At 47.6% G+C, this 72,089-nt stretch overlaps 2 long non-coding RNA genes and 1 pseudogene across 2 annotated transcripts; 1 reads left to right on the top strand and 2 right to left on the bottom strand.

Annotated features, from left to right (window-relative positions):
- Positions 1-6,048: 6,048 nt before the first annotated feature.
- On the top strand, positions 6,049-6,205 carry LOC138797963 (U2 spliceosomal RNA; annotated as a pseudogene).
- A 16,991-nt stretch (positions 6,206-23,196) lies between these two features.
- LOC138796656 (uncharacterized) lies at positions 23,197-29,008 on the bottom strand. The gene is made up of 2 exons (XR_011363781.1): positions 28,757-29,008; positions 23,197-23,757 (listed from the first exon to the last, which is right to left on the bottom strand). It is a non-coding gene; the product is annotated as an uncharacterized lncRNA (long non-coding RNA).
- Positions 29,009-33,705: 4,697 nt separating this feature from the next.
- On the bottom strand, positions 33,706-40,674 carry LOC138796655 (uncharacterized). The gene is made up of 2 exons (XR_011363780.1): positions 40,363-40,674; positions 33,706-34,269 (listed from the first exon to the last, which is right to left on the bottom strand). It is a non-coding gene; the product is annotated as an uncharacterized lncRNA (long non-coding RNA).
- Positions 40,675-72,089: the final 31,415 nt, after the last annotated feature.

The following is a 72,089-nucleotide window of genomic DNA, read 5'->3' as shown; positions in this document are numbered from 1 at the left end:
TGTGTTTTAAAATGAGTCTCCTGTAAGAAGACAAATTGCGCCTTTTCTTTGTGCATATTGTAGCATATCTGTGACCTTTTTTCGGGGGTGTTAAACCCTCTAACATTGAGGGAACACATTTTAGTTGAGTCATAGTGAGAGGTTATGTGGGAGAAGGGATTGTATGCAAAGTGAAACCAAAGAACAATTATATATATATATATATATATATATATATATATATGTATATATATATATATATATATATGTTACAAAAAAAAAGGGGAGGGGAGAAGAGAAGGTGGGTAAAGGTGGGAAAAAGCTGAGTTTTGGAAAAAGTAGCAAGAAAAGTAGAGGTTTTATCATGTAATAGTTACCTCCTAGGAACTAACCTAGAAGGTGAAGATAGTAGAAACTTAAAGATCACTTAGAGTGATCAGAACTAAAGTAGGGGAGTCGCCCAGTCAGGACCGAGTGGGCTTCCTCACCGGTACCAGGCTTGTTACAAACAGAAAAATAGGCTCAGCGCCATTTCTATCATGGGAAGGGAAGAAGAGAAGTAGAGATATGTTAAAAAAAGGCTAATTATAGAAGCCTGGCAAACTAAGTATAAGCTCAAGTCCGAAGGCCTGTATCAACATGTAATAAAGTGAGCCTAAACAAGTACAAAGACATGAGGCCTATAGAGAGAGCCTTCCAGGCACGTACAAACATAGGATGGGGTGGTAAGTATACACGTCTAGGATATGATGGCTCACATGAGTCCCTGGGATCCCCAGGGGTTGATGGAGCAGTTCAATGTAACCATATAAGCAAGAAAAGGTAGTTTAACATATAAACTGCAACTTTAACAGGATGTAGGGATCAACTGCTAACCGAAAAAACAGCAAATATACTCGGCTACCTCTTATCCTATTACATCTTTCAGTTGACCAAGCACAAGCATGTAGAACCTGAAATAAAGTAGAGAAACATAACAAAGACAAAACAGTCATGTGCATATCACCGTCTGTGGATCAGTCCATGTTTCTTTGAGGTGGAGCCGCCTCATCTCCAAGGGGGGCTTTAGGTCGCCTGTCTTGACGCCTCGGTTGCCGCTGCGGCTGTGGGGGAGAGATTGGCCAATCCGTCAAGGAAGGGGTTGGTAGATGCAAGGTGTCACAGAAGAGCTGTAGATCTTCAGGGCTCCGCAGAGAGTGTAATCTACCGTCCTTACGCACTTGTAGTTGGAACGGATGGCCCCAGGAATAGGTTAGACCATGATACCGAAGCGTATCCAGAAGAGGCTTAAGCGTACGTCTTTTGGCTAGCGTAAGTCTGGAGAGGTCTGCCAGGATTAGTATACGATGACCATCAAGAGATATGTCACCTTTCTCCCGTGCCTTGCGCATGATCTCCTCCTTAATCTGGAAAAAATGTATTCGACAGAGAACATCTCGTGGTCTCTCAGCATCAGGGTTACGTGGACCCAGAGTGCGGTGGGCCCTGTCAAGTTCAATGACATGGTCTGCCGGCTTGTCAAGAATTAAATTGAAGAGAGTTTGAAGTTTGGGAACAAGATCGCGTGTCCCCACCTCCTCTGGAATCCCTCTGATGCGTACATTATTGCGGCGGTTCCCATTTTCCTGGTCATCCACCATGTTGAAAAGGCATTGTATGTGCTGGGTGTGTTGGGTTAACACAGTATGATGATCAGCCTGTACCCCAGAGATTGTACCCACATCATCTTCAAGACGTTGTACTTGGTCCGAGAGATGAGATAGATTGGCTGACAGCGATTTCAATTCTGTTTTGTATGTGGACTCTAGTCTCTGTACATATTGCTCCATGTCTTCTTTGGTGGGCATAGCAGCCATTTGTTGTTTAAGTTCTTTGAGATCTCCTCCCATGGTATCACTAATAGTGTAGGAGACGCAGTTCTCCTCAGAGATGAGAAACCCAGGAGAGAAAGGAAGAGGGTCAGGCTGAGGGTGATGCAGGGTAATGCACAAGGGAGGCAGCAGATACAGAGACAGGCTGTTGGATAACTGTAGCCTCCTGGCACGGCAGTAATGGCTGCTCACAAGGGACAGTCAGTGTGGTGGAAGTTTGAGCTGCCACAGCACAGTCAGCATACTCTGGGTGCAGGGAGAGAGAGGAGGGGGGAGAGCACCGTGATGGTAAAGGTGCAGGTGAGGAGATGGAGGTGATCGGGAGGTGCAGATGAGGGGAAAATGGAGCCTCCACGTGGACAGCACAGACCTGTAATGGCGGCAGGAGGACGGACCCAGCAGGATGTTCGGCGCGACTTGCGCCCGCCGCTGACGGTGAGTGAGGCACTGTAGGAGCAGAGGCAGCGTTCGGTGGGGCTGGTGATCGCTGGTGCGGGGTTGTTGGCAGCTGCTGCGGAGTCCGTGCACAGCAGTCGGGGCTTTGTAATGGCGGCAGGGATCCCTTACCGCCCGTCGCTGTGCTGCGGAGGAAGCGCCTGAGGGCACCCGCCGGCGGCTCCGAACTGCGTCCCCTGGTCTTCTTAGGCTTCCCTGCTCTTGTGTGGGACATGTGGTGGCGCTGGGAGTGGAGGAAAAGACACGGTACCGGGTGAGGGAGCGGAGCTCTCAGCAAGCACGTCCGCTCAGCGCCATAGCTAGACCACGCCCCCAAGGTTTGGTTATTTTGATAAAATCCAGAGAGGTATTTGTCATATACATATATTAGTTTGGGTATTGATAATAAGCTTTTATCTGTTTTGTTGTAACTAAGCTGTATATTGGCGTATACTGTACAGACTCAGCCATTGTTTAGTATTTTCTTTCGGTTATTGCAGATCTACCTACCACATCTACAGAAAGTTTGTTCCGCCATCTATAACTTTCAATAAAACGTATAGTACTATTTTTGTCTATCCTATGGTGATGCCCATAAACTAATGGGAGTCCTTCAGGGTCTCATCCAAGTGGTCTTATGCAAAATACTGATCTGTTAGTCAGTAAAAGTGTTTATGTGTATTTTCTTTCGCATAAAACCTCGAAAGAGGAGAAGATCAATTCTTAGATAAAGAGTAACTAACTTTGTTTTCCCTTCCTTTTCCGGTTCTCTTGAAATCTGTGTCGCCTGGACATTTCTGGAGGTTGGATGCTAGACTAGTACTTGGAGGATGGGTCCACCCCTGGAGAAGATGTGGCCCCTCAAGCAACACTCGTTTGCTTGGGAGAGCATCTGAGGAACCATCTGGCTATTCACCAGCTCCAGTGATCCCAGTCCAAGCTTCACGGATGTCAAATGGGGGACTGACAAGGTCAGGGATGTGATCTTACCTGCTTGCAGCGTACCTGTATGACTACATATATATAGGCCTCTTGCTTAGAAGCTCCAGCACATTAGAGAGTCCCTGATAGGGTTAACTTATAGTTGGGACATTTCTTACCTTGGAAAACTTCTGATATGGACACTAGAAAGAATGTTTTGTCTCAAGAATTATTTCACTCAGAGACATCTTTATCAGCGTTCAAGGACATTCTCAGAGGAAAGTTGACTGTCTGTTACAGTGGGAATAATGTGAAAGTATCATTGCAGAGAATGTATTGTTCTAACCTTTTTGACCTTTTTGAATAATAATAATGAATACTAATATAGATGCCATTGCGCATGACTGAATAGCTAAATCACTAGCACCGCCTCATCTATGCCTTATTAGCATTTGTTAACACCCTATATTTTATCTGTCTATAAAATGTGATTACCATAATAAAACTTGGGTCATTTTTATCCAGGCTTATAATCATGATATTATAAGCCTGGTCTGTGTCCGTGATTTATAAGTGACGAGTTGGTAATACTGCAGGTGACAACTCTAGAAAATCTATATTTTAAAACCATCCTGTACCTGGGTTTTTGACTTCTTCTCCATAGAGAGGGGTCAACATTTAAATTTAACCTCAACAGTTATAACGGTTGGCTATTTTGAGTCACTGTTGCCTTTCTATCAGCTCGAACCAGTCTGCCCATTCTCCTCTGACCTCTGGCATCAACAAGGCATTTCCGCCCACAGAACTGCCGCTCACTGGATGTTTTTTCTTTTTCGGACCATTCTCTGTAAACCCTAGAGATGGTTGTGCGTGAAAATCCCAGTAGATCAGCAGTTTCTGAAATACTCAGACCAGCCCTTCTGGCACCAACAACCATGCCACGTTCAAAGGCATTCAAATCACCTTTCTTCCCCATACTGATGCTCGGTTTGAACTGCAGGAGATTGTCTTGACCATGTCTACATGCCTAAATGCACTGAGTTGCCGCCATGTGATTGGCTGATTAGAAATTAAGTGGTAACGTGCAGTTGGACAGGTGTACCTAATAAAGTGGCCGGTGAGTGTAGATCGGCTTTTAGAAAAAACTTGTAACCTGGGAACGGCTCAAAATACTCAGGGGGACTTGATGAGTAAGAGCAGCCAGGTTTGGGAGCATTCCATTTTTTAGCTTTTAGGTGTAATCTTTCTCTTTAAATACCCTCACCAACTACAATACATTAAAAAAACTTTTTTCTGTAATTTATTCAAGCAATAATTTTTGTCTGATTTTTAAATTCTAATGTTTAAACTAAATACAAAGATTTCCATAGCGTTACTATGACTACTCACAAACGTAAAAGGAATATTTTCTCTGAAAGTGTTAATGAAATCTATTACTCGCTCTGTTAGGCCATATTCATGTGTTCCGTGTTCTGGAATGTGTGAATGCGGCCTTAGTGTCCCCTTCATCCTGCTGGAATGGTCTCTACCTTGGTCTGCTTTAGGTGACGTTCTCCTTTGTTCAGGTCGTCTTCTCTCATAGGCTCACGCTTGTCGCAGGATACTGAACCTCATGCAGCTTGGAGTAGGACACTTGCTCACCAGCTTGATTCTTCAAATATTTCCTGTCAATTGAAATATTTTCTCTTGTAATGTCACACTAGTCGTATTTAAGAGACTTGTCCTTGGTGACTGATTCCCCATCTAGAACACAGTAGCATTACGCAGACATTTGTCTTCAGCTGTCAGATACTGGCCCGGTGTACACAGGATTCCCGTGATTCTTTTGTATAGAAAGAGCAGTATGTGCTTGTTTTCCATTGCCAATCTTCCCTGAATCCATGAGGATGGTCTAACCTTGGATCTAAGGGTAGATTCCCCAGTTATGGTACCAATTGAAGTAACTTTATTCATCACTTCCATATGGAAACTTGTATATGGGATGAGGGAAAATGGAGAACATGCCATCCGATCTATGAATTGGCCAACTATTTAGAATGAGTAAAAGTGGCTCAGGTAGGACGTCACTGGCCATAGGTTGAGCTAATAGGAACACGCCTGGGATACATACTATTGTATCAATATATGAAACACCCAAACAAGTATTGGCCTTCTTTAAACTATCCAGTGAAAATCCCACATTGTGTTCCCTTCTGTTCACCTTTATTGGGCAGGTCTGATGCATTAACTAATCAATATCAAGTATCTTTTACATATATGACCGCTATCATGGACGGTTGTAGTGCATCGGGCAGTATATTGTGTGCTAGATCCCTAGTATTCGAGCTGTGGCTCATCCTTCCAAAAGAGAAGGTAACTGTACTGGATTTGACTATCGGGGCCCAGATACTTGTAAATTCCAGTTGCCTTCTTTCCCTTCTTCTTCTAACTACTTGACTGATGTCCTTTTGTGTTGCCCCCACAATTGTTGTAATAGATGGTAGGGACATTGTTCCCTCTTATCCTTCATGTGTATTGTCTTTGGAAACTTTAAATAGTTTGATTCAATAACGCAGGTGATGCCGATTGTCAACAAAACCGTCATTTTCATGTCCGGGATGTGAAAACTTTAGGCTTATAAGCTTAATGGTTTATAGGATCCTGGAGTAACAAGAGCGGCATCAGATTCTTAGCAGTTATATCCTTTTACGTTGTTCTGCATGAATCAATCTGTCTGTTTTTATGCATTGGGCACCTTTTCTGGTCTGTTCTTTCAATCTGGCCACTCTTGTCATCATAGCCTCAAATGGGCTCACCCGATTAGCATCCCAAGAAGATTTGGGTACAAAATATTAACCATAATATAGCTTCTCGGCCTTTTGGCCAAGATCAAGTGTAGTATCTGTTCTTATCAGTTTAATATCTGATATGTCCCCTATCTGGGGACATATATTAAATGGATTTTTAGAAAAGGGAGATGGTCCTGGTATTGCAGTGCCTCCAGGTTTAGTGCACAAAAAAAATAAAATAAATAACCATAAGCCTATCTCCTATCTTTACTTTAATAGGTGGCTAGCCATGCTCTTTCTTTTGCTATTGGTGCCATATTTATTGGCAATGAAGTGAAAATACCTCTGTATCTGGTCTTGCAGCTTTCTTTTTTTTTTTTCTTCTCAGCACTTTCTTGCTCATTTTGTGTCCGGGGCTGATGTTGATCAGTGTCTTCTCTCTGTAGACCAGTTCGACTTTGATGTTGTTGTGGGACAGGTAGCACACAAAGAGGCTTTTCTCCACTTCCGTACAGTTCAGGGGTGTCCACGAGTTGCAAAACCTTCCTCACCAGTGTGGGCCCGGCGCAGGCGGCTTGGAGGCTGTTGTGGTGGCTGAGGAACTGTTACCTCTTGCACATGACCTCCCTGCTGATATAGGATGAATGAGACATGCTAAAAACTGTTTAATAAAAAGTATCTGATAAAAAAAAATGACACATGCTGTCAGGAGCGAAAAAGTCTGGGGCTGTCCACTGGCAGGTTGGTGACCCTTATTTGGTACGCAAAGAGCCTTCCGATGTTTGTAGGTAGTTACATATGGTGTGCTTGGTCCATCAGGCTGGTAAAGAAGCTGTGCATCCGCTCAACGTCCCTAAAACACAGGATGGATGTGGTGGTGGGGTTCATGTGGTAGAGGAAACAGGACACAGTCCCCACTTTTTGACGCTAGTGCTTGACGCCCAGAGTCCTCTGAAGGTAGCCGATGAAGCTCACCAGCACTGGGTTGTTCATGGCCTGTTGGTGGTAGAGGCTGGTCAGCCTACCTCAGCAGAGCCCTGGGAAAAAAGAGGGGGAGGTCCATTCCTGGCCCTGGTCCACACTTTTTGCCCTACCAAGGCACCCTACTAGCCACTTTTGCATGCTGGTCGTTCCTCTGGTGTGGACTAGCAGGGGAGCCCTGGCTCTGGAATGGACTTGTCTACAGAGTGCTGGGAGCTGGTTGGTGGGTCATCCTTCGAGGGGTCGGAGGAAAAGATTAGTGAGCAGGGCAGACGTGAGCATTGTGTTCAGGGGAGCCACAATAAAACTGTATAAAAAGAATAGAGGTGAATCATATTAACCTATATGTCTAAAAAAAAATAACTATATAATGCCCAAGTTAGGGGAGCCAAGTGTAATGGGCAACTTATGCAAAGGATAACTATATACTTAGGGGGACATGTATCAAGCGGCGTATTTAATTTTTTTGTTGGAAAGTCCGCGCAATTCATCTTTAGTTTCGCCAAAAAATATGCAGGAAACCTACTCCAGCTCCCATGTTTCCTGCCGTGCGCACCGGCGTGCACGGGATTTATGTAGAGGCAGTCCGCCTCTACATAAATCTCCGTAGTGCCGGTGCTGCGGGGACATTTTTAAGTCCAGCACAGAAAACGTCAGACTTAATAAATGTCCCCCGTAGTGTTCTGGAGAATTGGAGTGGGAACTACAGAAGGATGCATAGATGTGTCAGGGTGATGACCAATGTTTATATACGTGGTATATTCATATGTGCCACCTAAATGACGGCGGTAATGCCCAGGTTGCATGATGTACTGAGTATATTGTGTTGTGTAATGGAGGGAGCGAGGCTATATGTAGGGGAGTAGGACAGCAGTTTGGGATAGCAGGCGGAATTTAGCTGCTCTTTGAGACCTGATGATGTAACTGTACTCATTTTATAAATCCTTTTGATTTCTTTTATCAGGGTAATTTTGTCCCAGTCTCCATTAATTCGAGGTCACACCACCTTCATTCCAACAAATCTTCACCCTGAGACATTGGTATGTTCTGTATTGATGTGTCTGGCAATGGCTTTATCTGTTGTGTTCTTTGTGAGATGTTCACCCATTCTCCTATGAAATTCACTGTTTTGCCTAAATATTCCATGCCACACTGAGTCTTGATCTTGACCTTCAAAGAGAACTTCCTCCTCATACGTAAATATATTGTCCTTTAGGGATGCCGGACACAAAGGGTCTGGATTGCTTTGCCAGTAAGGAATTTGTGGCAGTGGCCCAAATATATACAGAAAGATCGATGCCTCATTCCGAGATAATAGAACATAGATAAAGAGTGACTTGTTTGGGATGGATTTTGTGCGCTACCTGATTTGTCATTCAGGACCCTGATAAAGTACACAAAACTGCCCTCTGGTCCATTCCAGACGATAAATGTCATCTATATATCTGGACCAGAGACCGACCTGATCAGTGTATGGTATGTTATTAAAGACCAGATGCTTCTCCTCCCACCAGCCCAGTAGGGGTACAAGAGGCCCCCCTTGCGCTCCCCCCAGAGTTGATGAAAGATGCATCCGTCAAAGAGGAAAAAGTCCTCGTTGACCCTAGTATGCATGACATGACAAATTCAAAATTACAAAGTAAGATATGAAAAATACCCAGACAATGGTATTAACATGTAAGCAAGCTGCAACCATATTTCTTTTCGAACTTTTCCTTTTCAATTTTACCAGTCTTCCAAACAATTTACAGGTTATCTTTACTGAATGTTTAGGGGGTTCTCGGCAGGATGTCCCGTTCAGCCAATCAGTGGTTGCGGCGGGGCAGCGCACTGATTGGCTGAACAGGACGATCAGATGTAGGGAACCCCCAAAGCAAGCCAGAGCGAGGAGGAGGTGATGTATGCTCCGGCCGCTGGGGGGTTAACGTGTATACTTGCAGCAGGATGACAGTCCCGCTGCGAGTATGTATTCTCAAAGGGATGAACTGACACTGGATCCGCAGGGGATCCGGTGTGGGTGTGAAGGCACCCTTACAGACTTTTTCTCCACAAATGGTACAGTAACTCTCTTGGAATAATAAACAAGACTTTCGTTCACTTTCTACTGGATCTGGAACTACTTAACATGTAGTCTACGCTGCTTCATAGCTTGTCTAGTTTGCTTTTTCAAGTATTTCATGTTGCTTCGCTGCATCATGTGAGGCAATACAAGTTCATGGCAAAGGTCCTTAAGATAAGACGTCTCTTGTCCCTCCTGTTAGCATGGAAATTGGCATGAGGCTCAGTATAAATAATGGAGAGCTAATACGAAAAGTATATTTGAGAATATGATTAAAGGCCAACATGTTTCTCCTTTATGAATATTCTCCAACCGTTTCATCCATCTTGCCCACACCTCCTCTAGTTGTTTTATAGTGCAGGATGATGTCTTGTTTCTGTTTCCTGTCATTGCTGTCAATAATGGATCATGATGCATGGGTATGGTATTGAATAATATAACTAATTTTTCCTTCTTTTGGTTTTCTAAAACCAATGATTATCGTATCATAACATTTTAATGAGTTGCCTAATAAAAAAAAAAAACTTAGTTGAACTGTGACCCTCTCTACTCTGTGCCCTATTAATCATCCATCGAGGATACCCCCATTCAATAGCAGAGTACTACTAATCTTACCCACACTATGAGTTCATGGGTGCTGCAATTTTGTTTAATTTGTGTAAATTCCCCCGTGGGTATAGCCCGAATGGTAGCTACTAGCGTGCAAGCTGGTATTTCCCGAGATGGGCTTACGATGAGTTTTAGAATAACTGAACCAGGGATACCTCTAAGTTCCAAATCAAGGAAGGTAATCTTTGTGGTGCTGGTATAGTGGGTGAAACTCAACCCCCAAGCATTGGAGTTGACATATTCCACAAAGTGTCACGGCAGACCCCGGACCCCTCCAAATGAGGTGACGGTCGCAGACCCCGGACCCCTCCAAATGAGGTGACGGTCGCAGACCCCGGACCCCTCCAAATGAGGTGACGGTCGCAGACCCTGGAGCCCTCCAAATGAGGTGACGGTCGCAGACCCCGGAGCCCTCCAAATGAGGTGACGGTCGCAGACCCCGGAGCCCTCCAAATGAGGTGACGGTCGCAGACCCCGGAGCCCTCCAAATGAGGTGACGGTCGCAGACCCCGGACCCCTCCAAATGAGGTGACGGTCGCAGACCCCGGACCCCTCCAAATGAGGTGACGGTCGCAGACCCCGGACCCCTCCAACTAAATGGATTGTCATGGGAACAAATGTATCCTCCCTCCCAGTATGACATGACCAAATTTGCTATGGATGGAGAGTATTTTGCCCCCATAGAGACTCCAGCTACGTGTAGATAGAATGTGCCACCACAGTTAAAGTAATTGTGTCATTCCTGCAAATCCTCTCTATACTGGCTACATTTAGCCAGATGGAAACTAAGGGCTTCTATGGCCAGGCTATGAGGGATGGAGGAGTAAAGATACACCATAACCACTGAAAGCCCCCAGTCCATCTCTCATTGCAAAATGCCTCAAGAACCGCACCAGTGTCACGCAGGTAGCCCGTCACCCTTTTTGCCAGCGGCTGTAACAGTCCATTCAGCCACTCATATAAATTTTCACAGTGAGTATCTCCTAGAAACAATAGGTCTTAAGGGTGGGGGAACAACCTCCTTGGGGTTTTCGGGAGACCATAATTGATAGGAATGACTGGATGGACTGGACATAATCAGTCAGCCCTATAGGCCTTAACCAGATTCACCCCTCAGCACACAACAGACACTGCGATCTGAAAGCATAATTGCCAATTGTTCCTCATACATGGATCTATCAAGAACGACAACCATGCCCCCTTTATCCGTCTTTTTAATGATAATTCATTCTGACGTCACCGGTGGGTTGGGGGTGACAACACAAACACACAGTGGAAAAGAGAAACATAAAACAATGTAACAAGACCTTCTACCCTGGCACTTGGGGCAGAGCCTGCCTGACCCCTTGGTAGGGCCCCTGATACCTACCCAGTCCTGCAGGTCCCGCTCCCGAATCCTGTTCCGCTGCAGGGAAATCGTGCCCAGCGGTCTGTACGCTCAACATGTAACTGACAAGGGAGGCATCTGACGTCCATACAAATTTGCTGCTCCAGTGATTTTTCTATGGATGTCAAACTAGTCTCTTATCATTTATATATGGAACACGCAGACCAGTGGGCAGGAGCCTGGAAGTATTGGGCTGTACCAGGGACTCCTTTTAAGTTTTCCTTTTTAAGCACTTTTAAAATGTGTCATCCACTTTGTCAGTAAGGGTTACTCTGTCCACATTACTAAAAGGAGAAGTCTTCCACATGAAAAAATGTGTAACCGGCATGGCTAAACATAACAAACCATGCTAATTTACCGCTCCAGGACCCTGCTGGGCTCAGGGTTATCTGACAGCTGAAGCCATGACCTGGCTGATGGCCTGGCTTCTCAGCCAGTCAGTGACTGGGGTGGGATGCCGCTGCATTTATTGATTAACTGAGCGTGCACTCCATCCACCAGGCCGCGCAATCCATCGGCCGAGAGGGGCCGCGCAATCCATCGGCCGGGAGGGGCCTCGCAATCAATCAGCCGGGTTGTGACATCAGCGGATCGCAGGCATGGGGAGTGAAAAGCAGTACATTAATTTTCTCCCCTGCCACCAATATGATCTTTAATACGGACGGACTTCACCTTTAACAGGATAGATGACTTTACATTTATTAACACTGCAAAAAGCAAATGTGCTTTACTACAGATCAAAACATGTCATTAAATTTTAGACAGGCATAAGTACTTGCACTTATCGCACGGCGAACCCTAGCAAGTGTTCGTATCTCTCTTTTCAAGTCAGAGAACCTCTTCTGAAGTTGCCTCAGAGCGTGTGGTACCATATTCAGTAATTTTTTTGAAAGCTGATTTAATAATCTTTGTCTATGCAGATCTCTGGGACAATCCTCTTCATATCATTGTGCATCTAAGAAATGTACCATGGTTTTTAATTCAGGCATTGAAAATGGTTTAGCTCTTTTTTTTGGCGAGAGTCCTGTAATGGATGAGAAAAATTCTCTATGTATTTGCCCAATACCCTAGGAGCTTAAAGGAAAAGTCCAAACATGGAGGGTTTTTATTGCTCAAAAGTTCCATTGCTGGTGACCGCATACCACTGTTCTGGACTCCGACCACGTCTTGGTTTGACGAGGGACCAGAGACGTGGTGTTTCAGGCCCACTGAACCAGTCAGCAGGGGAAACGGTCTGCCGCTCACTGGCTGAGTGGGCCTGGAATGTCACAGCCTTTTCCCCTCTAAACCGAGAAAGCAGACGGGGACCAGAGCAGCAGTATGCGGCCACCACCGCTGGAGTCGGGGAGGTAAGTGCATGCTATTTTTCATATGCAAAAGAACACTGCAGAGACACCATCGCATGTCTCGACGTCAGTGAACTAGCCAGACCTTCCCTCCGGGAAGGAACAACCAAGCCAAAAGCGTTCTCCAGTTAAGGAAACCACCTCAGCAAGGTATCCATCCACAGACAGCTGTTTCGGGGTTTTTGCCCCTCATCAGTGTGGAGTAGGTTTCTGGCTAGTGGGAGCAATGACTAGTAAGTGCATGCAAAAGGACGCTGGTTGAACTCAGGGAGATCAACCAAAACACCGCAGAGATACCATCACGTGTCTCAACGTCAGTGTATTCTAGAACATTGCCCCCTGGGAAATCAAATATGCAAAAGAACACTGCAGAGACACCATCACATGTCTCGACGTCAGTGAACTAGCCAGACCTTCCCTCCGGGAAGGAACAACCAAGCCAAAAGCGTTCTCCAGTTAAGGAAACCACCTCAGCAAGGTATCCATCCACAGACAGCTGTTTCGGGGTTTTTGCCCCTCATCAGTGTGGAGTAGGTTTCTGGCTAGTGGGAGCAATGACTAGTAAGTGCATGCAAAAGGACGCTGGTTGAACTCAGGGAGATCAACCAAAACACCGCAGAGACACCATCACGTGTCTCAACGTCAGTGTATTCTAGAACATTGCCCCCTGGGAAATCAAATATGCAAAAGAACACTGCAGAGACACCATCACATGTCTCGACGTCAGTGAACTAGCCAGACCTTCCCTCCGGGAAGGAACAACCAAGCCAAAAGCGTTCTCCAGTTAAGGAAACCACCTCAGCAAGGTATCCATCCACAGACAGCTGTTTCGGGGTTTTTGCCCCTCATCAGTGTGGAGTAGGTTTCTGGCTAGTGGGAGCAATGACTAGTAAGTGCATGCAAAAGGACGCTGGTTGAACTCAGGGAGATCAACCAAAACACCGCAGAGACACCATCACGTGTCTCAACGTCAGTGTATTCTAGAACATTGCCCCCTGGGAAATCAAATATGCAAAAGAACACTGCAGAGACACCATCACACATTAACTGGAGAACGCTTTTGGCTTGGTTGTTCCTTCCCGGAGGGAAGGTCTGGCTAGTTCACTGACGTCGAGACATGTGATGGTGTCTCTGCAGTGTTCTTTTGCATATTTGATTTCCCAGGGGGCAATGTTCTAGAATACACTGACGTTGAGACACGTGATGGTGTCTCTGCGGTGTTTTGGTTGATCTCCCTGAGTTCAACCAGCGTCCTTTTGCATGCTATTTTTCATAGTCCCACTCCCCAGAACTTTTGATAAAAGCTGCCTGCTGGGACCTCTCCTTTTGATTATAATGTATTTGGTTGTGCGCTATGATGTTGGTCCATCTCTCTTTCGCTCTTGTTTTATAGCCCAAATGAGGAATATCTTTGTAGAAACCACGTCTCGCAGCGGAAATCTCGCTGCGAGTTTTGCAGCGAGACCCGCTATGAGCGGCAGGTCCCAGTAACTACAAACTCGCAGAAGTACGTTGCAAGAATGTAATGCAGCCCGCTCCCTTAACACCTTCCTCCGCTCCTGCCAGGCTCCCACTCCGCTGTGTATATACATTATCTCTCTTGCAGTACGGGGTCCCGGCGTCCTGCTCTGCTGCCCAGCCAATCACTAGAGCTAACATACATAACATACATTAGCATTAATTTTTATTGGCCACACCATAAGTCTATTGGCTCCTGAATCTCCCTCAGATGAGGGGGAATGGGTATATAGTATATACCGCTGATCACTTGTACTGGGACCACACCGGGTGGTCCCCGATCATTGCCCTATGCTCTCCGCCACCTCCGGTGGTGGAGAGAATGAAGCTTTGATCATTTTTAGGAATCCATCACTGTGAACAGAGTCTGTTCACAGAGATGGCGGCGGCCATCTTGGATCAGATGGACGCCCTGGGAGGGGAGGGTCAGTGACCAGGTCACTAGGGTTAATTCTGGGGACAGGGGGGGACATGTTCTCATCTCCCCTCACTGTGGATTCACGGTGAGAAGAGATGAAAGCGTTCAGCTGCGCTGGCAATGTCTGTTACCGGTGGCCGCCGTTATACTGGTAATAACGGCGATCGCCAGTGAAAGGACTGGCCGGGACTGACCCCACACTCTGCCCCAACCCCTCAGCGACCTCCGGTAGCTGAGAGGAGGGGGCTGCGGGCATTACCGGCGCCGCTGCACTATTCTGCACCATCGCCATAAAGAGCTGATGGCAGCCGAATAGAGCCTATTAGTGATCGCCGTAAAAATCCGTATCGGCGGTCACTAATAACATAATACACATATTCTCTGGGTCACTACGGTTACGGCGATACCACATTTGTGTAGGTTTTTTTTAACTATTATACTTTGGCGCAATAGAAACTATCTTCCTAGCAAAAACCCACAAAAACTGTCGCCCCATTGCAAGATCCATAACGTTCTCATCTTTTGCGCAACAGAGCTGGTTTTGGGCTTATTTTTTGCGGGAAGATCTGTAGTTTCTATTGATACCAAGTTTTATATGTATATGACTTTTTGATCTCTTTTATGACGTATTTTCTAAAGTGGATTGATAAAATACAGCTATTCTGGTACTGTTTTTTTTAAAAAAAAATTTTTTACAGCGTGTCGTGCGGTATAATTATTGATATAGTTTCATAGATTGGGTCGTTACGGACGTGGCGATACCAAATATGTATAGGATTTGTGTTTTTAATCACTTTTATGTCACGTTTTATTGGGTATAAGGAATGTAATGCATCTTTATTATTGGGGGGGCTGTGTTGTGTTTGGTGCACACTTTTTTTCACTTTTTTTTACTTTTACACTAGTGTAAAATTCTTTGATCACTGATACAATACATTGCAGTACCTGATGTACTGCAGTGTATTGTATCATGCCTCATGCTGACAGGCAATAGCCACAGCCACCCCTGTCAGCATCAGGCATCTCCATGGTGACCCCAGGGACCTTCATTAGGACCCCGGGATCACCATGGAGACATCGGGACCCCGGACGGCGCCGCGGGACATCGCGATCACGTAAGTGGACCTGCGGCGCCGTCCGGGACCCGTTAGATACCGCTGTCACGCTTTGACAGCGGCATTTAATGGGTTAAACTGCCCGGAGCGGAGAATCCTCCGCTCCGGGCAGTTACAGGAGGGTGTCAGCGGTCACACTGACAGCTGATCACCCGTCCTGCAGCTGCCGCTGGGCGTTAATTTATTCCGATGCGCCCGCCGTTAAAAGGCGTATGCATCGGAATAAAGCCCATTAGTGGCCGCCGTGAAAAGGCAGCATGGCAGTCACTAAGGAGTTAAAGGAGAACTATCAGCACTTTAGAGAAATCTAACCCCCAGGTAGCAACCTAGTGAGCACGGGGCGCTAATAATGAAGGTAAGTACCTTCATTCTTAGCTCTGTTCCTGTGCAGTATAATTCTGTGTCCAGTAAGGCCGTTGGGAGCAGGGCTACCACTACCGAGTGCTGATCCAGCCCAAGCCCCCAAACTGGCCCGCCCCTTCTAATGATTATCGGTGGAGAAGGACATGTCGGAGCTCTGGGGTCGTTAGCCCCACCCCTAGTGCTTCAAATGGCCTTACAGGTGCTGAGAATGAGGGTGACAGACATACCTTCATCCTCAGTGCCCTGTGCTAATTAGGTTTCCATCTGCATGTTAGATTTGTGTAACCTGCTGATAGTTCCCCTTTAAGGGGAACTACTTACATGGAAGACCTACAGGAGCATTACCTACATGGAGGATACAGTTTACAGGGAGGAGCTACCTACTAGGGGGACTATCAGGGGAGGGGGGTTCATGCCTACATGCATTTCTATGTTTTGCCTTGCCCAGCAGTAGCTTGATTTACCCCTGCATATCAAAACATGTTATAACATACCGAAAAATATTCTATTTTACTAACCTGGGACATTCCGCATGGCTGCAATAACTAAATCTCCAACTACTACAATTTGTTCCATTCTAAATGTTGCGCTAACCCCACATTACTGATGTTGGCTCCTGACGGCCCCCCCCACCTCGCAGCCCCGGCCTGCCCCACTCCACACACACACCACACAGCCCTGGCCTGCTCCACACACACACACCTCACAGCCCCAGTCTGCCTCACTCCCCCCCCCCACACACACACACACAACCCTGGCCTGCTCCACACACACACACACACACACACACACACACACACACACACACACACACACACACACACACACACACACACACCTCACAGCCCCAGTCTGCCTCACTCCCCACCACACACACACACACAGCCCTGGCCTGCTCCACACACACACACACCTCACAGCCCCAGTCTGCCTCACTCCCCACACACACACAGCCCTGGCCTGCTCCACACACACACACACCTCACAGCCCTGGCCTGGCCTGCCCCACTCCACACACACACACACACACACACACACACACACACCACACAGCCCTGGCCTGCCCCACCACACACACACACACACACACACACACACACACACCTCACAGCCCCAGTCTGCCTCACTCCCCCCCCCACACAGCCCTGGCCTGCTCCACACACACACACACACACACACACCACCCAGCCCTGGCCTGCCCCACCACACACACACACCTCACAGCCCCAGTCTGCCTCACTCCCCCCCCCCACACAGCCCTGGCCTGCTCCACACACACACACCACCCAGCCCTGGCCTGCCCCACCACACACACACCTCACAGCCCCAGTCTGCCCCCCCCCCCCCCACACACACAGCCCTGGCCTGCTCCACACACACACACACACACACACCACACAGCCCTGGCCTGCTCCACTCCACACACACACACACACACACCTCCCCCCCCCCCCCCCCACACACACACACACACCTCCCCCCCCCCTCAGCTCCAGCCTGCCCTGCCCCACTCCCCACACACCCTGCCCCACTCCACCCACCCACACACTGCACAGCCCCATTCAACACACACATACACACTCACACTCACACCTCACTGCCCCAGTCTGCCTCCCCCCCCACCACCCACAGGGATGGTCGGGCAGAGGAGGTGACACTAGGGGGCAGCACACAAAACATGGAAGCCCCCCATCCGCATCAGGATATACAGTTACGTTCTAATGAGGGAAGGGATTAAAAAAACTAAATGTTTTTGCAAATAAGAAAATAGGGCTATGTTCACACACAGTATGATCAGGACTTATTCCAAGAACACAGGGAATGTGATGAAAACACAAACTGTGCACATGTTTCCATTATCATCTAATCCTGTCAGTTCCATTCCTGACTGCTTAAAACAAAAAGACTGATGGAAACATTATATAATGGGGGAGATTTATCACACATGGTGTAAAGTGAAATTGGCTCAGTTGCCCCTAGCAACCAATCAGATTCCACGTTTCATTTTCCAAAGAGTCTGTGAGGAATGAAAGGTGGAATCTGATTGGTTGCTAGGGGCGACTGAGCCAGTTTCACTTTACACCATGTTTGATAAATCTCCCCCTGTGCTAAACAATGAGACACGCTGCAAACTGCAATCCTGGGCTCCAGCAGGGCGATAGGCCCGAGCCTCCTACCACAGTGTCAGGATATAAGTATAGACATGTGCTAGGACTGTGATCAGTCAGTTCCTGCTCCAGCTGGTGATGAACTACAACTCCCAACATGGCAAAGACTGCTAAATGCCAGGCTGGTGGATGTGTTAGTCTAACCACAGCTGTAGAGCCACAGATGGAGAAGCTGTATACTAGCACATGACAATAGGTGTATTATATTCTCCCTAAACAGAGTGAAGAGACATTAGAATACATGTGACTTACCTCAGAGATGAGGGGGGACATTATCTGCTGCCATCCTGCACACCCTCCTGCTCCTCCTGTCACTCTTCCTCCAGAGCTGCTGCCATCCTGCACACCCTCCTGCTCCTCTTCCTCCTCTTCTTCCCTCCAGAGCTGCTGCCATCCTGCACACCCTCCTGCGCCTCTTCCTCCTCTTCTTCCCTCCAGAGCTGCTGCTGCCCATGGGAGGAGCTGGGATTCTGCACAAGTTTTGCAGACAGGACATTGCTGGGGGAGGAGACCACAGGCAGCAACCAAATGTATCCAGATGAAGTCACCTGTCTGTCTGTCTGCCTGCTTCTACAGAATAAGTCTGATGCTTCCACCATCTTCTCCTCTTTCTGCATGAGGAGGAGAGATTTCTTCACATTGCAGCAACTCCAGTGTGAACTATAGTACCACCTCTCAATCCATCTGGCTGATATGAGAGTGTACAGTATAAAGGATTTGGCTGAGCACTGGTGTACAGGATGATAGAGTAGGGGAGATGCATATGGGCAAAATGGATAACACTAGAATGTTCCAGTTTTCAAAGTAACCCCAGGCACTGACATAGTAGAAATCCCATAAAGTCCAAGCAGCACTGTGTAAACAAACCAAGAAGTGATGATAAACCCATTCAAGACCAGGCCCAAAATGACCCAAATTTGACCCCCCCCCCCCCCCCCCCCAGGTGCTCCAGCACTCTCAATTTTCTATCTACAGGGCCATGTAAGTGCTTGTTTTCTTCAGGAATAATTGTACTTTGTAATGGCGTCATTCATTCTACCATAACATGTATGATGGAACCCCAAATATATTATTTATGAAGATATAAATAGGTGAAATCGTAAATAAGAATGCAATATGGTAACGTTTGGGGGGTTCCTGTGTCTACGTAATGCACTATATGGTAACAGCGACATGACACTATTATTCTATAGGTCAGTCCGAACACAACCATATGCAGGTTACACAGATTCTCTAATATATATATATATATAATATATATATATAAAATTTTAGGAAATCCTTTTTTTTTTTGCAATGAATTATTAATAAAATGGCCATATTATGACTTTTATAATGGTTTTACTTTTTCACATATGGGGCTGTATGGGGTGTCATTTTTTGCACCATGATCTCTGGTTTTTATTAAAGGGGAACTCAAGAGGTCAAAATAAGAAATGGACCTTCTTTAGAAGCATATAGCATTGCTTACTTATCTAGCTCAGTTTTGAAACTAACAAAAATCCATTTGCTTTGGGGGTCTTTGTTCCATATTGTGTGGCTGTACCCCCTAGTTGAGCAGTTGTACACATTACTACAGGTTCCAGAATGCAATGCTTTTCCTCAGTTGTTCATCATAGTCCCCCACCCTGCACATTTCCCCACCAAATCTGCTGCAGAACATCTAGGCCAGACGTGTCAAACTCATGCCCTCCAGCTGTTTTAAAACTACAATTCCCATCATGCCTGGACAGCCAAAGCTAAAGCTTTGCCTGTCCAGGAATGATGGGACTTGTAGTTTTAAAACAGCTGGAGGGCATGAGTTTGACATCCCTGATCTAGGCTGTGTTCTCACGTTGCAGTTTCATCGTGTTATGGTGCGTTTACACAGGCAGATTTATCTGACAGATTTTGGAAGCCAAAACCAGGAATGGATTTGAAAATAGGAGAAATCTCAGTCTTTCCTTTATGACCCGTTCCCTGTTTATGGTCTGTTCCTGGTTTTGGCTTAAAAAATCTGTCAGATAAATCTGCCTGTGTAAACGCACCATTACTGAATTATTTGCAGTACTTCATCATTTCATTGTGGTCCCACCCGCACAGCACGCTGTATTCTCTACCTGTAACAGCACACAGCACACTGTATTCTCTACCTGTAACACTACACATCACGCTGTATTCTCTACCTGTAACACCACACAGCACGCTGTATTCTCTACCTGTAACACCAACACCACACAGCACGCTGTATTCTCTACCTGTAACACCACACAGCACACTGTATTCTCTACCTATAACCACACAGCACACTGTATTCTCTACCTGTAACACCACACAGCTCACTGTATTCTCTACCTGTAACACCACACAGCACACTGTATTCTCTACCTGTAACACCACACAGCGCTGTATTCTCTACCTGTAACACCACACAGCACACTGTATTCTCTACCTATAACACCACACAGCACGCTGTATTCTCTACCTGTAACACCACACAGCACGCTGTATTCTCTACCTGTAACACCACACAGCACGCTGTATTCTCTACCTGTAACACCACACAGCACACTGTATTCTCTACCTGTAACACCACACAGCACACTGTATTCTCTACCTGTAACACCACACAGCACACGCTGTATTCTCTACCTGTAACATCACACAGCACGCTGTATTCTCTACCTGTAACACCACACAGCACGCTGTATTCTCTACCTGTAACACCACACAGCACTGTATTCTCTACCTGTAACACCACACAGCACGCTGTATTCTCTACCTGTAACACCACACAGCACACTGTATTCTCTACCTGTAACACCACACAGCACGCTGTATTCTATACCTGTATCACCACACAGCACGCTGTATTCTCTACCTGTAACACCACACAGCACGCTGTATTCTCTACCTGTAACACCACACAGCACGCTGCAGGGAATCACGTGTTCTCTAATATTACCATTGACGGTCGTCCCCTGCTCAGTCCGGAGCTGTAATCATGTGTACAGCACCGAACACAGCAGCCGCTGCACAGCCCGCACCTGACAGTGAAAGGATGAAGTGCCAGGCTTAAGTTAAGCTTCCTCCCATTGGTGGTCGGCTGGGACATGGCCCCCCGCCAGGTGCAGGCTGTGCTGTACAAATGATGACAGCTCCGGACGGAGCAGGGGACGAGCTGCGGCAGTAATATGAGAGAACATGTGAATCCCTGCAGCACTACCGGATGGAGGGATCACAGGCGCCCTGCACACGGCTGGGGCTCTACTGCTTCCCACTCCTGCCTCACATCCCACAGCGGCAGCCGCGCTGCTCGCAGCTCCTGGGGTGGAGTTGCATGCTCCAGCCCGGCTTCCTGGCCTGCTGGAGCATGGCACTTCATCCTGTTCCCACCATGCTGTAAGAGGTGCGGACTGTGCTGCAGCGCTGTACACATAATGACAGCTTCTGATCTGCAGATGTGCTGCACATCTAACTATCTATATATAAGCATGGGCTGGACATTTGAGGGACTGGAAGGTGTCAGGAGTGTGCCCCCCCCCCCCCCAATTATATAGTAGTATAGCTTGCTCCATGGTCATATGTACACACTACAGCTTGTAAACACTCTAAGGCCATGTAGCTACTATATTAATATACAGATAGTATTCTGTATATGACAGTGTGTGCTATTTACTGTATACAACTTGCTGTGTGCGCATAGCTGAATTTACAGTATACAAGACCTCTGTTCTATTGATGATTAGTGCGCTATGTACTTATACAGTACCAATCATATACAGACAGAGGTCTCATATATTGTAGATTCATCTATACGTACATAGCACAGGGGTAAAGTACCTACTCCAGAGTTCCCGCCACACAAAGGAGTGTACCCCCACACACACTACTTTGTATCTTATCAAAGATGCAATGTTCCCTCCACAGCATAACATATACACTGTTTCCCCGTCAATGTGTTTTTGTACAATTTGCATAACTACAACCCCTATCATTTCCTCATTATAAGACATGATGTGGTAGTAGCAGCGTTTCTTCACACAAATTGCTAAACTACAACTCCCATCATGAACTATAAGTAGACTAAGATGGAGTTGTATTATTGCTAGATGTGGAATTCAAGACTGAAGAAAAACTACTACCACCATCATGCCTTATAATCAGGATATGATGGTGGTTGTAGTTATGCAAACTGGAGAGTTACAGTTTGCAAAACTACAAACAACGGTAATCCCAACTAGGGATAGAGGGCAGGGAGTGGGTGGAGACTGAGGTGTAAGGGCCCTATTACACTAAACTACTAAAGTGCGAAAAATCGTTAAATCGTTTGAATTTAAACGATAATCGTTCTGTGTAATTGCAGGTAACGATTGAAAAATCGTTCATATGTCGCTGACTTAGATCTGAACCTAAAATTATCGCTAATTGCTCGCTGTAATTCCACATTTGTTCGCTCAGTTGCGCATCGTTCAGTGTAATTGCACATTGTTCATTGTTTTGCTGGGATCAGAAGGAATAAACGATCTTAATAACAATTGCTATAACGATCATAGTAACGATCGTAACCAACAACCATCTTTCTGTGTATATATAGTGATCGTTTTCAGGTTAACGATAAACAATCTTGTTTGCGATTGTTTATTGTTAGTCGTTAATTGTTTAAAATTGCTCCATGTAATAGGACCCTAAGGAAGACAGGCAGAGTGAGGCATGCTGGGAGTTGTAGGCACCAGCAAAGATTTAAATAGGATGTAGTAGCAGCAATCAGCTAGAAGATATCAGGGTTATGGTGCGTTTACACAGGCATATTTATCTGACAGATTTTTTAAGCCAAAGCCAGAAACTGACCATAAACAGGGAACGGGTCATAAAGGAAAGATTGAGATTTATCCTCTTTTCAAATCCATTCCTGGCTTTGGCTTCCAAAATCTGTCAGATAAATCTGCCTGTGTAAACGCACCATTAGTGTTGAGCTGATCTGTCAAAATGTACGAGTTTGGCAACTGGAACCCTCGGCATTGGATTACCAGTGGCTGAAGAAATCGGATGCTGCCCTGGGGCTACCAGGAAAATATGGACAAGACCATAGGTTGTATCAAAGTTTTCCTGGTAGCCCCAGGGCAACATCCAATTTCTGCAGCCACTGGTAATCCAATGCCGAGTGTTCCAGTTGCCAAACTCGAACATTTTGACAGATCAGCTCAACACTAATCAGGGTGCAGAGGGCACTGACAGCAGCCAGACCGGGTATATACGGGACAAAAAGGAAGCCACTCAATGTGGGAATAGGTTTTATTTTTTAGGGGGGTGGGTGGAATTCTCTTAGTTCTTGTGAGGTTTTGAGGACATGAACAGATTGAGGCATAAACATTTCTCGTGCAGCAGTTTATATAGTCTCCGATTTCTTCTCTCCGCATATCAAGAAACCATTAAATCACTATAAAACTTCATACAGTTAGTATCTTTGTGCATTTGCCATTCCTCGTATTCTTCTAGCCAACGTTATGTCGTCTTTCCGAAAAGTTATGAATCCTCAAACAAGTGAACTAGGAAGAAGGTCTCAGCTGCCTCCTGTAACGCCATCATTGTCGGACATTGCCATTGGTGCGGCATCTTTCGGATGCTCCGCTCACACTTCCTTTACCAGCTGTGTAAATCATGCTTTGCTGATCAGCAGCTTAGTTGATTTCTGAGATTTACGGATCTCCATCAGTGTCCTGACTCCTGGGAGGTAAATCCGTATTCCACACATACATGGTGGGGAAGACGCTGCACTTTAATGCTTCACGACAAGCCGCTTTGTGTAGTCATCAGGTGTGAGAATCGCACTCTGGGGTCTGAGTAAAGAACATATACACAATTGTGACTACAAGTGATACAAACAGCTGGGACACAGAAGAACATAAATAGGGCCCTTAAAGAAGCAGTTCACTTTTTTTTTTTGGGGCCCCCCCAATAGCCTGTGGCATGTATACGTACAGAAGATGATCGGTGTCCGGCGGCGTAGCTCCGGTCCCGTCCCTTGGTGCCGTACAAATCCGGCGCGCGCTCACTTCCGCCGGCGCTGTGACTCCTCTTCTCGGCCTTGTAATTTGAACGCCGGAAGTCACGCGCTTCCATAGAGAATGCATGGAAGCGAGTGACTTCCGGCGTATAATGACAGGACAGAGAAGAGGACTGACAGCAGCCAGCGGAAGTGAGCGCGCGCCGGATTTGAACAGCACCGCGGGACAGGACCGGAACTAGGCCAATCATCTTCTGTAAGTATACATGCCACAGGCTACCGGGGGGGGCCCCAAAAAAAAAAAAAAGTGAACTGCTTCTTTAAATTCATATTAGATTGCCAGCATAGACTCTGTATACCATGGACCAGTGCTTCTCAAACTTTTTTTACTGGAGCCCTTACCAGACTGACCAGGAGGGTGCCTGGGCCTCACCATCTGAGGTGAAAGTCCATTTAAAAGCTGAAAATAATGCTAGGGCTACCACTCACCCATCTTCCAAGCTCTATATGCTAATAAAGCAAGTACAAAGTAAAGTAATAACAGCAAAAGGACTGTGCAGATCATAGTTACTTTTGTGAAAACTGGCTCCCCAGCTGGGTCTTATCAACAACTAGGGGGCGCCTCACTGGTGAGGCCCATCTAACTGTTTGAGAAGCACTGAACTATGGTATAGTAGAACTGTCAGACTAGCTGTATCACCAATACTACCTTTCAGCCTGTGAAATAGTCTTGGTGGTTACACCTGAGGAAAGAGAATGAGTCGTCATAGCACAATATTATCAAGGGTAGAGATGAGCGAAGCGCTGATCTAAGCGAAGTGAACCGCTCTGTTTGATCAGCGCTCCGCTCATCATGCCCCTGGGCTGCCAGCGCTGCTCCGATTTCTGTTACTCCTCCCAGGATGCTGGAAAATGCTGGATCCAATCCTGGGAAACTTCTCCCTGTTTCCCAGTCCCAGTTTCCCAGGATTGGATCCAGCTTTTCCCCGGCACCCGGAGTGGAGCTGCAGGAAACGGAACAACGCAGAAATCCCGGCGGCTTGATGAGCGGATCGCTGATCAAACAGATCAGTTCGCTTAGATCAGTGCTTCTCAATTCCAGGCCTCAGGCCTCACCAACAGGTCATGTTTTGAGGATTTACTTAGTATTTCACAGGTGATATAATTATACTCAGTGCATCAGGTATTATCACAGGTGTTCTTTGTATGGGAAATCCTCAAAACATGACCTGTTGGTGAGGCCTGGAATTGAGAAAGCACTGGCTTAGATGAGCGCTTCGCTTATCTCTAATAAAGGATATAACATCTCCTATTCCCTGTTTAGTCCATTTGGCTCCACAGTACTGGGTATGGATCCGGTACAGAAATGTCACTTCTGCAGCGCTCTACTGTTGGGGCCCGGGCCCTGTAGCAGCTGCGTGTTCTGCCTCCATGGTAGCTAAGCCACTGACTGTGGCTACACCAACCAGGAGAAAGTGCTTTAACCCCTTCAGAACTGAGTTAATTTTCATTTTGAGTTCGATACCGATACTAACTTTTATTTTGATACTCAGTACCAGTTCGATACTTTCTAAAACAAACAAAAAAAAACACACAGTAGAAATGATACCTCAGACTATAATAAATCTGAAATTTTATCTATATTCTCCAGGCCTGCATTATTAGAGATACCAATTCTTTGTTAAAAATACAATTTACATTTTTTAAATAATTGTGGTTAACAGTGCCTTATTCTATTTCAGCTATCAGGCTATGCTGGGGGTTGCAGTTTACCAGCAGCCACAGGTTGGAAACACTATGAGATACAATACAATCTAAGGCTGGGTTCACACAACGTATATTTCAGTCAGTATTCTGGTCCTGATATTGCAACCAAAACCAGGAGTGGATTAAAAACACAGAAAGGCTCTGTTCACACACTGTTGAAATTGAGTGGATGGCCGCTATATAACAGTAAATAACGGCCATTATTTCAATATAACAGCTGTTGTTTTAAAATACCAGCAAATATTTGCCATTAAATGGCGGCCATCCACTCAATTTCAACATTGTGTGAACAGATCCTTTCTGTGTTTTTAATCCACTTCTGGTTTTGGTTGCAATATGAGGACCACAATACTGACTGAAATATACGTAGTGTGAACCCAGCCTTAGGGTGCCTTTACACAGAGATTTATCTGACAGATTTTTGAAGCCAAAGCCAGGAACAGACTAAACAGAACAGGTCATAAAGTCATTTCTGACTTTGGCTTCAAGAATCTGTCAGATAAATCTGTCTGTGTAAAGGCACCCTAACAGTCTGTGCTGTTAGGGTGCCACTATCCAGAAAGTCTGCAACAATGGCTGCACCTGTAACCAGGGACTGTGCCATGGCTCTATTGTATCCACTAAGTGATGACTTAGACAGCTCTGATGCACCAGATATTATCACTAACACAGCTCTGCTACAACAGCTACTGTCCACACCAGTTACCATGACCATTACTGACACGTTTTAGCTGCATTAGTTACCATGATCACTAACACAGTCCTGCTAGTCACTCATACTGCAGCCGGGACATACTTAAAAGCATGAAGAAAAAGAATGAACATTATTTCCTATGGGGAAACATCTAAAACATGGTTTTAATTGGTTTAATTAGTTAGATAGACCTGGAAGCATTTTTTTTGTAGAGCTCAGTGGACTGAGCATATATACCATGAATGATTAGAGATGAGCGAACCTGGAGCATGCTGGAGTCCATCCGAACCCGAATTTTCGGCATGTGATTAGCGGTGGCTGCTGAACTTTGATAAAGCCCTAAGGCTATGTGGAAATCATGGATATAGTCATTGGCTATATCCATGTTTTCCAGACAACCTTAGAGCTTTATCAAAGTTCAGCAGCCCCCGCTAATCAAATGCCGAACGTTCGGGTTCGGATGGATTTAAACCCGAACCTGGTTCGCTCATCTCTAATAATGATGTGTTAGACCCTACCTGTACAGGGTCATTCCGGATCTATCTTGACCAGGGAAAGAACTACACCTCTTTTTCTTTGCAATATGAATTCATTTCCCTAAATATATATATTCCATTCATTCCAGGTGTACCTTGCACAGGTAGGGTATAACACATCTGTATTCATGCTGTATACACAGTCCACTGAGCACTACAGAAAAATGCTGTTCATTGCGGGTCTATCTCACCAATTAAAACCATATTTTAGATGTTTCCCCATAGGAAATAATGTTCATGGTTTTCACGCTTTTTAGTATGTCCCGCCCATTTCCTCGGCAGCCTGAGAGCAGAGGTCAGAGGTTAGAGGTTACCAGTGCTCTGCAGTGCTGAGGTCAGGAGCCCAAGAGAAAAACATGTGGTAATTAACTCCTGTCAGGAAGAGAAGAGGGCCTACATTTACACAGGATCCCGCACACACTATTGCCAGAGCAAGGCCGATCCCCGCCCCGATCACCCCACATTACTGATGTTGGCTCCTGACGCCCCAGCCCCCCCCCCCCTCCACACACACACCACACAGCCCTGGCCTGCTCCACACACACACACACACACACACCTCACAGCCCCAGTCTGCCTCACTCCCCACACACACATAAACACAGCCCTGGCCTGCTCCACACACACACACACACACCTCACAGCCCCAGTCTGCCTCACTCCCCACACACACATACACACAGCCCTGGCCTGCTCCACACACACACACACACACACACACACACACACACACCTCACAGCCCCAGTCTGCCTCACTCCCCACACACACACAGCCCTGGCCTGCTCCACACACACACACACACACCTCACAGCCCCAGTCTGCCTCACTCCCCACACACACACACACACAGCCCTGGCCTGCTCCACTCCACACACACCCTGCCCCACTCCACCCACCCACACACTGCACAGCCTCGGCCTGCCTCCCCCAGCCCCATTCAACACACACATACACACTCACACCTCACTGCCCCAGTCTGCCTCCCCCCCCCCCCCCCCACCCCCCCCCACCCCCCCCACCCCCACCACCCCCACCACCACCACCACCACGATGGTCGGGCAGAGGAGGTGACACTAGGGGGCAGCACACAAAACATGGAAGCCCCCCATCAGCATCAGGATATACAGTTACGTTCTAATGCGGGAAGGGATTAAAAAAACTAAATGTTTTTGCAAATAAGAAAATAGGGCTATGTTCACACACAGTATGATCAGGACTTATTCCAAGAACACAGGGAATGTGATGAAAACACAAACTGTGCACGTTTCCATTATCATCTAATCCTGTCAGTTCCATTCCTGACTGCTTAAAACAAAAAGACTGATGGAAACATTATATAATGGGGGAGATTTATCACACATGGTGTAAAGTGAAACTGGCTCAGTTGCCCCTAGCAACCAATCAGATTCCTCCTTTCATTTTCCAAAGAGTCTGTGAGGAATGAAAGGTGGAATCTGATTGGTTGCTAGGGGCAACTGGGCCAGTTTCACTTTACACCATGTTTGATAAATCTCCCCCTGTGCTAAACAATGAGACACACTGCAAACTGCAAGCCTAGGCTCCAGCAGGGCGATAGGCCCGAGCCTCCTACCACAGTGTCAGGATATAAGTATAGACATGTGCTAGGACTGTGATCAGTCAGTTCCTGCTCCAGCTGGTGATGAACTACAACTCCCAACATGGCAAAGACTGCTAAATGCCAGGCTGGTGGATGTGTTAGTCTAACCACAGCTGTAGAGCCACAGATGGAGAAGCTGTATACTAGCACATGACAATAGGTGTATTATATTCTCCCTAAACAGAGTGAAGAGACATTAGAATACATGTGACTTACCTCAGAGATGAGGGGGGACATTATCTGCTGCCATCCTGCACATCCTCCTGCTCCTCCTGTCACTCTTCCTCCAGCTGCTGCCATCCTGCACACCCTCCTGCTCCTCTTCCTCCTCTTCTTCCCTCCAGAGCTGCTGCCATCCTGCACACCCTCCTGCGCCTCTTCCTCCTCTTCTTCCCTCCAGAGCTGCTGCTGCCCATGGGAGGAGCTGGGATTCTGCACAAGTTTTGCAGACAGGACATTGCTGGGGGAGGAGACCACAGGCAGCAACCAAATGTATCCAGATGAAGTCACCTGCCTGTCTGCTTCTACAGAATAAGTCTGATGCTTCCACCATCTTCTCCTCTTTCTGCAGGAGGAGGAGAGATTTCTTCACATTGCAGCAACTCCAGTGTGAACTATAGTACCACCTCTCAATCCATCTGGCTGATATGAGAGTGTACAGTATAGAGGATTTGGCTGAGCACTGGTGTACAGGATGATAGAGTAGGGGAGATGCATATGGGCAAAATGGATAACACTAGAATGTTCCACTGTCTTCAAAGTAACCCCAGGCACTGACATAGTAGAAATCCCATAAAGTCCAAGCAGCACTGTGTAAACAAACCAAGAAGTGATGATAAACCCATCCAAGACCAGGCCCAAAATGACCCAAATTTGACCCCCCCCCAGGTGCTCCAGCACTCTCAGTTTTCTATCTACAGGCCATGTAAGTGCTTGTTTTCTTCAGGAATAGTTGTACTGTGTAATGGCGTCTTTCATTCTATCATAACATGTATGATGGAACCCCAAATATATTATTTATGAAGATATAAATAGGTGAAATCGTAAAAAAGAATGCAATATGGTAACGTTTGGGGGGTTCCTGTGTCTACGTAATGCACTATATGGTAACAGCGACATGATACTATTACTCTATAGGTCAGTCCGAACACAACCATATGCAGGTTACACAGATTCTCTAATATATATATAAAAAAAATTTTTTAGGAAATCTTTTTTTTTTTGCAATGAATTATTAATAAAATGGCCATATTATGACTTATAATGGTTTTACTTTTTTACATATGGGGCTGTATGAGGTGTCATTTTTTGCACCATGATCTCTAGTTTTTATTGAAGGGGAACTCGAGGTCAAAAAAAGAAGTGGACCTTCTTTAGAAGCATATAGCATTGCTTACTTATCTAGCTCAGTTTTGAAACTAACAAAAATCCATTTGCTTTGGGGGTCTTTGTTCCATATTGTGTGGCTGTACCCCCTAGTTGAGCAGTTGTACACATTACTACAGGTTCCAGAATGCAATGCTTTTCCTCAGTTGTTCATCATAGTCCCCCACCCTGCACATTTCCCCACCAAATCTGCTGCAGAACATCTAGGCCAGACGTGTCAAACTCATGCCCTCCAGCTGTTTTAAAACTACAATTCCCATCATGCCTGGACAGCCAAAGCTAAAGCTTTGCCTGTCCAGGAATGATGGGACTTGTAGTTTTAAAACAGCTGGAGGGCATGAGTTTGACATCCCTAATCTAGGCTGTGTTCTCACGTTGCAGTTTCATCGTGTTATGGTGCGTTTACACAGGCAGATTTATCTGACAGATTTTGGAAGCCAAAACCAGGAATGGATTTGAAAATAGGAGAAATCTCAGTCTTTCCTTTATGACCCGTTCCCTGTTTATGGTCTGTTCCTGGTTTTGGCTTAAAAAATCTGTCAGATAAATCTGCCTGTGTAAACGCACCATTACTGAATTATTTGCAGTACTTCATCATTTCATTGTGGTCCCACCCGCACAGCACGCTGTATTCTCTACCTGTAACACCACACAGCACACAGTATTCTCTACCTGTAACACCACACACCACACTGTATTCTCTACCTGTAACACCACACAGCACTGTATTCTCTACCTGTAACACCACACAGCACGCTGTACTCTCTACCTGTAACACCACACAGCACACTGTACTCTCTACCTGTAACACCACACAGCACACTGTATTCTCTACCTGTAACACCACACAGCGCTGTATTCTCTACCTGTAACACCACACAGCACACTGTATTCTCTACCTGTAACACCACACAGCACGCTGTATTCTCTACCTGTAACACCACACAGCACGCTGTATTCTCTACCTGTAACACCACACAGCACGCTGTATTCTCTACCTGTAACACCACACAGCACTGTATTCTCTACCTGTAACACCACACAGCACACTGTATTCTCTACCTGTAACACCACACAGCACACTGTATTCTCTACCTGTAACACCACACAGCACACTGTATTCTCTACCTGTAACACCACACAGCACGCTGTATTCTCTCCCTGTAACACCACACAGCACGCTGTATTCTCTACCTGTAACACCACACAGCACATGGTATTATCTACCTGTAACACCACACAGCACGCTGTATTCTCTACCTGTAACACCACACAGCACTGTATTCTCTACCTGTAACACCACACAGCACGCTGTATTCTCTACCTGTAATACCACACAGCACGCTGTATTCTCTACCTGTAACACCACACAGCACTGTATTCTCTACCTGTAACACCACACAGCACGCTGTATTCTCTACCTGTAACACCACACAGCACGCTGTATTCTCTACCTGTAACACCACACAGCACGCTGTATTCTCTACCTGTAACACCACACAGCACTGTATTCTCTACCTGTAACACCACACAGCACACTGTATTCTCTACCTGTAACACCACACAGCACGCTGTATTCTCTACCTGTAACACCACACAGCACTGTATTCTCTACCTGTAACACCACACAGCACACTGTATTCTCTACCTGTAACACCACACAGCACGCTGCAGGGAATCACGTGTTCTCTAATATTACCGCTGACTGTCGTCCCCTGCTCAGTCCGGAGCTGTAATCTTGTGTACAGCACCGAACACAGCAGCCGCTGCACAGCCCGCACCTGACAGTGACAGGATGAAGTGCCAGGCTTAAGTTAAGCTTCCTCCCATTGGTGGTCGGCTGGGACATGGCCCCCCGCCAGGTGCAGGCTGTGCTGTACAAATGATGACAGCTCCGGACGGAGCAGGGGACGAGCTGCGGCAGTAATATGAGAGAACATGTGAATCCCTGCAGCACTACCGGATGGAGGGATCACAGGCGCCCTGCACACGGCTGGGGCTCTACTGCTTCCCATTCCTGCCTCTCACATCCCACAGCGGCAGCCGCGCTGCTCGCAGCTCCTGGGGTGGAGTTGCATGCTCCAGCCCGGCTTCCTGGCCTGCTGGAGCATGGCACTTCATCCTGTTCCCACCATGCTGTAAGAGGTGCGGACTGTACTGCAGCGCTGTACACATAATGACAGCTTCTGATCTGCAGATGTGCTACATATCTAACTATCTATATAGAAGCATGGGCTGGACATTTGAGGGACTGGAAGGTGTCAGGAGTGCCCCCCCCCAATTATATAGTAGTATAGCTTGCTACATGGTCATATGTACACTACAGCTTGTAACACTCTAAGGCCATGTAGCTACTATATTACTATACAGATAGTATTCTGTATTTCTGTATATGACAGTGTGTGTTATTTACTTTATACAACTTGCTGTGTGCGTATAGCTGAATTTACAGTATACAAGACCTCTGTTCTATTGATGATTAGTGCGCTATGTACTTATACAGTACCAATCATATACAGACAGAGGTCTCATATATTGTAGATTCATCTATACGTACATAGCACAGGGGTAAAGTACCTACTCCAGAGTTCCCGCCACACAAAGGAGTGTACCCCCACACACACTACTTTGTATCTTATCAAAGATGCAATGTTCCCTCCACAGCATAACATTATACACTGTTTCCCCGTCAATGTGTTTTTGTACAATTTGCATAACTACAACCCCTATCATTTCCTCATTATAAGACATGATGTGGTAGTAGCAGCGTTTCTTCACACAAATTGCTAAACTACAACTCCCATCATGAACTATAAGTAGACTAAGATGGAGTTGTATTATTGCTAGATGTGGAATTCAAGACTGAAGAAAAACTACTACCACCATCATCATCATGCCTTATAATCAGGATATGATGGTGGTTGTAGTTATGCAAACTGGAGAGTCACAGTAATCCCAACTAGGGATAGAGGGCAGGGAGTGGGTGGAGACTGAGGTGTAAGGGCTCTATTACACGAAACTACTAAAGTGCGAAAAATCGTTAAATCGTTTGAATTTAAACGATAATCGTTCTGTGTAATTGCAGGCAACGATTGAAAAATCGTTCATATGTCGTTGACTTAGATCTGAACCTAAATTTATCGCTAATCGCTCGCTGTAATTCCACATTTGTTCGCTCAGTTGCGCATCGTTCAGTGTAATTGCACATTGTTCATTGTTTTGCTGGGATTAGAAGGAATAAACGATCGTAATAACAATCGCAATAACGATCATAGTAACTATCGTAACTAACAACCATCGTTCTGTGTAATATAGTGAACGTTTTCAGGTTAACTATAAACAATCTTGTTTGCGATCGTTTATTGTTAATCGTTTAAAATCGCTCCTGAGGCATGCTGGGAGTTGTCGGCACTGGCAAAGATTTAAATAGGATGTAGTAGCAGCAATCGGCTTGAAGATATCAGCCTTAGTGTTGAGCTGATCTGTCAAAATGTTCGAGTTTGGCAACTGGAACCCTCGGCATTGGATTACCAGTGGCTGAAGAAATTGGATGCTGCCCTGGGGCTACCAGGGAAAATATGGACAAGACCATAGGCTGTATCCATGTTTTCCTGGTAGCCCCAGGGCAACATCCAATTTCTGCAGCCACTGGTAATCCTATGCCGAGGGTTCCAGTTGCCATACTCGAACATTTTGACAGATCAGCTCAACACTAATCAGGGTGTAGAGGGCACTGACAGCAGCCAGACCGGGTATATACGGGACAAAAAGGAAGCCACTCAATGTGGGAATAGGTTTTATTTTTTAGGGGGGTGGGTGGAATTCTCTTAGTTCTTGTGAGGTTTAGAGGACATGAACAGATTGAGGCATAAACATTTTTCCGTGCAGCAGTTTATATAGTCTCCGATTTCTTCTCTCCGCATATCAAGAAACCATTAAATCACTATAAAACTTCATACAGTTAGTATCTTTGTGCATTTGCCATTCCTCGTATTCTTCTAGCCAACGTTATGTCGTCTTTCCGAAAAGTTATGAATCCTCAAACAGGTGAACTAGGAAGAAGGTCTCAGCTGCCTCCTGTAACGCCATCATTGTCGGACACTGCCATTGGTGCGGCATCTTTTGGATTCTCCGCTCACACTTCCTTTACCAGCTGTGTAAATCATGCTTTGCTGATCAGCAGCTTAGTTGATTTCTGAGATTTACGGATCTCCATCAGTGTCCTGACTCCTGGGAGGTAAATCCGTATTCCACACATACATGGTGGGGAAGACGCTGCACTTTAATGCTTCACGACAAGCCGCTTTGTGTAGTCATCAGGTGTGAGAATCACACTCTGGGGTCTGAGTAAAGAACATATACACAATTGTGACTACAAGTGATACAAACAGCTGGGACACAGAAGAACATAAATAGGGCCCTTAACGAAGCAGTTCACTTTTTTTTTTTTTGGGCCCCCCCAATAGCCTGTGGCATGTATACGTACAGAAGATGATCGGTGTCCCGCGGCGTAGCTCCGGTCCCGTCCCTCGGTGCCGTACAAATCCGGCGCGCGCTCACTTCCGCCGGCGCTGTGACTCCTCTCCTCGGCCTTGTAATTTGAACGCCGGAAGTCACACGCTTCCATAGAGAATGCATGGAAGCGAGTGACTTCCGACGTATAATGACAGGACAGAGAAGAGGACTGACAGCAGCCAGCGGAAGTGAGCGTGTGCCGGATTTGAACAGCACCGCGGGACAGGACCGGAACTACGCCGCGGGACACCAATCGTCTTCTGTAAGTATACATGCCACAGGCTACCGGGGGGGCCCCCCCCCCCCAAAAAAAGTGAACTGCTTCTTTAAATTCATACTAGATTGCCAGCATAGACTCTGTATACCATGGACCAGTGCTTCTCAAACTTTTTTTACTGGAGCCCTTACCAGACTGACCAGGAGGGTGCCTGGGCCTCACCATCTGAGGTGAAAGTCCATTTAAAAGCTGAAAATAATGCTAGGGCTACCACTCACCCATCTTCCAAGCTCTATATGCTAATAAAGCAAGTACAAAGTAAAGTAATAACAGCAAAAGGACTGTGCAGATCATAGTTACTTTTGTGAAAACTGGCTCCCCAGCTGGGCCTTATCAACAACTAGGGGGCGCCTCACTGCTGAGGCCCATCTAACTGTTTGACAAGCACTGAACTATGGTATAGTGGAACTGTCAGACTAGCTGTATCACCAATACTACCTTTTAGCCTGTGAAATAGTCTTGGTGGTTACACCTGAGGAAAGAGAATGATTAGTCGTCATAGCACAATATTATCAAGGGTAGAGATGAGCGAAGCGCTGATCTAAGCGAAGTGAACCGCTCTGTTTGATCAGCGCTCCGCTCATCATGCCCCTGGGCTGCCAGCGCTGCTCCGATTTCTGTTACTCCTCCCAGGATGCTGGAAAATGCTGGATCCAATCCTGGGAAACTTCTCCCTGTTTCCCAGTCCCAGTTTCCCAGGATTGGATCCAGCTTTTCCCCGGCACCCGGAGTGGAGCTGCAGGAAACGGAACAACGCAGAAATCCCCGCGGCTTGATGAGCGGATCGCTGATCAAACAGATCAGTTCGCTTAGATCAGTGCTTTCTCAATTCCAGGCCTCAGGCCTCACCAACAGGTCATGTTTTGAGGATTTCCTTAGTATTTCACAGGTGATATAATTATACTCAGAGCATCAGGTATTATCACAGGTGTTCTTTGTATGGGAAATCCTCAAAACATGACCTGTTGGTGAGGCCTGAGGCCTGGAATTGAGAAAGCACTGGCTAAGGCTAGGTTCACACTGCGTTTTCAGCATCCGTTTAACGGATCCGTTTTTTTTAACGTCCAGAAAAATAGGGTCAGCAACGTTTTTTTGTTTGTTTTGGTCCGTCAAAAAAAACGGATCCGTTTTTTTTTATAATGGAAGTCAATGGAAAAACGGATGCACACAAATGAATCCGTTTTTTGCAATCCGTTTTTCATGTGTTTTTTGCAAAAAACGGATGCGTTAAACGGATGCTGAAAACGCAGTGTGAACCTAGCCTAAGGCCCCCTTCACACGTCCGGAAAAACCATCCGGATTTCCTATAACTTTAATTGGTCACGGACACCCTTCCGGATTTTTCCGGAAGGGTGTCCGTTCCGGAAAATATATCCGGAAAAAATAGGACATGTCCTATTTTTGTCCGGAATTCCGTCCCAGACGTACATCAGGAAAGTACCCGTGATTCCGGATGATTGACAGCCCGCCGGCACCCCCGCTGCCCGAACGCCGCGCCGCCACCACCCAAGGGATCCCTGCACCCGGACATCAGCTGCCGCCGCCCGGTGGCCCAGCAGCGCCGCATCGCATCACGCCGCCGCCCGCTGACTCCGCCGCCGCATCGCATCACCCCGCCGCGCCGCATCACGCCGCCGCATCGCATCACCCCGCCGCCCGATGACCCCGCCGCTGCCGCCCGATGACCCCGCCGCCGCATCGCATCACCACGCCGATGACCGCGCCGCATCGCATCACCCCGCCGCCACCCCGACCTCTGTTCCCCCCCCCTCCCCAAATCCGCAGCAGGTTGCACCCGCCCGCCCGGGACTCCCACCAGCTGCCGCCGCTGTTCTTCCGCCGCCGACAGGTGAGATACACCTTCTAAAAAAAAAAAAAAAAAAAAAACAGTAGAAATGATACCTCAGACTATAATAAATCTGAAATGTTATCTATATTCTCCAGGCCTGCATTATTAGAGATACCAATTTTTCTGTTAAAAATACAATTTACATTTTTTAAATAATTGTGGTTAACAGTGCCTTATTCTATTTCAGCTATCAGGCTATGCTGGGGGTTGCAGTTTACCAGCAGCCACAGGTTGGAAACACTATGAGATACAATACAATCTAAGGCTGGGTTCACACTACGTATATTTCAGTCAGTATTGTGGTCCTCATATTGCAACCAAAACCAGGAGTGGATTAAAAACACAGAAAGGATCTGTTCACACAATGTTGAAATTGAGTGGATGGCCGCCATATAACAGTAAATAACGGCCATTATTTCAATATAACAGCCGTTGTTTTAAAATACCAGCAAATATTTGCCATTAAATGGCGGCCATCCACTCAATTACAACATTATGTGAACAGATACTTTGTGTTTTTAATCCACTCCTGGTTTTGGTTGCAATATGAGGACCACAATACTGACTGAAATATACGTAGTGTGAACCCAGCCTTAGGGTGCTTTTACACAGAGATTTATCTGACAGATTTTTGAAGCCAAAGCCAGGAACAGACTATAAACAGAACAGGTCATAAAGTCATTTCTGACTTTGGCTTCAAGAATCTGTCAGATAAATCTGTCTGTGTAAAGGCACCCTAACAGTCTGTGCTGTTAGGGTGCCACTATCCAGAAAGTCTGGAACAATGGCTGCACCTGTAACCAGGGACTGTGCCATGGCTCTATTGTATCCACTAAGTGATGACTTAGACAGCTCTGATGCACCAGATATTATCACTAACACAGCTCTGCTACAACAGCTACTGTCCACACCAGTTACCATGACCATTACTGACACGTTTTAGCTGCATTAGTTACCATGATCACTAACACAGTCCTGCTAGTCACTCATACTGCAGCCGGGACATACTTAAAAGCATGAAGAAAAAGAATGAACATTATTTCCTATGGGGAAACATCTAAAACATGGTTTTAATTGGTTTAATTAGTTAGATAGACCTGGAAGCATTTTTTTTGTAGAGCTCAGTGGACTGAGCATATATACCATGAATGATTAGAGATGAGTGAACCTGGAGCATGCTCGAGTCCATCCGAACCCGAATTTTCGGCATGTGATTAGCGGTGGCTGCTGAACTTGGATAAAGCCCTAAGGCTATGTGGAAAACATGGATATAGTCATTGGCTGTATCCATGTTTTCCAGACAACCTTAGAGCTTTATCCAAGTTCAGCAGCCCCAGCTAATCAAATGCCGAACGTTCGGGTTCGGATGGATTTAAACCCGAACCTGGTTCGCTCATCTCTAATAATGATGTGTTAGACCCTACCTGTACAGGGTCATTCCGGATCTATCTTGACCAGGGAAAGAACTACACCTCTTTTTCTTTGCAATATGAATTCATTTCCCTAAATATATATATTCCATTCATTCCAGGTGTACCTTGCACAGGTAGGGTATAACACATCTGTATTCATGCTGTATACACAGTCCACTGAGCACTACAGAAAAATGCTGTTCATTCCGGGTCTATCTCACCAATTAAAACCATATTTTAGATGTTTCCCCATAGGAAATAATGTTCATGCTTTTCATGCTTTAGTATGTCCCGCCCATTTCCTCGGCAGCCTGAGAGCAGAGGTCAGAGGTTAGAGGTTACCAGTGCTCTGCAGTGCTGAGGTCAGGAGCCCAAGAGAAAAACATGTGGTAATTAACTCCTGTCAGGAAGAGAAGAGGGCCTACATTTACACAGGATCCCGCACACACTATTGCCAGAGCAAGGCCGATCCCCGCCCCGGTCACCCCACATTACTGATGTTGGCTCCTGACGGCCCCCCCCCCACCTCGCAGCCCTGGCCTGCCCCACTCCACACACACACCACACAGCCCTGGCCTGCTCCACACACACACACCTCACAGCCCCAGTCTGCCTCACTCCCCACACACACACAGCCCTGGCCTGCTCCACACACACACACACACACACACACCTCACAGCCCCAGTCTGCCTCACTCCCCACACACACACACACACCTCACAGCCCTGGCCTGGCCTGCCCCACTCCACACACACACACACACACACACACACCTCACAGCCTTAGTCTGCCTCACTCCCCACACACACACACACAGCCCTGGCCTGCTCCACACACACACCACACAGCCCTGGCCTGCCCCACCACACACACCACACAGCCCTGGCCTGCCCCACCACACACACACCACACAGCCCTGGCCTGCTCCACTCCACTCCACACACACACACACACACACACACACACAGCCCTGGCCTGGCCTGCCCCACCACACACACACACCGCACAGCCCTGACCTGCTCCACTCCACACACACACACACACACACACACCTCACAGCCCTGGCCTGGCCTGCCCCACTCCACACACACCTCACAGCCCTGGCCTGGCCTGCCCCACTCCACACACACAAACCTCCCCCCCCACACACACACACACACAAACCTCCCCCCCCCCCCCCACACACACACACAAACCTCCCCCCCCCACACACACACACAAACCTCCCCCCCCCACACACACACACAAACCTCCCCCCCCCACACACACACACAAACCTCCCCCCCCACACACACACACACACAAACCTCCCCCCCCCCACACCCACACAAACCCCCCCCCCCCCCCACACCCACACAAACCCCCCCCCCCCCCCACACACACAAACCTCCCTCCCCCCCCCACACCTCCCTCCCCCCCCCCACCCACCCACACAAACCTCCCTCCCCCCCCCACCCACACACACAAACCTCCCTCCCCCCCCCACCCACACACACAAACCTCCCTCCCCCCCCCACCCACACACACAAACCTCCCTCCCCCCCCCCCACCCACACAAACCTCCCTGCCCCCCCACCCCCCCCCCCCCACCCCACAGCTCCAGCCTGCCCTGCCCTGCCCCACTCCCCACACACCCTGCCCCACTCCACCCACACACTGCACAGCCCCGGCCTGCCTCCCCCTCCCCCAGCCCCATTCAACACACACATACACACTCACACCTCACTGCCCCAGGGCTATGTTCACACACAGTATGATCAGGACTTATTCCAAGAACACAGGGAATGTGATGAAAACACAAACTGTGCACATGTTTCCATTATCATCTAATCCTGTCAGTTCCATTCCTGACTGCTTAAAACAAAAAGACTGATGGAAACACTATATAATGGGGAGATTTATCAAACATGGTGTAAAGTGAAACTGGCTCAGTTGCCCCTAGCAACCAATCAGATTCCTCCTTTCATTTTCCAAAGAGTCTGTGAAGAATGAAAGGTGGAATCTGATTGGTTGCTAGGGGCAACTGAGCCAGTTTCACTTTACACCATGTGTGATAAATCTCCCCCTGTGCTAAACAATGAGACACGCTGCAAACTGCAAGCCTAGGCTCCAGCAGGGCGATAGGCCCGAGCCTCCTACCACAGTGTCAGGATATAAGTATAGACATGTGCTAGGACTGTGATCAGTCAGTTCCTGCTCCAGCTGGTGATGAACTACAACTCCCAACATGGCAAAGACTGCTAAATGCCAGGCTGGTGGATGTGTTAGTCTAACCACAGCTGTAGAGCCACAGATGGAGAAGCTGTATACTAGCACATGACAATAGGTGTATTATATTCTCCCTAAACAGAGTAAAGAGACATTAGAATACATGTGACTTACCTCAGAGATGAGGGGGGACATTATCTGCTGCCATCCTGCACATCCTCCTGCTCCTCCTGTCACTCTTCCTCCAGAGCTGCTGCCATCCTGCACACCCTCCTGCTCCTCCTGTCACTCTTCCTCCAGAGCTGCTGCCATCCTGCACACCCTCCTGCTCCTCTTCCTCCTCTTCTTCCCTCCAGAGCTGCTGCTGCCCATGGGAGGAGCTGGGATTCTGCACAAGTTTTGCAGACAGGACATTGCTGGGGGAGGAGACCACAGGCAGCAACCAAATGTATCCAGATGAAGTCACCTGTCTGTCTGTCTGTCTGTCTGTCTCTCTGTCTGCTTCTACAGAATAAGTCTGATGCTTCCACCATCTTCTCCTTTTTCTGCAGGAGGAGGAGAGATTTCTTCACATTGCAGCAACTCCAGTGTGAACTATAGTACCACCTCTCAATCCATCTGGCTGATATGAGAGTGTACAGTATAGAGGATTTGGCTGAGCACTGGTGTACAGGATGATAGAGTAGGGGAGATGCATATAGGCAAAATGGATAACACTAGAATGTTCCACTGTTTTCAAAGTAACCCCAGGCACTGACATAGTAGAAATCCCATAAAGTCCAAGCAGCACTGTGTAAACAAACCAAGAAGTGATGATAAACCCATCCAAGACCCGGCCCAAAATGACCCAAATTTGACCCCCCCCCCCCCCAGGTGCTCCAGCACTTTCAGTTTTCTATCTACAGGGCCATGTAAGTGCTTGTTTTTTACAGGAATAGTTGTACTGTGTAATGGCGTCATTCATTTTACCATAACATGTATGATGGAACCCCAAATATATTATTTATGAAGATATAAATAGGTGAAATCGTAAAAAAGAATGTAATATGGTAACGTTTGGGGGGTTCCTGTGTCTACGTAATGCACTATATGGTAACAGCGACATGATACAATTATTCTATGGGTCAGTCCGAACACAACCATATGCAGGTTACACAGATTTTCTAATATATATATAAAATTTTTTTTTTTTTTGCAATGAATAAAATGGCCATATTATGACTTTTATAATGGTTTTACTTTTTCACATATGGGGCTGTATGAGGTGTCATTTTTTGCACCATGATCTCTGGTTTTTATTAAAGGGGAACTCAAGAGGTCAAAAAAAGAAGTGGACCTTCTTTAGAAGCATATAGCATTGCTTACTTATCTAGCTCAGTTTTGAAACTAACAAAAATCCATTTGCTTTGGGGGTCTTTGTTCCATATTGTGTGGCTGTACCCCCTAGTTGAGCAGTTGTACACATTACTACAGGTTCCAGAATGCAATGCTTTTCCTCAGTTGTTCATCATAGTCCCCCACCCTGCACATTTCCCCACCAAATCTGCTGCAGAACATCTAGGCCAGACGTGTCAAACTCATGCCCTCCAGCTGTTTTAAAACTACAATTCCCATCATGCCTGGACAGCTAAAGCTTTGGCTGTCCAGGAATGATGGGACTTGTAGTTTTAAAACAGCTGGAGGGCATGAGTTTGACATCCCTAATCTAGGCTGTGTTCTCACGTTGCAGTTTCATCGTGTTATGGTGCGTTTACACAGGCAGATTTATCTGACAGATTTTGGAAGCCAAAACCAGGAATGGATTTGAAAATAGGAGAAATCTCAGTCTTTCCTTTATGACCCGTTCCCTGTTTATGGTCTGTTCCTGGTTTTGGCTTAAAAAATCTGTCAGATAAATCTGCCTGTGTAAACGCACCATTACTGAATTATTTGCAGTACTTCATCATTTCATTGTGGTCCCACCCGCACAGCACGCTGTATTCTCTACCTGTAACACCACACAGCACGCTGTATTCTCTACCTGTAACACCACACAGCACACTGTATTCTCTACCTGTAACACCACACAGCACACTGTATTCTCTACCTGTAACACCACACAGCACACTGTACTCTCTACCTGTAACACCACACAGCACACTGTATTCTCTACCTGTAACACCACACAGCACACTGTATTCTCTACCTGTAACACCACACAGCACACTGTATTCTCTACCTGTAACACCACACAGCACGCTGTATTCTCTACCTGTAACACCATACAGCACGCTGTATTCTCTACCTGTAACACCATACAGCACACTGTATTCTCTACCTGTAACACCACACAGCACTGTATTCTCTATCTGTAACACCACACAGCACACTGTATTCTCTACCTGTAACACCACACAGCACACTGTATTCTCTACCTGTAACACCACACAGCACACGCTGTATTCTCTACCTGTAACACCACACAGCACACTGTCTTCTCTACCTGTAACACCATACAGCACACTGTATTCTCTACCTGTAACACCACACAGCACTGTATTCTCTATCTGTAACACCACACAGCACTGTATTCTCTATCTGTAACACCACACAGCACTGTATTCTCTATCTGTAACACCACACAGCACACTGTATTCTCTACCTGTAACACCACACAGCACACGCTGTATTCTCTACCTGTAACACCACACAGCACACTGTCTTCTCTACCTGTAACACCACACAGCACTGTATTCTCTACCTGTAACACCACACAGCACGCTGTATTCTCTACCTGTAACACCACACAGCACGCTGTATTCTCTACCTGTAATACCACACAGCACGCTGTATTCTCTACCTGTAACACCACACAGCACGCTGTATTCTCTACCTGTAACACCACACAGCACTGTATTCTCTACCTGTAACACCACACAGCACACTGTATTCTCTACCTGTAACACCACACAGCACTGTATTCTCTACCTGTAACACCACACAGCACGCTGTATTCTCTACCTGTAACACCACGCAGCACGCTGTATTCTCTACCTGTAACACCACACAGCACGCTTTATTCTCTACCTGTAACACCACACAGCACGCTGTATTCTCTACCTGTAACACCACACAGCACCCTGTATTCTCTACCTGTAACACCACACAGCACGCTGTATTCTCTGCCTGTAACACTACGCTGTATTCTCTACCTGTAACACCACACAGCACGCTGTATTCTCTACCTGTAACACTACGCTGTATTCTCTACCTGTAACACCACACAGCACACTGTATTCTCTACCTGTAACACCACACAGCACGCTGTATTCTCTACCTGTAACACCACACAGCACGCTGTATTCTCTATCTGTAACACCACACAGCACGCTGTATTCTCTACCTGTAACACCACACAGCACCCTATATTCTCTACCTGTAACACCACACAGCACACTGTATTCTCTATCTGTAACACCACACAGCACGCTGTATTCTCTATCTGTAACACCACACAGCACGCTGTATTCTCTACCTGTAACACCACACAGCACACTGTATTCTCTACCTGTAACACCACACAGTACACTGTATTCTCTACCTGTAACACCACACAGCACTGTATTCTCTACCTGTAACACCACACAGCACGCTGTATTCTCTACCTGTAACACCACACAGCACACTGTATACTCTACCTGTAACACCACACAGCACGCTGTATTCTCTACCTGTAACACCACACAGCACGCTGTATTCTCTACCTGTAACACCACACAGCACGCTGTATTCTCTACCTGTAACACCACACAGCACACTGTATTCTCTACCTGTAACGCTGATATTGGAATAAACTTTTTGAATGAATTTTTTTTTTTTCATTTTCACACACATATTATCAAGCATCTTTATCTTTGAGGTTGAGCCCCACAATAAGGAGTTTATCCGATATCTTACATGGGATATACTGTCTTTATGCCTTGTTTTTTTTTCTCCAGGTGGGATTGGCAGTGTCGGCTCTGATCCTCTCTTCCGTATAGCATCATTTACTTGTGTTACTGCATCATTGTTGTGAATACGCTGCAGTACTGCAATGACACTCCAACATGCGTGAACACGAGAAATCAGGGCAGTAGCTGCTTCTGGCCAGTCAGAGTTGGTGAATCTCTAGCCAAGCCGTCATGATGTCTGTCATGATGTAAAATACACAGTTTTCCTGTATGGTAATAACTCCAATCACCAGTACTATAGTATAGAACTCTAATGGTAACATCCAAGTTATTCTCAAAATCCCCAATAGCATCACTAACATCAGTAACGGAAATTTGTTAAAAGATCAATTTACGTTTGTTAAATGCGTCCTTCAATTCGCCACCAACCATATCTAGTCATAGAGGTCTCTCTGTTGTACTGCTCAAAATTGTTTGCTCGCTGCTTTTGTGGTCTGATATACAGCGACTTATTTCTGCTTATCTGTTTACAAAATAATTTTAATGATTGCGTACAGAGGAAATTGTCCGATTGGATGACAAACCCAAATATGCAATTTCATGCATTGGCTTACCTGACCAGCCTTAGTTTCGTCCTCTTCTGGAATCGTAGACAAGGTTGTGAACCTCTTAGAAAGGATTCCTGGTTGCAGCAGCCTCGATGTACTGCCAGCACCCTTTACCCTAGAAGAGGCTGGTTGAGTAGAGGAGTTTCTGTTCGTCCCGTGAAGGCTTGATGAGAGGGTAGATCCATATGGCTGCAGCGGTCTTGAAACTGACCCGGTTGTCTTTGCAGATGGCTCCTGGTACGGATGACTCTAACGCCTGATTCGATTCTGGTTTCAGCGTTCTATATATTCTGGTTGTCACACCTAAAAAAAAAAAAAAAAATTGAAATACATGTAAATTATACATACTCTAAGTAACTAAGAACTACTGTGTGTCCTGAGAGAATTAACTCAGTGTACATATATAAAATATATCAGGAGAGGGATTCAAGCCCACGTGGATACACCACTCGCCCACCCCGGCATATAGGATGCCAGTACTACACGTGAGACACGGACCCCCACCAGGATTTAAATACATTAGACTATACATGCATAGATGTAACAGATATTACTCACCCGTCTGGTTAGCGATGCCAGGGCCGGGTGTATTTTCAGCTTTCTGATCAGGACCTGATACTTCCAAACTGGAAAAAATAAGCCACTTCCTGCAGGATATACAGCAGCTGATAAGTACTGGAAAACTGTACTACCTTACAGATTTGATTCTGCTTAAAATAAAAACATTGTTATAGCTATTCATTCGCACACAGGCGTCAATCTACGAAATTTCTTGATGATGAATCGGCACCGGAGGGACACTGAGCATCTCTCTGCCATCATCCTCTCCAGCAGCCACAGCCCAAACAGCTCTGGGAGTCGGGGCGTGACCTCACCATGTATATAGGAAGTGACATCCCCATGTTATCCAGGAAGTGACATCACCACTTAGTCTAGTAGAAAAAAAGTCTAGTAGAAAAAGTCTAGAGATCTGTCGTCCATAAATGCAGAACCCTGTCAATCCCCACTACTACACCGCTGGGGATAACAGGGCAGTGTGCTTCCTAAAAGGAAATTACCGTTATTACAAACGCTTTCGACGCAGCTGCGTTCCAGCTCCACCATTTTGTGCAGTGACGTCAGCTGCAGTGGGTCTCGTGTTCCTGTATGTACCGTCCTTCTCAACGCTTTGTATCCAGGAATATCATGTGACCTGTGAATGTCACGGGGGTGCAGAGCCAATGGCTCAGCTTTGTCGGCACACAACAAGCGCTGTGTCTGAAGAGGAAGGCGGCACATCCAAGAACATCGGACGTCACGGCAGAAAATGGCAGCACTAGAATGCAGCTGTGCCATGACAAGCACTACGGCGACAGCTGCACAGAAAGTCTGCTTTGTCCGCAGTACCCCTTTATTGTGTCAACTGAGTTGGAGAGGGCTCTGACCTAGCAGAGGTTAGCAGCATGTGAAAGGGGGCGGGGACCTGTCACCATCACTGTGGGGGGCGGGCTGATGAGTGGAACTAGGGGCAGGCTTATTGAAAAGGGGGGCGTGGCACACGTCACTTTTTACTGACATAATATGCACGTTTCACTACTCCCCCCCCCCCATACTGTATAACTTCCTCCACCCTCTGTAGTTGGCCCATATACCCTCTATCTCCCCATTATTATTGGAGTAGAAACTAACACAAAAGATGCTAATCTAAGAAGGGGGAAGAGGGTATATCAGAAATGTACAACACATAGGGCCGTCAGCCCACTAGGGCCCCCTCTTTCTTTCAATATTCCCTTCTATATTGGTGGTAGCCAGTAATATTAAGCAATGATAAAACTGCCTGCCCTGTGCCTGAGGACGCCTGTGTTCGGGTGAAACTAGTCGCGGGGGCAGCGTGTGTGTGTTTTAACAGCAGTAGCTGGAGTAGCATGGGCCTATTTATGCATTGATACAGTGCATCTGTCTTGGGTATAGTTGGATTACGTCTCAGGAGTGTTATAATAGGAGTACAATAGATAGTTTGGGTAGGGACCCCAGGTGGCCTTCGGGCCCCACAGTCACCTCAGACTAGGCTGAGTATTATTATAGTGTTAGAAGAGCATATGGTTCTCCTGATGACGTATCCATCTAGTTGCCTACTGTGATTGTATTGAGATAGTTTGTATCCTGTGTATACTTATACAAACAGTTCAATCACAGTGGGAGTTTATCTACATGTGCAATATTATGCAAACCCAGCTGCTGTGATTTTAATATACACATTTGTTATACTAAAGTACACTAATTTTATCATTACTTAATATTACTGGCTACCACCAATATAGAAGGGGATATTAAAAGAGAGAGGGGGCCCTAGTGGGCTAACGGCCCTATGTGTTGTGAATATTATTGAAGTAGGACTTATACTCCAGCCCTAGTCCAAAAAGCCTGTGAAATGAAGCTAGGGCTTATTTTTGAAAGACCACTGTGTGTGTGTGTGTGTGTGTGTGTGTGTGTGTGTGTGTGTGTATATATATATATATATATATATATATATATATATCATTCTCCAAAGGGATTTCCTGATCTCACACAATTTATTGAAACAAAAGCTGCCCCCGGTGGTGGGTGTACTGTACCCCAACATGTCACTGTCTCAATAACTTGTCATGTGCCCCTGAGCATCAACAATGTCTCATGGCTGTTTACAACTAGCCTTATTGTCTGCTGGGGCATCCCACCTCATCGAGGTTCTGGGTTACAGAATTCGAGCCTCTTCAGCTGTTCCAGTAGGTTCAGGTCTGAAGAAAGTGACGGACATTCTATGTGAGGTCCCCCAGTCTCCAGCAGCCGCTCCATGTGAGGTCCCCCCAGTCTCCAGCAGCCGCTCCATGTGAGGTCCCCCCAGTCTCCAGCAGCCGCTCCATGTGAGGTCCCCAAAGTCTCCAGCAGCCGCTCCATGTGAGGTCCCCCCAGTCTCCAGCAGCCGCTCCCCCCAGTCTCCAGCAGCCGCTCCAGTCTCCAGCAGCCGCTCCATGTGAGGTCCCCCGGTCTCTAGCAGCCGCTCCATGTGACGTCCCCCGGTCTCCAGCAGCCGTTCTATGTGAGGTCCTCCAGTCTCCAGTAGCCGTTCTATGTAAGGTCCCCCAGTCTCCAGCAGCAGCCGCTCCATGTGACGTCCCCCGGTCTCCAGCAGCCGCTCCATGTGAGGTCCCCCAGTCTCCAGCAGCAGCCGCTCCATGTGAGGTCCCCCAGTCTCCAGCAGCAGCCGCTCCATGTGAGGTCCCCCAGTCTCCAGCAGCAGCCGCTCCATGTGAGGTCCCCCAGTCTCCAGCAGCAGCCGCTCCATGTGAGGTCCCCCAGTCTCCAGCAGCAGCCGCTCCATGTGAGGTCCCCCAGTCTCCAGCAGCAGCCGCTCCATGTGAGGTCCCCCAGTCTCCAGCAGCAGCCGCTCCATGTGAGGTCCCCCAGTCTCCAGCAGCAGCCGCTCCATGTGAGGTCCCCCAGTCTCCAGCAGCAGCCGCTCCATGTGAGGTCCCCCAGTCTCCAGCAGCAGCCGCTCCATGTGAGGTCCCCCAGTCTCCAGCAGCCGCTCCATGTGAGGTCCCCCAGTCTCCAGCAGCAGCCGTTCCATGTGAGGTCCCCCAGTCTCCAGCAGCAGCCGTTCCATGTGAGGTCCCCCAGTCTCCAGCAGCAGCCGTTCCATGTGAGGTCCCCCAGTCTCCAGAAGCCGTTCCCTAATGATGCTGTGACCTCTATGAGCTGAAGCATTGTACTCAATGGAGAGAAGAAAAAAAAAAACATGGCCACACATCCAAACTGCTTATCTGACCATCTGCTTCTCAGCAACATTTACTACTAACATCAGTAACATTTTGATCAAAAGGCATAAGCCCACACACCACGTCAAGGTTCCTGATAAAGTGTGGGTCCCTAACTTAAAAATAGCGCAGCCCCATGCGGCGACCACCATCACAGCAACAACTGTGCCATAAGAAGGGAGCAGCCCAGTTGCCCAGTAGCCCCAATGCTGGCAGACATACCCCCCCCCCCCCCCCAAAATCTACAATGTACTTAATGGAGAGAAAAAAATAGACATGGCCGCACATCCCAATGCTTATGGCCGACCATCTGCTTCTCAGCAACATTTACTACTAACAATCAGGAGTTAGTTACAGTTTGATCAAAAGGCATAAGCCCACACACCACGTCAAGGTTCCTGATAAAGTGTCGGTTCCTAACTTAAAGCGACTCTGTACCCACAATCTGTCCCCCCCCCCCAAACCCCTTGTACCTTTGGATAGCTGCTTTTAGGGTACAGACAGACACACCGTATACGCAGCAGATCTGCAGCAGATTTGATGCTGTGTTCAGTTATTTAGATCTAATCTGCTGCGTATCTGCTGTGTATGGCAGCAGTAAATACGCTGCGTATACAGTGTGTGTGTTTGTACCCTCAATCCAAGATCTGTCCTGTGGTCTGTTCAGCAGGAACTCCAGGGATCGAGGACATCACAGTGGCAACACAGGAACATGACAGGAACACCGTAACAGGAACCAGGGCAGAGGATACAGGAAGTACCTTGACACTGAGGCAGAGCACATGTGCAGGAAGCTTCCTTAAATGGCTAAGACACAGGTGCAGGGTAATTAAAGGGGTTGTCCGGCGATAAAAAATTATTCACAGAATAACACACATTACAAAGTTATACAACTTTGTAATGTATGTTATGTATGTAAATGGCCCCCTTCCCCGTGTTTCCCCTCACCCACGCTAGACCCGGAAGTGTGGTGCATTATACTCACCGCATCTCGTGTCGTCCACGGTCTCCGATCCTCAGCAGTGACGTCTTCTTCGGGAGACCGGCGGATCTTCCCGAGTGCCGGCCACCCTCTGCAGCGTCATCCGAAGCTCAGCCGCGATTGGCTGAGCACAGTTATGCTCAGCCAATCGCGGCTGAGCTTCGGATGACGCTGCAGAGGGCGGCCGTCACTCGGGAAGATCCGCTGGCCGCCCGAAGAAGACGTCACTGCTGAGGATCGGAGACCGTGGTCGGCACGTGACAGGTATGTATAGCGCACCACACTTCCGGGTACACGGGTGGGGGGTGGTGGGACACGGGGAAGGGGGCCATTCACAGACATAACATACATTACAAAGTTGTATAACTTTGTAATGTGTGTTATTCTGTGAATAATTTTTTATCGCCGGACAACCCCTTTAATGCACAGAACAGTGTGCATGCACCCCTTCTAGTGGCTAGAACTATACTACATGCAGAGGAACATGCAGCTTAACCCAAAGGCCTGAAGGACTAAGGCTGCATTCCCACGTTCCGTGACGGATCACGGATGTGGCATGCATGTACCGGAGTCCCCCCGCGCCCGGACAGCATCTGGGAGACTGTATTCATAAGCGCCGCGCTGTAGTAACAGCACCGCGCGGCTGATTCATTACAGCGCTGCGCTTATGAATACAGTCTCCCCCGCTCCCAGCATCTAATTATAGATGCTGTCCGGGCGCGGGGGGACTCCGGTTCATGCATTCCAAATGTCCGTGATCCGTCAGGATCACGGAACGTGGGAGTGCAGCCTTACAGCGGTGAATGAACAAACGGCGGCTGGAACACCGTAACTATAGCCTTGGATGTTTTTAGCTTTAATATCCACAATGGTGGTTGCATTATGTTGGCCTCACACCTGGCCCTTGATCTTTATGATCATCACTCTATTAGGGTATGTGCACACTGAGTAAATAGGACGGAAAGTCCGTTGTGTAATTGGATGCTCGCGCCCAGCGGCGGTTGCGTGAGGCTCTGCCTGTGCCATAGACTCCATTCTATGCACAGGCGGATTCCTTCCTCCGCCCCAAAGAATGATTGAATGATCCACGAGCGTCGGATTACGCAACGGACTTTCTGTCCTATTTACTCAGTGTGCACATACCCATAGAGCTGTTAGTAACTACACAAGCAGCATGTGTTCTGCCACATTGATATCACCATGTTGTAAGTGTAACAGGGATCAAGTGGGGCCATCCAGAGAGCCAAACTTCCTCATGCCCAGGGTGTTTGTGAACGTCCTATGCGGTGGATTAGTGTAAAAAGGGAGATTAAGCCAAGGGTAGAAAATATAGTCTGGTTTTAGCCAACCATAACAATACCAGTTCAGCTTTATTGGGCCGCTCTTTATTTTGAATATTTGGTGGCTACTCGGTAGGTCTGGGTGGATGTAATGTCCCCCTTAGCTAGTTTGAGAACATTTTGCAAAAGTTCTTAAAGATAATTCACCTTCAATTTGTCATATATGTTCCTTATTGTCCACCTTGAAGATGCCTGACACAGCACCAAGGCAGTTCTTTGTCCCATGGCACTCTGTAATACTTTTGGCCACCTGAACCACGGCTTGACTTCTGGAAATATAATTGTTGATGAGGGCAGCCAGTGTGGATCTGGCCTCCATGGAATCAATTCCAAAGTGTATTCTTTTGGGATGATATTTTAGGGCCAGGCTGTGATAGCTCGAACTTGTCTGTATGGCAGTTTAGCGCCAAGTGAGAGATGTCTTTCAGCATTTGGGCGCTTTCTAATATGTGAGCAATTTTTCAAATAGGGTGGTGTTTCTTTTTGTAACCGCAGTATTTCATTTTCGTCATCTGGTAATGGACCATGACTACATTGTGTATATGATGTCCCTTGCCATTTGTGTTGATTATAAATATGTTGGAGTAATGATAGCCATTTTTGCTTCAGCAAATCACTGTCATCCCGGCAGGTCTGAACACGCCACCAAAACTATGGGATTGATCCATGGAGTGATCTCTTTGCAAATTTTTTTTTTTGAGACTTGGCATAGTGCCAAATTGGTGAGACATTTGTGGGTAGTGTTCCCGGATATGCTAACACACACCAACATGCCTATCGGAGGCAAAAATTCTTATTTTGTAGCCTTCCACTGTTAAATGGTTTAACACAATAGACAAGCCATGCTTCTCCATGGCCACGGAGGAAGAGCACTGTGTCTTTTGAACAACTTCAACTTCATGTCAATGGCTGGGAAAATAAACATTGCCTGATATCTGTAATAGGTTTTTTCTGAAATGTTAACCAAACCAAGAATGTTCCTAAACTCACAGACTTTGTGAAAATTTTGGCCACTAAACAATATCGATGCGGCAGTGAGAAGATTTCTAACTTCTTTGTCTGAATTTCAAAAATTAAAAACTCATGCCCAATAAAGTACTTGACATTTTACTTACCATGGCTCCAAGGAATCCAAGTCATCATTTGACATGGAGGATCCTGATCCTGCCAAATCTGGACTTGGACAAATATATTGATCTAATGAGCTTACACTGTCACAGACAATATTTGACATTCAGTCTTTTAAGAATGGAGGATGAATAGTCCAGATCTGCTAGAGGGGAATGTATTTGGGTACATGTAGGCAGAGTGTTTGTCTCACTGTAGGAAATATTTGATTTTAATTGTGAAAAATCAGTTTGTGTTCCTATTGTGCAATAGGTCTTTTGATGATGAATTTGTGGCAGGGCATTCACAGTTTCAGTAATAAAAGACTTCATTCGGCTTTTAAATCTCTTTTTTTAGATCTTCGGAAAAAATTATGCCGCCTGATGTTTGTGGGAAAAGTGAGGGTATAGCATCAGGTCTCAATGTTTGCCCTCGACTGTAAAATATAAAACAATCTTGTGTGAAGTGCGCCGAGCGTAGCCGAAATGTGTTCTTATTTTCATTGTCAATCTTTGAAACTAATGCATCAAGATTTTGAAAGTTCTGGCCCAAACTTAGTAGCCATGTCTTTACTTTCAGGGTACAAACACACACAGCAGATACGCAGCAGATTTGATACTGTGTTCAGTTATTTAGATCTAATCTGCTGCGTATCGCAGCAGTAAATACGCAGCGTATAAGCAGTGTGTGTTTGTACCCTCAATTGATCTTTTGGAAAAAGCTGCAACTTGATTCCATTAATTTGGCCCGGACGACCAATTTTGTTACGGCACTGATTCACATAGCAGCTTGGCATTATTCTAAATCAGACAATGAAGTGTGAAAGTGAAAGCTAAGAGGGCCATAGACCTCTAGACAGAGCATGCTTTAAAATAATGGCAAGATGGAGATGTCGGAGACGAGACTGGGAGAGTGTAGCCCTAGGTCTGTCAGGAGAATTCTGGAAGGAGGGTTTAAATGTGGCAGATGTTGGTGTGGAAAGGTCAAGAGAGAAGTCTGTGATATAGCCATCTGTTTAAAGGGGTACTCCGGGGAGGAGGTGGATGAAGGCAACGGCATCCATTAACCTCCTCGGTTTCAGCGCGGGGTCCTGGATCGCGCTTCTCCGGTCTGTGATGCCCGGCGGCCTCTTGGTCTGTGACACGGGCTTGAGACGTGACTTTTCCAGCCCACTCAGCCATTCAGTGGCAGAGGCGGTATCCTAGAGTTCATTCACAACAGAGCAAATTTGTCAGCTCACCCCCATAATGCTGGTCTCTCTTGCACCATCAGCGTCCCAGGAAGGAGCACGTGGAGAATAATCGGGCCGTTTCCCGGCAAAGTAATATAGAAAAAATAGAAATGGATCCCAAAGCTCCGATAAAATGTAGAAAATTTATTGAAACATAAAAAATAACAAAGTGATAAAAATCGTTCCAACGCATTTCGGATATAACCCTTAATCATGGCCTGTGGGACACTCCATCATAGCCTGTGAGACAAGAGTACGACAATCCATTTCAGAATAAAGGTCACTGGACTCACTGGAGTTCACAGGAATATAGTGTCCATTGTTCCTGACTATCCTAGAGTGTCTGACTTAGTGATCTGAGCAACCGCCCGGGGCCCAGAGCTCCGGGGGGCCCAAGTGAGATTGCCCTCATTATAATAATGCCGCTGCCTCTCACCTCTCCCTGCTCTGCCCCTTTAAACCCGCGCTTCTCAAAGTGTGAGGCGCAGGACTTCAGTTGTGCGCAGGGATCCAGTGCATAACCTTCCCCTCTTGCCCTCAGGTAGCTCCTCCACCACGGCCACAGGCTTTTGGTAGAAGACAGGAGGTGAGTCAAATGGAGGACCCTCATAGAGCCAGGTAATGTCCTCCTCCTATGTGAGCTGGGGAAGAGAGATCTGGTGACAGGAGCAAGCCTTCTTTACCATGAGAACTGTGAATCTGTGGAACAGTCAACCACAGGATCTGGTCACAGCAACAACAGTAGAGGGCTTCAAACCGGCCTAGACAAGTTCTTAGAGCAAAATAATATACATGCATATGTATAGAACCTATCACCCCTCCCCCTTCCCTGTATCCATCCCCTCCTTGGTTGAACTTGATGGACATGTGTCTTTTTTCAACCATATTAACTATGTAACTATGTATAATGATTGCCAGTAACTAGTCATTATGGTCTGCACTGTGATATGACCCAACAGGACGTACATACACTGTTGGGTCATGGTAACCGCTATCAGGAGCGCAGGGAAGAAGGAGCAGCAGTTAATAGCTCAGCAGCCTGACCTGTGACCTATGAGCCGGGCTGCATATTGGAAGCAAAGCAGCAGTGCACCGAGCACACTAGGAACAGCCAAGGGACCAGGAGGGAAGAGAGCTGATCCTAGCAGAGCAGGGAACACATGGAGAGCAGCCCGAGGCTGGGGACGGGGGACACCTGTGCTTATCCTCAGCACAGTAGCTGACAGGAGGTAAGAGGAGCTGGGGAGGGGGTTGTGCATGGTTAGGACAGTGTCACAATACCACCTGTACAGTATGTGTACAAGAAGGCTGCTCATAGGACGCTCTATGCACAGTCTTGACTAAGGGATAGATTAGCTACTCGTGCTACCCATACCAGCCCACATCCCCCGACAATAAAGACTCGACCACCTTGTTGGGAATAAAGTCCACAGCAGCCCCATTTATTATTCTTAAAAATAACTCTTTCAAATATATACTTTGCATAAATAACATTGCAACCTTATCAACATAAAACTATAAGGTGGGAGGAGCTCTTGGAGGCATGCCATGAATTTTGTCCACCGCTAACTCCAGAACACCATAACCCGGTCTCTGCTTTGCCTTTAGCCGCCTGCACCTGCCCAAAGGCACCCCACCGAGAGACCATCAAACCTTCCCCGGGGACCCTAGTCCACAGGGACCAACTATGACTGGGTACCGCCCCAGTCCTAAACCGTTTCCATATCCAGTATATAGGGGGAGCATGTATACCTCCTCCCCAATTCACCAACGTACAGAATTGCCGAAGCCTCCAAAAGCCCCTCCCACTTCGGCCATAACGACCATAAGTGACTCCTTACTGATGGTCGGACCTCCACAACTCTAATGCCCGCTCTATCCCATCTCTAACCCCTAAATTCCACAAATCTTGGCCGATGGCATTAAGGTGTACCCCGTCGGGCCCAATAAACTCTGCAACCACCTCCTCCAACTCCCTATGCCGGATCACAATGCCACCATTTCTGGCCACAAACCTCCCCACCACTTTGTTAATTTTTATCCTGGCCTTGTTGATACTAGCCGCTGACCTCGCCTGCCACCATGTCCATCTAGCCACCATGTCGGACCAGACCGTTAGGACCCCTGGGAAAGTGCACCAAATTCTGAGCAGGTATAGCCCTAGAGGACCGTACTCCCAAATCATTTCCGCCAGCATGGATCACCAAATTATCTGGCACCCGATCCATGTCGACGAAAAACTGTAGTTCAGGCAGCAAACGAGACCACATCAATCCCCCTATCCCCAGCCACCGGACCTGCACTTCCGACCTAGTGAAGCCCAGCTGCCGACCGTTCGGCCTCAAAGCTGCTCATTCACCCCCCCCCCTGCGAACATAGGAGTGCCCGGCAATCCAGACGAGGCACAGAGAAAAACCTGCAAAAACACAACATAACACAGCCCCCCCCCCCGCCCCAGGCCAGCTCGACTTACCAACCCCCGTTACAACAAGTGAGGGCGAACATACAGCCGAAACCTGTCCGACTCCCACCTCCCAATGCGTTTGATGACTTCCGGAGCAAACCCCCACCTCGCAGCCTCGGTGGCTGCCCCGATCCGGAATGAGTGCGAACTATAATCCGACGGCTGCAGCCCCAACTCGCGCAAACACCGACGAAAAACTTGCACGAATTGGTAAACTGACAAAAACGACCCTCCGCATGCAACAACAACGGACCCGTGACCGGCAGCCGCAACTTCATAAAAGACTCGTAACCCCGCAACAGGCACACCCCCGAACCAGGCCACACCCCCAAACATACAACTGCCCCACTGGTCAGCTTTCGTTACTCCCAGTCTACACTCCAGACCCGACTTCGCAGCACCACATCACCGACTGACAGCCCCCCCGCCTTGCGCTTGCTAGGTGCCACCAGCTCGGAAATCCGAAACACCCCGAAAAATGCGACCAAAAAAGCCAAAACGAACAAGCGGCACTCGTAGACCGAAGAACACACTGTAGGCAAAACGTCCACCAAACGTCGCAACAAATCTAAAGACACCGGCCTACGTGCGTCCCTGACTGCCCGACCCCTCTGAAAACCCTGCAGCGCTCTGGCCACCAAAAAGGACTTCATCAAATCCCGAACCCCCCTCGCCTGAAACCAAAAAGCCAAAGCGGACATACGCCGACAAACCCCCGAAGGAGACACCCCCCTCTCAAAAACAAACCCGACATAGTACAACAGACACACCTTCCAATCATGCGGTCCATGCACCCCTGCAAGATCCCCCAAAAAAGAGCTCCCACTCCCTCCAGAACCTGCAATATACGGACCATGTTGCAGGACAAACCGAGCGCTGAACCAGACCCAGCGCTGCCTTCAAGCCATTCGCAAAACCATTCCGGGCAAGGAGTGCCATGAAGCTCCGCCCCTGGTGCCAGCTTCCGGAACCTGTCCCACTGGAAGCGAGAAAGTGCATCAGCAACTTTGTTACGGACTCCAGGTACATGCACAGCTGGGAAGCAAGCATTCAGTTCTAACCCTTTCAACACAATGCGTCGCAACAACTTAACCACTGGAAGCGAACTAGCCATCTGCCCGTTGATCGCCTGCACCACCCCCATGTTATTACACTGAAACCGCACCCGCTTATCCCGCAATCGGTCCCCCCACAATTCCAATGCCACAACTATCGGGAACATCTCCAAGAATGCCAGGTTCTTGACCAAGCCCCTCGCCACCCAATCCTCCGGCCACCGTCCCGCGCTCCACTGGCCCTGCAAAAAGGCGCCATAGCCCAGCCCACCTGCCGCATCTGTGAACAATTCCAGATCCACGCTAACCACCTCTGCCTCCATCACAATGTTGCGCCCATTGTACTTCCCCAGGAACTCCTGCAGGTCCGCCGACGGCCGAACATAGTGATACGGGTCGCAGCCCCCCCAAAATGCAACGCCAGCCGCTCCATAGTCTGCAACAACACTGCGCAAACCCGGGAACCCACCGGCCCAACAAAAAGAAAATCATCGAGGTAGAATAGCACGGAGGCCACTTGGGCCTCGTGCCGCACCGCCCACTCCAAAAACGTGCTGAACGTTTCAAAAAAGCACAAGAAATTGAACAGCCCATATATCTAGCATAAATCTACAAAAAACTGTCCCTGCCAACGACAACCCAACAAACGAAAACTGTCCGGGTGCACGGGCAATAACCGAAACGCCGCCTCGATATCCGTTTTGGCCAACAGGGCCCCCCTACCATACCACAGGCTAATATCCTTATGGTCCCAGCGTAACCAAGGGAGAACCGCCATCCGCTGGCGGAACTGCTCATCGTACCTGAGCCACGCATTCCCCCCATACACCCTGTACGCCTCGCCGATGGAATCTAAATAACAGAAGAGCCCGGAACAATGTTTCGGGGTCTTCTCCACCACTACACTGGCCAAGATAGCGAAAGCCTTCAGCCAATTCTAGAAGATCCGTGGGATAAGCCTGTATCGCAGACGCTCCTCCTTTTCTAACGGGAGCAGGAAGAAAATCTCCACGTACTTCCCCTTCCAGATGCGTTCCCTAACCTCCTGCTTCAAATGTGCCCCCAGCGGGCCCTCGATGCAAACATACACCTCGCCCCTTGCGGCATCCGCCAGGCGCACCTCCTCCGCCCCTTTGTCCCCAGCCACAGTCGCCTTCCCAGCCCCTACTGCACTCGCCCCCACACCAGCAACCGCAGACCCCCCAGCCACAGCAACGCCACCAGCCACCTCGCCTGACCCTGGAGCCCCGGCGCTACCCCACACCAATCTGGAAAAGCCTGCGCCGGCGCAATGCCCTGACCTAGTAGCGCTTGGACCCCCTGCAAAAAAGCCTGCACCCCCGCTAGGTTAAGAGCAATGTCCCCCCCCAGCCCCCGCATGTGATGCAATCAGGTGGTACACTCACCCGATCTCGCCGCGGGAGAACCTGCGGCAGCCGTCGACAGCCCAGACGATCCCGCTGCTTCAGCCAACTCCTGGACTACTGACCCAGGCCGGGTGGCCCCATAGGCCCGCCTCCTCTTGCCTCGCCGCCCTAGGAACCCTAGACCCCGAACTCGGGCCAGGCCGTTCTTCGCTTGAGGGGGCAAAACCCCGTAGCTCCGTTGGGGGCGACCGTAGCCCCACCGCGCCGTCATCCATCCTCTCGTCCAAGCTGTCTATACTGAAAGCAGGACGCTCCGCCCCCTACGCCACCCGCATCCTCCTCGCTGCTCCCTTGCAGCTCGTCCAAGTCGTAACCCCCAGTAGGGGGCGTGGCCTCCACCCCTCGCACCCGGGAAGGCCGTCTGGACCCTGACGCCGTAGCTCTCCTCCCGGCCTGCCGCCTGGCTGGAGGGGCGACAGCCTGCTCAGCAGATCCCCGCTCTCCTCTGCTGCTGGCGCTTTCTCCTGACCGCCGGCACTCGCCAGGGGGCGGGGCCACAGCGTGCAGCGCATCTCCCCGGCCTGGATCCACGGTCCGCTCGGTCGCTCCCCTCCCAGAGCCGAGGGGTCACTCTCCTCGCCGCACCACTCCCCGTGCGCTGAGCCCATCCCCCGCTAAGAGCCTCAGTGGGGGGAACAGCCGTCACATCCACTCGGCTGGGATGGCCTGACTCTCCCCGCCGCCTGCGAGGATTCCTGCCGCCCCTCTTCCCAGGTACAGAGGGACTCACTGAAGGGGTAGAGGGAGGAGGGTCCCGATTGGGGCTCCGGCGCCGAGAGCTCGGAGCGGCATCCGGACTCAGCCGCTCAGGGGGCCTGGATTGGCAGGCCCTGGCCAGCCTCCCCACCGCGGCCCCCGGTGAAGCAGAAGCAGAAGGGGCCCCACTTAGCTGCTAGGCAAGCCATCCGGGACCGTGCTGAGCCTCAAGCAGGCGAACCTGCCTCAAAAGTTCTTCTGCGGCCAGCATGTCACAGGTCATTATGGTCCTGACTGACCCTGTGACGCCCCCACGCCCTTTTTATAGGATGTTACCTATACTCCACCCCCTCCCCTCGTGCACACAGTTAACCCTTTCTTAACCCTCAACAACACTCCTGCATTCTCCCCTTGTCATGGGCTCCCTCCATTATCCTGCGGGTCATTACGGGGCTTACTGACCTGGGAGGAGGGATGCAGAACAGTCCTGGCAAGCCCTACCCCCTGCTCTGGCTGCTAGTGGGATATTAACTGTATCACTACCAGCGTGCACAGGAGAGAGGGGCTGTACAGCACATTAAGGTCACCCAGCTTTCTGATCATCATGTAAAATGGAGGTCACCCAGCTTTCCCAGCATCTTGTATAGTAGTCAGTATAATGGAGGTCACCCAGCTTTCCTAGCATCTTGTATAGTAGTCAGTATAATGGAGGTCACCCAGCTTTCCTTGCATCTTGTATAGTAGTCAGTATATTGAGGTCACCCAGCTTTTCTAGCATCTTGTATAGTAGTCAGTATAATGGAGGTCACCCAGCTTTCCCAGCATCTTGTATAGTAGTCAGTATAATGGGGTCACCCAGCTTTCCTAGCATCTTGTATAGTAGTCAGTATATGGAGGTAACCCAGCTTTCCTAGCATCTTGTATAGTAGTATAATGGAGGTCACCCAGCTTTCCCAGCATCTTGTATAGTAGTCAGTATATGGAGGTCACCCAGCTTTTTCTAGCATCTTGTATTGTAGTCAGTATAATGGAGTGTCACATAGACAGCAGCAGGTCTTAGCTCCTTCTCTATGACACCTCAGTTTGTAACAAAAATTATAATGCTCAGGCTGTGTGTGTATTACAACCTGGCTCCTCTTACTTCAATAGAACTGAGCTGAAATATCAGCTGGTAACAAAAAATTATATTACCCCTTAAGGACAGGGCCTGAAATGGCCTTAAGGACTGGAGCAAATTTTATGAATATGACCTATGTCACTTTATTCATTAATAACTTCGGGATGCTTTTACCTATCCGGCTGATTCTGAGATTGTTTTCTCGTGACATATTGTACTTCACATTTCTTTATGAAAAAAACCAAAATAGCGTGAAAGCGTAAAACATTAGCAGCAAATTTCCAAATTTTCAGTAAAATTTCAAAATCAGATATTTTTAGGGACCTGTTCAGGTTTAAAGTGTATTTGAGGGGACTGTATGTTAGAAATCCCCACTAAGCATCCCATTTCAGAAACTGCACCCCCCAAACTCTGCAAAAGCACATCCAGAAATTTTTTTAACCCTTAAGGGGAGTCACAGAAATAAAAGCTAAGTGTGTAAGAAATTAGAAAATTTTAATTTTCTGTGCAGATTTTATTGTAATCCAATATCTTTCATAATGATAAACCTATTAGCAGAGAAATGCACCCCAATATTTATTGCCCCGTTTCTGCAGTTTATAGAAATACCCCATATGTGACCCTATTGCGCTATTTGACGCAACCACAAGCCTCAGATATAAGGGAGCACCTAGTGAATTTCAATGACTCCTTTATATTTGGTCATTTCTGACTGTACCACTTCAGGTTGGCAGAGGCTCTGGGGTGGCAAAACCTAAAAAACACCCCTAAAGGGACACCATTTAGAAAACTACACCCCTCAAGGAATGTAACAAGGGGTGCAGTGAGCATCTGGACAGCACAGATGCTCACTTAATTTTTTCACTTTCACGACACAAATGTGCCTGTCATTAAGGGGTCCATAACCAACACATTTTGTGTTTTTTTTTTCTCTTTAAACCCCTTGTAAAAATGATAAATTCAAGGCTAGACTAATATTATAGTGTAAAAAATGTAATATTTCATTTTCACGCCACATTGTTCCACATTTGTGCCCGTCACCAGTGGGGTCCATATGCTCACTACACCCCTTGTTAGATTCCTTGAGGGGTGTAGTTTCCATAATGGGGTCACTTGTGGGGGGTTTCAACTGTCTTGGCAACACAGAGGCCTTTTAAATGCAACATGGCCCCTCGAAATCCATTCCAGCCAAATCCAGCCTCCAAAAACCAAATGGCGCTCCTTCCCTTTGGAGGCTTACCCTGCACCCGCGTGGCGCTTTATGTCCACATGTGGGGTATTTCCGTACTCAGGGGAAATTGCTCTACACATTTTATGTTTTTTTTTTATCTTTTAGCCCCTTGTGAAAATGAAAAAATCATGAGAAGATCAATGATTTAGAGTAAAAAATTTTAAAAAATTACACTAAATGTTGGTCTAGCCTTGATTTTTTTCTATTTCCACAAGGGGTTAAAAAAGAAATTAAACGCAAAACGTGTAAGGTAATTTCCCCAGAGTACCAAAATACCCCACATGTGATTATAGTGTGCCATATGGGCACAGGGCATGCCACCAAAGGGACAGAGCGCCATTTAGAGGCTGGAATGGAGGATGGAGGCCATGTCGCAATTACAAAGCTCCTGTTCTGCCAGGACAGTAGAACCCCCCACAAGTGACCCCATTCTGGAAACTACACCCCATAAGGAATCTAACGAGGGGTGCAGTGAGCATATGGACCCCACTGGTGACGGGCACTTACGTAGAACATGTGCCGAGAAAATAAAAAATACCATTTTTTTCATTTTCACGTCCCAAATGTGGCCGTCACCAGGGGGCCATATACCCGCTGCCCCCCTTGTTAGATTCCTTATGGGGTGTAGTTTCCAGAATGGGGTCAGTTGTGGGGGGTTTCTACTGCCCTGGCCGCACAGAGGCTTTGTAATTGCAACATGGTGTGGTACGCCTTGGAGCGATCCAGTATGCAGAGGCCGGGGGGATCAGGACAGGTGTCACACTGGAAAATGGTGTCCTTCCTGATCCCCCTGTTACACCACACTCTGCACTTCTTCTGGGGTCTCCTGTTTTCCAGTGTGGGGGACGTCACCTGGAAAATGTTGTCCTGGTGCGATACGGGGTCCTTCATATCCAGAAGCGCTGGGTCCGCTCCATGGCTGCTAAATATGAGGGCTCTATTACTGCTTCTGATATGTTCGGATCGTGCCGCAAGCTACAGTAGCTCTGGCAGCGAGGGACCGGAAGAGGGGGTGCTGGTATAAAAGTTATCCCCGTACGGGTGGTGACCTTTATCCAGCAGTGGGAAGATCAGTTCCCAAACGATCTCCCCACTAACTCCGAGGATGGGGGTGGGGGGCATCTGGGGGCTGGATTTGGGTGTCCCTTCCTTCATACACTCTAAGGGTACGTGCACACTGCGGAATGGCGAAGGATAACCCTTTGTGTATTCCGCAGCTGGCACCCAACAACGGACTGATGCGGGCCCGCATCTCAGCCCGTGTCATAGACTCCATTCTATGCGCGGGCAGATTCCGCTCTCCGTCCAACGTATTCATTCTTTGGACGGACAATGGAATCCGCCCATGCACAACATGGAGTCTATGACACGGGTGGAGACACTCGCCTGCATCAGTCCGCTGGTGGATGCCAGCTGTGGAATGCACAAAGGGTTATCCTTCGCCATTCCGCAGTGTGCACGTACCCTATATCTGTAAGTGTACCCTGAGGTACTCTCACAGAGTTAGTAGAATTTCACGCCATACCGTCATCTCTTATTGGGACGGTACTGGCGGAAAAGACGTGTCTGGGGGGCAGCGTACGCTACGCTACCCCCAGATACGTCATTGGATGATGAGGATGAGGATGAATGGAGGAACGAAGGATCCCCCCATTCATCCTCACTGGCTGTTTCGGTGTCGGAGGCAATAACAACGTATGCGTCCGATACCGAAAACACGCCGGGGGCCACTTTTATATAGGGATTGGTATATGGGGTATGTAATGGTGTAGTGTCAAACTTTATTCAATGTAGTGTAGTGTGGTGTAATGTAGTGTTTTTTACGTGGTTTTTTTACAGTATGTGTAAAAAAAAAAACCTACGCCAAAAATGGTGTTGCTGATAAATGCCGCACTTATGTGCGGCACTTATCAGCAGACCATGGCAGTAGGATATAGAAAAAAAACACCCTACGCCAAAAAGGCGGAGTTGCTGATTAGCAGCGCACTTTCGTGCGATGCTGATCAACACTCAGCGGCGACAGGGTGCGGAAAATAGAAAAAAAAAATTAGGAAAAAAAACAAACAAAACCTCTATTACATACTGAACATCCCTATAGCTGCTGATAAGTGTATTACACTTATCAGCCGCTAGAGGGCAGCAGAGCGCAAGATCCGAAAAAAGACGACGATGGAGCCAAAAAAAGCTGAAAAAAGCCCTACGGGACGTCACGGAAGAAGCCGAAGACCCGACAAGAAGATGAGGACGCCGCGAACCCGGAAGACGCCGATCAGGACCCCGGGACAGGTGAGTAATGTACAAATACCTGCTCTGGACCCCTCAGCTACCCAGCTGAAGGGTCCGGAGCAGGTATTTATAACTTTTGGGGACTTTGATCGCCGTGAACGGCCGGCCGGTACATTCCGGCCGGCCATTCACGGCGATCGGGCCGGTGGCACCGTGACCACCATTACTTTTTACAGTAATGGTGGTCGGTGCCGTCCTCGGACAGCACTGACCGCCATTTTTTCCGGGTCATCGGGTCACCGATGGCCCGGAAAGGTTCCGATCGCCACTATTGGATGATCTGAACTGATAAGCCAATAGCGGCGATCGTCGTCATTGGGGGGGGGGTGTTAACAAACCCCCATGCCGACAGGGAGAGATGGCCTGCAGTGTATTTCTGCAGGCCATCTCTCCCGATCACATGCGGCCGGTCCGCGGCGCCCTCTTGACAGTGATCCATCATGTACCGGTACGTCATGGGTCCTTAAGAGGTTAAAGGGGTATTCCCCCCAAAATTATTTTTGCACTAATACGCTGCCCACCTGTAGCTTTCCATCTTTCCAATATACAGTTATTATGGATTCTGCACAGTTTTGCTGTTATCCAGCTGCATTCACCCCCACGGATTGCTTAGAATCATCAGACCTCAGTCCACTCCAACACGCTCCCTGCTCCTGGCCCCCACCCTCGGAGTCGGCATCATGTGTCCTCAGTCCCAGCACAGTGAAGTGACTGAGAACACTGATGGGGCGGCTGCTGTTAGAGAGGGAGACAGTGATCAGCACAGCTTTAACTGTCTTCCTCTCTAACAGCAGCCACCCGGTCACCCCCAGCCCAGAGCTCACCCCCTGTGTCCAGAGCCTCCCGGCGCACCAGCAGCACACAGCCCCCCCCCCCCATCACCCGTGGCATCCCTCACTCACCCGCGGCACCCCCCGGCAAGCTCCGCCCCCGCAATCTCCCGCGGCAAGCTCCGCCCCCGCGATCACCCGCGGCAAGCTCCGCCCCCCGTGGCAAGCTCCGCCCCCCGAGAATGCTGGCGACAAGCTCCGCCCCTCACAATCCCCGCCAACTCAGCTCTGCTACACCTTCCCCCCAACTCAGCTCTGCTACGCCGTCAACCCCAACTCAGCTCTGCTATACCGTCCCCCCAACTCAGCTCTGCTACGCCGTCACCGCCAACTCAGCTCTGCTACGCCGTCACCGCCAACTCAGCTCTGCTACACCGTCACCGCCAACTCAGCTCTGCTACACCGGCATCCCCAACTCAGCTCTGCTACACCGTCACCCCCAACTCAGCTTTGCTACACCGACACCGCCATCTTAGCTCTGCTACACTGTCATCATCTCCTTCATTGTCTCAGCTCTGCTACATCGCCATCATCAGGCAGAAGCATTGCATGATGGGAAATGTAGTTTCCTATCTTGGATATAGATCGGCTTTTAGAAAAACTTGTAACTCAGGAACGACAGCAGCTAGAAAGATGGGAGACGGCTCCAAATACTCAGGGGGACTTGGTGAGTAAGACCAGCTAGGTTTGGGAGCATTTCATTTTTTAGCTCTTGGGGGAAATACCCCTTTAAACCTTCACAAAAAGGTGATCTCTAAATGCTGTGTATGTTTTTTTTGTGGAAATTTATATGCTTAATGGCCAGCCCGAGGACTATATAATATTTAGCCCCCCTCAGTCAGGTTAGTTGGGGCGTGCTTAGTGAGGTGGGGACAGGGCTAGAGGGAGTGTGGTTATTAAGGGGCCCACAATTTGTGAACCGCCCGGGGCCCATAGTATCCTTAATCCGCCCCTGGTCCAGAGTCATTATGTTATGGCCGCTGAAGACTGAGGGACCTCAAATAAAGTGGCCTTTACTTTCTCCAGACCTGAATCCCATAGAAAACCTATGGGATCAGCTGAGTGGCCATGTAGAGGCTCATAACTGTACCCCCAGAACCTCAATGCCCTTCAAGAAGAGTGGGATGCCATGCCTCAGCAGACAATAAGGCGACTTCTGAACAACATGACACGTCATTGTCTAGCTTTAACCCCTTAAGGTTTTTGCACTTTTGCTTATTCCACTTTGTTTAAAAGGCCATAGCACTTATATTTTTAACCTAGAAACCCATATGAGCACTTATTTTTTGTGAAACCAATTGTACTTTGCAATGACAGGCATTCTTTTTCCATAGCATATGCTGCGAAACCGGAAAAAATCATTTGCGCTGTCAAATTGAAAAAAAAAGGAATTTGTTTTGATTTCGGGGAGTTTGGTATTCGCGCCATTCACCCTATGGTAAAACTGACTTGTTATCCATGTTCCTCACATCAGTACGATTACAACGATATGTAACATGTATAACTTTTAATTTTTGCGCCATGACATGTACTTTCTATCGGTACCTTGATTGCGCATATGCAACTTTGGGGTTTGGGGGAGATCTGTCCATTAGACACCAGGGACGTGAGTGATAAAGCATTTCAATGCAGTGGTAGGTTTGAGAGCTGTATTGAAATACCTGGCTAATAGAGGCACTGCCCGGCTACAGGAGTCCCGGCGAGACCCCTCTCTGAACTCCCTCCGCGGCACCATGACGTATCAGATACGTCATGGGATGCTAATGAGTTAATTGATGCTCAAGGTCACATGACAAGTAGTTTCAATATGTTGTTAGGACCTACCCACCACTGGTCTTCTGTTTCAATCAATTGTTTGGCATGAGAAAATCCCCATTGCTGCACATGGGTCAGAACTTTGTTTTCCATAAAATTTACCCGCAAGCGAAATATCCCAAACTTTTTTGAGTAGTGTATATGAATTATTATGGATGGATGACCATCATTACTGATCCTCCTGTTTTGATTTTCACAGGAGAGTTTAACACCGCAAAAAACGCAGCTACTTTCGTGCGAGTTTCATGCGAGTTTTGTGCAGCGATACGGCATGTGAAGGCACCCTAAAGGGGTTATCCAGCGCTACAAAAACATGGCCACTTTCCCCCTACTGTTGTCTCCAGATTGGGTGTGGTTTTAAAACTCAGTTCCATTGAAGTAAATGGAGTTTAATTGCAAACCGCACCTGAACTGGAGACAACAGTAGGGGGAAAAGTGACCATGTTTTTGAAGCACTGGATAACCCCTTTAATGTCTTCTTGGCTGCTCTCTTCAAATATAAAAAAAAAAAAAGTTTTAAAAATATATTTTCTTCTGTACACAAGGGGACTATTACATTCAATCATTATAAGTTGCTTACACTAATTAAAGGGGTATTCCCCATAAAAGCATTTTACATCATGAAATAAGTCACCCATAGCTTTATATATCTGCAATATAAAGTAATTATGGCTTCTGCTCCATTTCTGTGCTTTCCCCAGCAACTCATCCCCTCTGAACACCGAAAATCTCCTAGACAGAGTGCACTCCGACACGCTCCTGCCTCTGGCCGACACCCTCCGTGCCAGGGATCATGCATCCTCCCTCTCTTCAATGGGCTGGGTTAGCGATTATTACCCTGCCCGCTAAAGAGATAGAGGACAGATGACAGTGCTGCAGCAACCCCCCCAACTATTTTTATGCCCTGCGACTCCACTGGCAGAACCCCCCCCCCCCCACGGACAGACCAAGCTTCGGGGGTGATCTGCTGTCACAGAGAGAAACAGCAGCACTGTCAGAGAGACCATTCTCCCTGGTCTACGGTCTCTCTGACAGTGCTGCTATGTCTCCAGTCTCTCTGACAACACAGGTCCCTCCTGCCGACACCCCCCCCCACACACACACACACACACACCACGGACCACTGCTGCCCTGTCTCAGGTCTTTCTGACAGCACAGCTGTTGCATGCCATCCCCATAATCACTCTGTGGACCCCACACACAGTCCTGTTGCAGTGTTTACTGTGCACTGCAGAAGTGGGTGGGTACAAATGGATCAATAAGGGAGAAGCACTGCATGATGGGATATGTAGTTGTCTAGCTGGTGCCATTTTGGATTTAGACCTGCTTTTAGAAAAACTTGCCAACCAAGTCAAGCTAGGGGGAATACTCCTCTATCGGGGATCAGACTGCACAAAGATAAGTATAAGACATCTGACAGTCAGGAAAAGTGATCAGGACCCACACGATCATACTGTGTGGATCTCGATCTGACACGTAAATATTGTGATCGGCAGAGTTTAAGGGTTTAACCAATTTAGCCAATTTAAATTTTTGGTTTTTCCTCCTTGTGCTTAAAAGGCCATAGCACTTGCATTTTTCCACCTAGAAACCTACATGAGCCCTTATTTTTTGCGTCACTAATTGTACTTTGCAATGACAGGCTGAATTTTTTCAAAGTTCACCTCAAAACCAGAAAAAAATTGTGTGGTGAAATTGAAGAAAAATTTTTTTGTTTATTTAGGGGGTATTTGTTTTTATGCCATTCGCCCTGGGGTAAAACTAACTTGTTATATATGTTCCTCAAGTTGTTATATATCGTTGTAATCGTAACATGTATAACTTTTATTGTATCTGATGGCCTGTAAAAAATTCAAACCATTGTTAACAAATATATGTTCCTTAAAATCGCTCCATTCCCAGGCTTATAGCGCTTTTATCCTTTGGTCTATGGGGCTGTGTCAGGTGTCATTTTTTGCGCCATGATGTGTTTTTTCTGGTTTGATGTGACCGAAAATGCACAATTGCACTTTAGAATTTTTTGCGCTTACGCTGTTTACCGTGCGAGATCAGGAATGTGATTAATTAATAGTTTGGGCGATTACGCACGCAGCGATAGCAAACATGTTTGTTTATTTTTATTTATAACCTGGGAAAAGGGGGGTGATTCTGACTTTTATTAAGGGAGGGGCTTTTTATTAATAAGATCACTTTTATTTTTACTTTTACACTTATACTAGAAGCCCCCCTGGGGTTAAGGTTATTCCCGAAGCGAAGTGGTCAGCACCCAGTCTTATGCACTCTCAAATAGTGGATTGTTGAGCACGAAGGTAATAGCCCCTGGATACCGGGGTGTCCATATCAAGAAAAGCAACAGGATGCCCTCAGCTCATGTAAAATATTCAACTTTATTGTGGAAACTTCATTAAAAGAAACAGCCGACGCGTTTCGAGCCAACTTGGCTCTTAGTCATGGCATCTGGATTTCAGAAATGTCAGGGAAAAGTGCATCCTGTGATTGCCAGACAGGAAAAAACTGGCTCTACTCCGCCATATGTGAAAGGGGACAGAGTATGGTGGCGCCGCTGTAAGAAGCAGCGTCCATCAATACTCTCCTTACAGCGGCGCCACCATACTCTGTCCCCTTTCACATATGGCGGAATAGAGACAGTTTTTTCCTGTCTGGCAATCACAGGATGCATTTTTCCCATGACTAAGAGCCAGGTTGGCTCGAAACGCGTCGGCTGTTTCTTTTAATGAAGTTTCCACAATAAAGTTGAATATTTTACATGAGCTGAGGGCATCATGTTGCTTTTCTTGTTAGGGTTATTCCCCCTGGGGTTAGGGTTATTACCCCCTGGGGTTAGGCTTAGGGTTATTCCCCCTGGGGAACTTCTAGTATAAGTGCACTGATCTCTCATTGAGATCTATGCTGCATAGATATGCAGCATAGATCGATGAGATAGGCACATTTATTGCTTCCGGCTGCTGCAGCCGGAAGCAATCAAGTGCCGAGTCGGGACTAGCGCCATTACGGCGCTGACCCCGGACGGGGTGAGATGTGTGGTTCGATCCTCTGGGACAACGTCCCGGACAAGCGATCCTCCCCACTAGACACCAGGTTAGTGCTGCAGTAAGTAATCGGATGCAGCTGTCCACTTTGACAGCTGCATCCGATTACTGTATTAGCGGGCACAGCGATCAGACCGGGACCGCGGCGGTCCAGGGTCGCCTAGGGATTAATGAGGGGCAGCAGCGCCATTGCTACAACCCATCATGAAAAAAAGACCCCTAACCTACTAACCATTACCTAAGCTTATCATCCAAGAGGGCCATCATTGCTGATCCTTATGTAGCTCATTCACTTCTCTAATATTTTCATTTTTACAATTCTCCCCAGCCTTCTAGATACTGCAATAAGCAACACTGAGACATTATATATATACATACAGTATCTAAATTGTTTATTTGCCTTTTTATGATGCATTCATTTATTTATTTTTTGCATATTTATTTGTACAGTATAAGATGGTCAATTCCTGTTATTACCAATGTACTAAGTATTATCAGTCCATGGATTATTGTTTCTCCAGGAACTGCCTCTTGCTGTTCATCTCCGGCCTCATAATAATATTGTAGCATTTCGGGAAGAATATACAGCTCAGAATCCCAATCTCTGAAGCCAATATAGCAAATATCTCCACCATGACCATGTTCTTCCCCTTACTGCTCAGATAGGCTGGGATGGCGCAGATCCACACACTGCAGAACACCAGCATGCTGAAGGTGATGTACTTGGCTTCATTATAGATATCAGGTAATGTCCTCACCATAAAGGCCAGAACAAAACTCACCGCTGCCAGAAACCCCAAATACCCCAACATGAAATAAAATGCCCCAACAGAACCTTCATTACACTGAATGATGATCTTTCCAGGATTAGAGTCCATGTCCTGCTCCTGAGATGGAGGAGAAACCCCCAACCAAATAACTCCATTCAGGAGCTGAAGAGAGGAGCAGATCAATACTACAGAATTGGGCAGCTTTACCCCCATCCATTTCCTCCAGGAGCTTCCAGGTCTGGTGGCTTTGAAAGCGATGGAAACCATAATGGTCTTGGCCAGGATGGAAGACACGGCAACAGTGAAGGTGACTCCGGTGGAGATTTGTCTTAGCATGCAGGTTATATCATCTGGGCGACCAATGAACAGGAAGACACAGAATAAACTCAGCTTCAGGGAGAGAAGAAGAATGAAGCTGATGCTGCGATTATTGGCTTTTACTATCGGAGAGTCCAGGAATGAGATGAAGATCCCAGATACAGAGACGGTTATGATAAGAAATAGTCCAGATATGGAGGAGAACACGCCAGCCATTGTGTCCTCAGCATAGGATAGAAACTCTATTGTTTTTGAAAAACATTCATCTTTTCCCTTATTCGGCCATTGACCATCAGGACACTTGTGGCAATTTTCACTACCTGGAAGTAAAAAGTAACATAAAATGACAGGATCCTTCCCAATCATTATATTAGATGGTTTAGTATTGATAATATAAGATGATTGTGCCCAGTACTAAAGACACATCAGTGTCAAATTATAATAGGTCCATTATGGGCTGTAGCCTGCGGCCCCTGTACTCATGCCACCCCCCATCTCTTTTCTGTGATGTACTGTCTCCCTGCTGCAGTTCTGCCATAATTTGCGCACAGTCACATCTTTTTACAGAGTGCACAAATCATGGCAAAATTGCAGCCAGGAGACCGTTCAGTTAGTGTAAATTCTGGAGGACCTTAACATGTGACTATGATGTCACCACAGGTCCTGTAGAGTCTGAACTATGGAGGACGAAGACACAAGTCACAGGTACAGTATGGAGAAAGGGGACAGAGAGGACAATGAGGAGGGTACAGGCCGACCACTCTGGGGTGGGGAAGGGGGCACAGGCCGACCACTCTGGGGTGGGGAAGGGGGAACATGCCAACCACTCTGGGGTGGGGAAGGGGGAACATGCCGACCACTCTGGGGTGGGGAAGGGGGAACATGCCGACCACTCTGGGGTGGGGAAGGGGGAACATGCCGACCACTCTGGGGTGGGGAAGGGGGCACAGGCCGACCACTCTAGGGGTGGGAAGTTGGGGCAGGGTTGGGACAGGGTGAGCAGTCTGGCCTGGGTGGTAAATGTTAACCAGTCTTGAGGCTTTGAACAATGTTGCAAAATGATTTGCTTAACCCCTTCATAACTGCCTTCAAAACAAAAAGACACTTTTTCAAACCCTAAGGACAGACAGGCTTAAACATCAGGAAAAATGTTTTTGGTATACACTGTCACCTCTAGGGTGTGTGTGTGTGTGTGTGTGTGTGTGTGTGTGGGTGGGAGGGGGGGATGTTGTATGGTGGCTGCTATCTTGCAAAGATGCATAAGTAAGTGTGTGTGTTGGGAGGGGGGGGGAATTCCTACAGGTGCTGTGACATTGTGGAACTACAACTCCCAATGTGGTCTGTCTGCTGTCTGTGCACCCATCCTCCTAAAGGCTAAATGGAGACACAGATTGCACACATGGATTACACTGGGAGTTGTAGTCCCACACTGACAATATACAAAACTACCCTGTGACTGCAGCTCCTGTAGGACTGTCAGGTCTGGTATAGCGGTGTTATCCAGTCACAGTATGGCGGTATTGGTCGGGTCTGGTGTGGCGGTGTTATCCAGTCACAGTATGGCGGTATTGGTCAGGTCTGGTATGGCGGTATTGGTCAGGTCTGGTATAGCGGTGTTATCCAGTCACAGTATGGCGGTATTGGTCAGGTCTGGTATAGCGGTGCTAATCAGTCACAGTGTGGTGGTATTGGTCAGGTCTGGTATGGCGTTGTTATCCAGTCACAGTATGGTGGTATTGGTCAGGTCTTGTGTGGCGGTGTTATCCAGTCACAGTATGGTGGTATTGGTCAGGTCTGGTATGGTGGTATTGGTCAGGTCTTGTGTGGCGGTGTTATCCAGTCACAGTATGGCGGTATTGTTTAGGTCTG

Source organism: Dendropsophus ebraccatus, chromosome 7 (assembly GCF_027789765.1).
Source record: "Dendropsophus ebraccatus isolate aDenEbr1 chromosome 7, aDenEbr1.pat, whole genome shotgun sequence".
Taxonomy (NCBI): domain Eukaryota; kingdom Metazoa; phylum Chordata; class Amphibia; order Anura; family Hylidae; genus Dendropsophus; species Dendropsophus ebraccatus.
This window is presented reverse-complemented; position numbering and strand designations above follow the sequence as displayed.